Source organism: Populus alba, chromosome 11 (assembly GCF_005239225.2).
Source record: "Populus alba chromosome 11, ASM523922v2, whole genome shotgun sequence".
NCBI lineage: Eukaryota > Viridiplantae > Streptophyta > Magnoliopsida > Malpighiales > Salicaceae > Populus > Populus alba.
This window is the reverse complement of record NC_133294.1, coordinates 18,906,072-18,978,160: the sequence shown is the minus strand read 5'-3', so window position 1 is coordinate 18,978,160 and position 72,089 is coordinate 18,906,072. Positions and strand designations below refer to the sequence as shown.

Here is a 72,089-nt window from a genome sequence, read left to right as displayed (position 1 = left end):
TTTTATTTAATACCATTCAAATTTTACTTTGTTGTAAAATAAGATTACAACGTTTTATTTACAACAAAAAATATATTCACAATGTCCAAAATATTTTTTTTATGTTATTGTTTTTTTCAAAAAGTTAGATAATTATAAAACCCAAGTTGTTCCTTTTTTCACCAAGTCAGATGATCATAAAATCTTTATTTCTTTGCTTCCATGACTGAAAATAAAATTAGCACAATTTTCCATACTACAGCCTTGAACTTCAAGTCTTTTTTTCCTAGGCCAAAGAATCATGAAAGTTGTTTCTTTGCTTTGAAAATTGAAAAAATAAAAGGAGCACAACATGCCATATACACACAAGTATCTTGTAAGTGATGTGGACCTCCCTTGTTAAAAAATAAAATAAATTAAAAAATCTACATGAAATTATGACAATTCTACATCTCTCTCTTTTTATTATTATTATTATTATATGTTAATAACAAAAACACTCGGCGACAACGAGCTGTCACTTGTCAACGATTATCCAATAGAAAACGGTAACGTATCCTTTCTTATAAAGGGTTTTCATAATTTAATTTCAAGAAATTGGTTTAGATTTCTTAAGATAATCGAAGGATATCTTCATTGTAGGGAAAGAAAAGAAAAATTCCAAGGAAAGAAAAGGAGTCCCTTTTCACGGGTGATTACCAAATCGATCTCCATTCCACGACGAAATTAAAATTAAGATAAACTTGTTTGGTATTGCATTTTAAACAAAATTTTAAAAAATTATGTTTTTATATTATTTTGATATATTAATATCTAAATTAGTTTTTTAAAATACAAAATAATATTATTTTAATTTATTTTTATAATTCTAAAATATTTTAAAATATAATCATTATGACAATCTTCGAAATAGCAAACCTTTCAAGACCGTATTAGTTGGCTCGAAGGGGAGGTTGCATTTATTCGAAATTGCTAAACAATTTATTACATTTAAGGAAAGTCTCTAAAATTGTTCAAAGTCGGTTGGTGTTGAAAGAGAAATGTAGCTACGTACGACCGTCCAAAGAGAAATGCAATCAATACAACAATCAGTTTTTATTTGATAAATACATAATTGAATTGGGTATACATCTGCAGAAAAAAATACTTGACAAAAGTCAAAATCGGTGCCCCTTCAAAAATTGACTTTTTCTTCGTAATACGCCATGGCAATCAAGCACATACCTCGATCTCCAAGTTGTTTAAAATCGTAGCTACTTGGACGATAGAAGGCCTACTCTTCCTGGAATTGCTAACACAAGTTGAAGCAACCTTGGCCAATCTAATAATTGGCCTCATATCAGAAGGCATTACAAGTCTAAGATCCAGAAGCTCACTAAACCTCATTTGTTTAATCAATGGCAATGCCCATCTAACAAGCAACCCTTCCTCTGCTCTCCTTCCACTCAACAGCTCCAACAAAACCACACCAAACCCATAAACGTCACCTTCCTTGCTAGCCTCCCCCCTTCCATTCCTCCAATGCTCATCGTCCACATACCCCGCAAGCCCCCTCTTTTCATAAGGTGCCAATGAAGACAGCCCATAATCACTAACCCTAGCACACAGCTTGTCATCTAGTAGAACATTTGATGCCTTGAAGCATCCATGGACAATATTCGGTGCCATCCCTTCGTGCAAGTATTCGAGTCCTCTCGCCGCCCCGGCGGCGATACTCAAACGCCGGCTCCAGTCCAGTAATGATGACGCCCCGTCAGAATTCTCATGCAAATAATAATCCAGACTCACCGCACTAACAAATTCCATTACAATGATTCTCTCACCGGGAGCCTGAGAGAATCCTAGTATAGGCACTATGTTAGGATGCCTAGCCGAAGAGAGTGTTTTCAGTATCGAAGTGAACCCAAAACCAGCATTGCTCAGAACAAGAGAAGGGTGTATTCTCTTAACGGCGACCGGCTTTTGATCGCTCGGCAATACAGCTGCATACACCGTGCCTAAACGACCGGTGCCGATAATTCTTCGATGATTGAACCCTTCAGTAGCATCATCAATATCTGTTAATGGATACCCCTGTGCAGAAATCTTGGCGGCTGGAAGACTTTCTTCAGATTCTGTCGGTTTGATCTTTCTACAAAAGATCGTCAGGACCAAACCAAGAATGACAACAGATGCTGCAAGAAGAGACAGGATAAAATAATAAGCAACTTCCTGGCTGGATTTCATATTTTGTGATCTGGGCTATAGTGTTTTGCTGGTTTGGACTGTATATGATATTGATTGGTGATTTGAAATTACTGTATATGATCTCTCTGGAGGCAAAGAATGTTTGCGCGGAGAAGATGGCTTCTCTATAAACTGCTGCACGAAGAAATGATCATTTATATAGGGATTGATTTCATGTTTGTGAGGGCTAGTTTAGAAAGTGAAACAGGAAAGTTAGAGAGGAAACGAGGTATCTAAGTATCTAATGTGTGTACGCTTTGAAAATTGAGATTTTTATGGTAGGAAATTTGGAAATCTGTCCACTTAGTTTAGTTGCGTTGGTTCATGGTTGGCTGCCGTCTTCTTTGTTTGTACCTTTTCAATTAAAAAGTGGTCAGCTTTTAAGTCAGGTTTGTTCCTTTGTTAAATTTAATTTTTAAAATGTTTTTTTATTTTTAAAAATATTAAATTATTTTTTTAGATATTTTTTATGTTTTTAATGTTATGATATTAAAAAATATTACTTTAATATATTTTTAATTAAAAAATATGTTTAAAATGTTATCTCCATGTTATTACTAAACACACTTAATCTCACTGTTTATTATTCTTTTTGTCCAAACATATTCTCTTCCCTTCTATTTTTTTTATTGAACAGAAATCATGTAGTAAAAAACAAATCCAAGTCATCTTATTTTTCTATTCCTTCGTAATATACAGTGAAATGTATATACGTTCCCTGTAAGAGCATGTCAATTGTACGATCAATTTTTTTTTTTTCCAGCCACGTAGAGAATATACTTTCCAAACATGATTATATTGTCACAATTATTATTATTATTATTATTTACAATAGAAAGAAAAAGAACAAATTAATGGCATCTGCTAGAACTGATGTTCATAAATTCTGCAAGAAGGGAACTATCCTTCGAGAGGGATAATTCCAAATATGAAACTCGGATATGCTCGCTGCTCCTTGCTTGGCTAAAAAGTTCATACAGGAATCGTCTTCGATCAAAAAGTATGACAAAGTCTAACCTCTCATTCCCTAGCCAGAAGATTTTTAAAGTATATTTAGTATTATGGTAACGATAATAATTTAAAATGAGTATTTTTTATTAAAAAAATATATTAAAATTATATATTTTTTATTTTTTAAAAATTATTTTTAATATCAATAAATCAAAACAATATAAAAACATAATAAATAAATAATTTTTAAAAAAAAAAATTCAACCTATGGCCATGACAATTGCTAAAAAACGATGGAACTCAAAGTTGCCTTCTAATAAAATCTGAATTGCCAAGGACTTCTGTATAACTTCAATCCTAATCAATCATCAGAAATCAAGAAGCTCTATAAGTATGTTAGGGTAACAACATGCAAACCCTGTAAATTCTATCATATATTTCGTGAGAGAGTGATGTTATTTCAACCATTCTCAAGCGGGTTCAGGAGATTTTTTGTTAGATAAAAAGTCGACACCTATTATTATGATTAATAAAAATCATAACTGGTTTTTATAGATTCTAGACAAGAAACTGGTTAAATAAAGAAAATGTATTAGCACCTCCAATACACTCTACTTAAAATAAGTTGCATTATTTTTCTTTGTTTGTGATTGATATGATCTGATGATGTTTTTATTTCCATCAGTGTATCCATGATGGGATTGCTATAATGAACAAACTCTAGTTTTATAAGTTAAGAACTTGATCAGAAAGATGTCTAAAGAAAATAGATTTATCCATAGATTATACACCACAAATGAACCAAAGGTAAAAATCCTATGAGATTCATTTATTTTTATTTTTTATATATATATTTTCCTTCATAATTGAATGTCCATGACTCTTGTATCATGGGACATAGGTTGAAATATTCTCAAATATCATTGGATTTTTTTTTACGGGGCAAACTTAGAATTTTTTGCTACTGTTTCATTTCAAATAAAACTTCTTGTGGTTTTTTCCTCATTAAAAGTGAATGAGTTCCAGTACTCTCAATAATATTTTTAATATTAATTATTTTGTAGGTTTTCATATCTTTATATTATAAGTGAATAATGTATTTTCTTACCGAAAACAAGTTTTTAGTATTTTTGAAATATAAGTCAAAATCCTTTGAAGTTTTACAATTTGGTTGTAAAATTCATGCAATACTTTTTGTATTTTTAAACATGCAAAAATATTTTTGAAATTATTTTATTAGTTTATAAGACATGCTCAAATATTTTTTAGGATTTTTTTTTCCATATACAAAAAAACTTTTATTTTTTTGAAAATATTTATATATTTTTTTTAAGGCTTTGTTTGCCAAAAACGCATTTTTAAAAAAATAAAAATGTCAAAATAGATCTAAAAGCATGCTTGTCAAACACACATTTAAACCAAAAATACCTTTATAAGAAAGTTGAAAATCAAACTAGGCTTTACCCAAATGACTCGAATTTGACCCAATCAAGTTAATCTAAAATCTTTGGTTCAACCATAAACCGAACCAAAACAGTAGTTTGACCTGAAAAAAAAAAAAAAAAAAACAAAACCAAGATCGAAACTTAAAATAGATCAGACTTGCAAGAAAAAAATAAAAACACAAAATATTTTGACCAAAACGGATCAAACACAAAAATTCAAGAAGAACTCAAGAACATGAAGAATATTCAAAGCAAACTCAACCACATGACTCTCAAATCCTATTAGATACAATGAATTCAAATGCATAGACATGTTGGAAATCAATCACTAAACAATAATCAAGCATCAAATATCAATGTTTGTCAATCAATAATCATGATTTAATCAAAATAGGTTCCAGTATAAAAACAAAACCCTAGGATTAAAACTAAAAAAAACGGTTATTGATGCGAGTTAACTCTATATTATTAATTAATCAAACCTCAAGAAGTTATTGGTGTGAAGAATTGGTCAAAACTAATCCAAATCATGAAGCCAAGAAATTGTTCTTTTCAAGAACACAAAATACAAAAAACCTAAAAGTTCTCAAACATCTTAACTATCGCCAAACGTAGCATATGCATTCCAAGCCCCAAAACAAAGCTTTTTTGTTTCACAAAAACACATTATCATTATTACATATAATTAAACTAACATGACCAACAAACAACACTAAATCATTATAATCATGCCTTATATCCCAATTCCTATAAATATCAAATTAAAACAACAAACATAGTCAATAATTTGGTGTTCAAAATTGGTATTTTAACATTCAAAAGGACTTGGCCAAAACTCAGGAGCCTAGAACATGCATTAGCAACCCAAAAAAAAAATCAACAACCTTAATGTCCTATTTTGCAAATTTAAGATCTATTCCATTTCATAAAAAATAATAACAAAAAAATAACAAAAACAATCATCCAAACATCCAACAATATTAACAAACAACTCAAAGCAAGATTAAATAACAACAACAACAACAACAACAACAACAATAAAAACAACATTATCATGCATTAATCAAAATAAAAACAAAAAATATTGTAACACTAAAATAAGTTCAAAAACATTATTAACATACAAGGGATAGCTAGTGGTGTGCCTCATGGATATCACCTCCTAGGTTAAGGGAAGTTTATACCTTTAAACCATACTAATAATTGTTGCCACTTTATTCTTTTATTTTGCAAATTTTAGCTTTACTACACTCAAATTTTAAGAAATCCTCGTACTAAGCTCTTGAACCTTCACACTTAGTTTTCTTATCAAGATTTTCCTCCTTCTCTTTCTTTAGGCATTTAGTGTGTATTTATAGGCATTTTCTAATGTTTTTTAATGGATTCAGTCAAACATTAATCATGATTGATCAATATTTGACCATTTGATATAAACATGAAGGTTTTGAAGTGCTTTAAACAGTTGGAAGCTTTGTTCTTGCTGGTTTTATAATTGTGGTTTTACAACAAACTTGGTTTTCGAGATTTTAGTGGCTTTGCTCAACTTGGAGACTAAGAAGTTGTTTCTGGATTTTTAATCTTAAGAGAAACGTGTTCAGTCTTTGATAAGAATCAATTGAGAAGGTTTAAAATGTGAACACAAGAAAACAATTAGTGATTTTACAAAATGGGTGTCATAGTTAAAGCTAATTGAGTTGACCATTTTTAGGCTTCGCTAAAGTAACTCTGATGTAAACATCATTTAAGACCACCTAGAGTTGTTATAGGAGGTGCACACCTTTCGTTTGAATATAACCTTTCTCAATTTGAAGGTATGTAGTTTCACATTTTTTTCATTTGAAAATATCAACTCGATCAGCTCAAAACTGGCTAAATAAAAAGATGAAAATGGACAGACAACATGTTGTCTGCCATGTATTCCAAACTGTGTGTTTTGAACATAAACCAAACAACATGTCGTCTAGGTTAGCCATTGAGAAATTAGAGTTTTTAATTTGAGATTTGATCAAGATTCAATTTAGTCTCTAAAATCTCAGGTCTTCTTGTTCATATCTTTAATTACCCTCTAACTTCCAATTTTATACAATTTTCTTCTTGACAAAATCAATTGGCAGCCTCAAATTTTAGTGCCCTTTTCAAATCAGTCCTTGGTTATCAATTTTTGCATTTGACCCTTAATTAACAATTTATCTTTCAATTTTCTTTAATTTGACCCTTAATTTGGTCAATTTTAGTTTTTAAAGTCTCATGTCTTTTTCAATTTGGTTCTTGGTTTTGAATTTGTCAATCAAGTTCATAATTGCTCATCAAATTTTAATATTTAAGTACTCAATGGTTTAACCAAATTAGCTTTTTAAAATTATAATTTAACCCCTAGACTTCAATTTGTTCCAATTAAAGCCCAAATTAAACTAAAAAATTAATTGTTCTTGCAATTAAACCCTTAATAAATTTAATTAAACCTTAAAAAACTATAATTGGGTTTGTGAACATCCAATTATGAATTTTTCTTCCCAAATTAATTTTTATCTTATAATTAGGGCCCTTGTCAAGTCAAAATTAGACTGTCAATTTTTCCAACCTTGTATATTTTGATCATCCCCAAACTGTTTTTGGTAATTTTCTAAGCGTTCTTCATGTTCTCTTCACTGATTTTTTTTAATATTATTTTCAAAATTTTAATTTTTTTTTTCCTTTTTCTTATTTTTTTGGTGTTTTTTTTTTTTATGTATTCATTTAAGACCCAAAATGAATAACAACAAATCCAATCACCTAATTTCCATAACAATCCCTAATAAACCCCCAGAACCTATTTAACCAAGATTTCTCATAGAGATGTCATCCACGTCCAATTTAACAAAGCCAAGATCTGGTCACAATTAATATTTATGATGCCATAAAGTTGATTGAAATAAATATCAAAATTAAAACTCCATTGAATAAGAAAGCAAAACCTAATTAAAGAGAGCATTTTTCTATCACTCTCTCTTTCAACCTCGTGTCATCGATAAAGAAAAAAGGAAAGAGAACATATTCCATTAAATAGGTTCGTGGTTTAATTAATTTCGGATTTTCCTTTCAATAATTCAGCATCGAAATTAATTTGGGTATCAACGTTGATTCCTTATATGTTCATCACAAAATATTCTTATGATAGTGAAAATAATTGCGAGAAAAATTTGCAATCCTACAAGTAAAAGCCAAATTGCAACTGCAAAATGCAATAATCAGGAATCTCATAGGAGGGTTGCATATTACACACTCATCACTTCTCTCTCACCCAATAAAACTTCCGTATTAACCTCGTTAGTTTTCCCTCACAATAAAACCCCATTTGAGAAGAATTTCAAGATGGAAAAAAAATGCTGCAAGGAGTCTCGAACATCAATGGTTTCCTGTGCCGGAGCCTTATCCCTGGCTTGCTTATTCTCATGGCAATAGCTATAGAGAGCAAACCTTGCAAGTTGTAGGAAATCTTCGTCATATTCTTCATATATATATATATATATATATATATATCCTCCAATACAATACTTATATGACAAGTCAATCTTTTTATCAAATAACTTCATCCTCAAGCTTGAGATTTAATTTTTTTTATAATAGCACCTTCATTGACTTCGGGTTTGCTAATGACTAAGCTGGCTTTGTTAAACCCAACTAGGATTTACCATGGGAGAATCCCGGAGTTGCGCACCAACTATGTTTTGGCTTGATCATATCGTAGCTGGTGTGTTGTGTCCCATTTTGAATACCATCTTTTTCTTTGGAATCCTATAGCACTAGAGAGGGTAGAGCTACCACAATTAATAGAAGTCGGTGATAGAATTGGACATTGCATTTTGTCAGCACCTCCAAGCCATGAAACCACCCGCACCATCATGTTATTTACACTCGAACTTCCTCTGATTATCTTCTGCAAGATCGGAGATGAACAATGGACCAAGTTGGACTACAGAGATGAGTTGAGAAGGTGTACGTCTAGAAGAAAATGGATGGTGGGATGAGGAGAATGAGTCCGAGTCCTTAACTTTTCACGCCATTTACTGCGATGGACAAATGTATATATGCATACCGTAGGGAGAAGATGGTTAGTGGATGTTGAAATTAAGGAGGATAGGAATTTTGACATGAGATCACTACATGAGACACATCCAAGGGGGATGTCACATGCAATTATGTATATAATATTACATTTTGTAGAGTTTTCCGGTCAAATTTATGGGACTGAAATAATGGCTGCGTTAATGAATTATGGTGAAGTTTTGGTATGGAGATTCTTAGAATAACTTTTTCTTGGATGGTTTGGGAGAAAGTAGAAAGGGTCGAGGATTTGGTATTCTTTGTGGGAATCAGTTTTTGTGTTTGTAGTCCTGCAATCAAGCCAAACGAAGGGAGTTGAGTTTTAAGAAAAAAAATTAGCTAATCTATAATATTGTATTATTTTATTAGACTTAATCTATTAAAGTCAGATATAATATAAATATTACATATAATAATACATCAAAAAATCTAAAAAATAAATATTATAAATCAGGTCATAGATCAGGATTTTAAAACTCGATCAACTCATATACCCTATTCTGCTTTTATTTTTATATTTAATAATTTGTGAATTAAGCAATTTATTTTATTTAAAAATATTTCAGTTTCAAAATTCTTGTTAATGAGCTTTATATTAAATTTATTTAATATAACAAAAAGAAAAACTCGTCTCTCCCAAAATACCCTTAAAATTTATAATAAAACCAATATAAAACGACAAAAAGACCTTGGTTGAGAATTTTGTTAGTTTTGCTTTAAAAACATCACAGTAATTATACTATTCTAAAACATTTGAAAGTACAAGAATATCTATGATAAGTAAGCATTATATTATTTTATTATAAGATTAAATTAGTAATTTAATTGTATAAATAAAAATAAAATAATTAATCTGACCACATATAATTTACAAAAAATAATTATATCATAGTAAAAAAATCATAATCAATAAACAATTTAGTAATTATACTATCACAATGAATGGCTTTCTGTGTCTTAGGTTAAATGACTTTCCTTTCACCTTTAGGTTTTTTCAAAATACAAATATTGTATAAAAGATGGGAATCTTTCGGTTGGTTCTCTTGTCTCTATCTTTCCAGGTAATGCCTCACATCAGGTAATTAATATATACTACAAAATAATTTCTTTTTGAGGAAGTATGCAAATGGGTATATTACAATGTTATCTCTTATTTATAAATTTATAAAAACCATTCAAAATTTTAAAAATTTGAAACAAACCCCTCAACGTTCAAGAATCTATTGTAAAAACACTTTTGTGCTCAAATGTCCATATTTGAAATTTAAAAGAAATAGTTACATTAAAAACTTACAAAATTAAAGAAGAAATTAAACTGAAAAAGGATATAATTATTTTCAATATAGGAAAATTTTTAATTTTCCTAATTAATTAATTTCTTTCGATTTTGCTTTGAGTTTTTTTTGTTGTTGTTTCTCTAATTTTCAAAACTTCTTAATTTGACTTTGTTTTTTCTAAATAGTAATTAAACACTTTTTAGTATAAAAGAGAGGTCTTGTCAAATTTTCAAACTTGTAGATAGTCTTTGTAGTTTCATAATATATTAGAAGGACTAGTTTATGAGTTAACAGAGACTAAGTCCTTTTTTCTATATAATTTTAAGAGTGCATCCCCAAATCAACATGTTATATCCAAAGAAATTAAATAAATTTCTCTAATTGTCGGCTCTAAGGTTTGAGCCAAGAAGTGAAGGAAGGAAGTATAATTTACAGTATACTAATTAGCCGATATTTATTATATAGTTTTTTATATTTGTTATTCGCAATTCACAATAAGAAAGACAATATAATAAATTTAATTGTTTTGTATATATGTGGAGGTAAATTTTATGTATAATTTTAGTGCCACCTGCAGACTGTTTCGATCAGAAGCTCTCCTCCTAACCAATGGGGCATGGTTTCTAATGAAATGGAAACCCATTCTTCCTCGCAATGGCTCATGTTCTTTGAGAAAGATGACATTTGCACGTTCATCAATCCAAGGTTCAGTCAGGAATATTTCATGTACTTACCCAAGCCATTATTAGGATGTCTTGTTTGCTACTCTATTATGTTGAAAAAAAATCAAATTTCTAAAAAATTAGTTAGATCGGTTGATTTATTGGAACCAGTCAATCGATTAAAATATAGCAACCAGTTTAATTAAATTAAATTGGTCGATCAATTTAAAAAATTTATTAACTAGTTAAGTCAGTAGAATTATGTTTCCTGTTCTAATTGTGATTTTTTTTAAGTAATTTAATTTCTTTTTTATCTAGGATTTGAGACCTATAAATAGACCTATAATCAGAAACATAATTAATAAGTATAGAGAGGAATACACAAAACAAAAATACTTAATAAGATTATTATTCTCTCAAATCCTTTTTTTGTTCTTTAGTTTTGCTTATTGCATTGTTCATAAACTCTCACCACATTATTTTCTTCTAACAAGTGGAACAAAAGCTTGTTTTTTATTGTTTGACATGGTCAAGACAAACTTCACACTTCAATGTCTTTATTTGACAAAAGATAATTTTGAAATTTGATGTATCGGTGTGAAAACTTGGATAGGTTCTAAAGATATATGAATAACAAGTAAAGAAGCCGAGTAATAATTATATGATAAAAATATTTTACAAAAAAAATTATAAAATTTATATTGCATTAAATCATTATTTCTAAAATATTCATGGTCGATACTTCTCTTAAATATTGTTTATTTATTAGAGTCGCGTATAGACTAATATATTTTATTTTCTTTTTTTATAAAAAGAAAAAAATATTTTTCATAAGCTAAGATATAAAAAATATCAATATCTAATATATAGATGCTTGTTATAAAATATGTATATTGAACCAATATATATAGATAAATCATCTATGTCCATGAAAAGAAGATATTTAACTAATAATAAACACTATATACAAGAATTATAAATATAAAAGATACGATTGATTCATCTCTACAAACACATTAATAATTAAAGATACAGTGTGTTTTTAAACGTAATTTAGAAAATAAGATTATTGGCTGGTAAGATTCTTTATACAGATTTGATTTTGTGAGATGCTTACAGATTTAAAGATAAAATTTTTCAAAAAAAAAAACCCGGGGGTAAGTCAGGCGAGGGCCTAACAGGTAAGGGTGGATACCGAGTCATGTGCAGATGTGAAAGGAAAAAAAAACCTCACCCCACCAATTGTCATCGCTATTTCTAAGAAAGATCTGTTCTGTATTCCCCACTTCAATGCACCAAGTGATGGTGTTCTCCATAAATGGCAGCACATGCACAAAACCAGTGTTGATTAATCCTTGCTTGCTGTTGCCATCTGGACTATCAATTTTAGTACTGTGTTTTTTAAAAATATATTCAACATATTTTATTTTTATTTTTTAATATTAATGTATCAAAACTATGAAAAAAATATTAAAAATATCTCCTTGCTACTCAATAATAGCAAGTACTCGATAGAGTCTAGTCACTACAGCTACAAAGGGCACCAAAAGGAGCCAGCCAGCCTATCTCCTATAAATAGGAAGGGCCTACGAAAAGACCACCCTTGTAGAGGCAGGCCAAAACCAGTAATAAACTTCCAAATCCTCTCAAACAGGGGTTTTGACATGAGAACTTGGAATGTCCATGGCACACGGGAGAAGATACAGGATTTGCAGAGAGAAATCACCAAAAACAGTAAACACTGAGCATCACACAATCAACAAATGAACTTTGGTGAATGCATGCAGCCAATCGAATTTGGTGGAAGGAAATTTTCTTACATTCAATTACTTTTTATAGTACCCAATACCATCACCGACTCCTTGATTACGTTAACACCACCTTTCTTTTACCTTTCTCCTTCTCTCCATAAGAAAACTGGAGCTTATAATTATGTGCTCCTTCCATGTCCATGTTGGCAACAAAACTTTGGTTGTTTACTCAAGCTACACTTCCATGATCTGAGGCATCTTCAAAGTAATAAGGCGTCAACTTGCCGTCTTTTTTCGCGGTCTTGGACTGATTGTCTGCCCCGATTTCTTGCAGCATTTTTACCACCCTTCTCATCGACGGGCGGTTGATGGGAAGGGGACTAGTGCAGAGGATGCCGATGTTGAGGACTTTGCATATCTCTTCCTTGAAACAAGAATCAAGTCTTGGGTCAATAACATGGTCCACTCCTTTCAGATCTAGAGTGGTGCATACCCATTTGACCAAGTCCTTTTCCCCGTAATCCGGATCGACTGGGCGTTTACCGGTTACCAACTCGAGTATAACCACACCGAAGCTGTAGATGTCACTCTTTTCATTCACTCGAAGGGTGTATGCATACTCTGCATCAAGTGTATCAAAATAATTTACTTTCAATTCAGCAAAATGACAGACCATTAATATATTTGTCAGATGAGAACTTGTAAAATATGAGAATACTAGTATTTGTGAATTGGCAATCAAATCCTAAAAAATATCCCTAATAATAATTGCTGTACTAGAAACATAAGAAAAATCAGTGCGGGTTATACATGATTAAAAAAAAAAAAAAAAGGAATTTCAGCACAGATCATCTTCACACACACATCAGAGTAGCAGCAAAACCAGTCAGGAAGAACATCAATCACTAACCTGGAGCAATGTAACCACAAGACCCTGCAATGATTGACATGGATTGAAGCTTCCCAGTAGAATCAAAGACTTTGGCTACACCAAAATCAGCCACCCGAGCTCCATAATCACCGTCCAGTAATATATTGTTGGACTTCACATCTCTGTGCACAATCGGGGGAACACAATCATGGTGCAAATAAGAAAGTCCCTCAGCTGCATCAGCAACTATCTTGTACCTTGTTGGCCAATCTAACAAGCCTCCCTTACTACCATGCAACAGGTCACCCAAGCTACCATTAGACATGTATTCATACACCAAAAGGTTGCAGTCTCTGGTAGTACAGCAACACCATAGCTTAACAATGTTCTTGTGCCTAATCTTACTCAGAGTGGCAACCTCTGCATCAAAACCATTATCTTGAATCACCTGACCTTTCTCAACATCAACATCGCCACCCTGTTTTTTCTGGCCTCCCCAGAGCTTCTTCACTGCAACAGTCTCACCATTGCTAAGCACAACCTTGTAAACTTTCCCAGACGATCCACTCCCTATAACATTATCCTCATCAAGACAGTCCAAGATCTCGTATTCACTAAAACCCAGATTATGAAACGACATCAAAGTCCATTTCGACTTATCAACAGCCGTTGCTTTCTTGAAATTCCTATACTTGAAATAAAACCAAACCACACCAAAAACAAGAAGAAACACAGCAAGTGCGAAAATAGACCTCATCGACCAAGCATAACCTATACCTCTCCCGCCACCCCTCCCATCACACAACCCCTCAATATCACCACACAAACCAGGATTCCCAGTAAAGCTACTCTTGTACATCTCCTTGGCAAACAATGGCGGGATCTCTCCTGACAACCTATTATTCGACAAATTGAGCTTATTCAACTTCAAATTCTGCAAACCAATTGGGATTTTCCCCGAAAGCCTATTATTCGACAAATCAAGATAATTAAGCAGAGACATTCCTCCAATTCCATCAGGAATTTTCCCAGAAAAAGCATTGCTAGCCAAATTTAGCTCATTCATTTTCTTCCACGAATTAACCCCATCCGGTAAATCACCCGAGAGGGCATTCCCGTGAAGATCCAAACTTCCAAGCTCCTTCAAATTCACTATACTCCCAGGCAATGATCCATTAAACCTATTTTCACTACCCGACAACTCAGTTAAATTCGCTAAAAACCCAATCTCCTCCGGTATGTTCCCATCAAAGTTATTCATATCAATAATCAACTCTGACAAATTTGCAGCACTAGCAATTGTTTTCGAAATCGGACCTGAAAATGAATTGTTGATAAGATCAAGCAACGAAACATGAGGCAAACCCCAAAGCCCAGCTGGCACTTCGCCGGATAAACGGTTACATCCCAGCCGGACCCGGGTCAAGCTCCGGCATTGACTCAAACTTTCCGGTATTTGACCTGCAAACGAGTTAGATATCATCAAAATCTCCTCTAACTCGCCATTCTCACATAAACTTGCCGGAATTTGTCCGTTTAAGTGATTGTTTGACACGTCTAGCCATCTTAATGGCGCGTTTTTTCCGAGATTTTGAGGCAACTCGCCAGTGAGTCCGTTTTGAAACAGCCTGAGTTCGTATAAGTTCGGTGAGTCAGCTATGCTTGGAGGCAACGTCCCTGTAAAGCTATTCTCGTAAAGATTGAGACTCTCTAACGGCAACTGACACAACTCGTCTGGGATCCACCCAGTTAAGTGGTTCATTGACGCGTCGAGCCGCTTTAACTCAGTCAGCTTCCCCATCCCCCGAGGCAAACCACCCGTCAACGAGTTGTTGTAGAGCTCAATTTGGACTACGCTGGTCAACTCGGTGAGTAAACCCGGGATAGAACCGACAAGATTGTTGAGTGCAAGGTCTAAATCCTTGAGTTTCTTGAGTCGACCCAGTGAGTCAGGGATTTCGCCAATTAAATTACACTGAGTGAGCCACAAAGTCTCCAGGTTTGTCAAGTTACCAAATTCGGGAGGGACCCGACCCGCCGTAAACGGGTTGTACGATAAATTGAGCATTCTGAGAGTTGTAATGTTGCCCAAAAAAGGCGGTATTATACCGTCCATGAGATTGTAAACTAGAGAAATAACCTCGAGTTTTTGAAAACGAGCGAAAGTATCAGGAATGTCTCCTGAGAAATTGTTTCCGGTAAGGTCAAGGTATCTAAGGTTAGGGAGGTCAGCTAAGGTGTGGGGGAGAGTACCTGTAAGCAGATTTTGAGAAAGATCAAGGTGTTGGAGATTTTGACACGTGGAGATATCTAAAGGGAGAGTGGAGTTGATGGAGTTGTTGGAGAAGCAGAGGGAAGTAAGGTTTTGGAGACGGCAAAGGAGGGTAGGGAAAGGGCCAGCCAGGTTAGAGTTGGACAAGTCTATGGACGTGATAGAGCTTGTTGTTGGGTCACATTTGATGCCGGACCATGAGCATGGGGTGGTGTCTCTGTCGGACCACGAAGAGAGAGCTGAGTCTGGGTCTGAAAGAGAGAGCTTTATTTGTTGGAGGTAAAGCCCTTCTTGGTTCAGAGAAAGGGTAGAGGAAGAAAAGAAGAGGATGGAAAGGAAAACGAAGAGAAGCATGATCTTCTTCTTCTTCTTCTTCTTCTTCTTCTTCTTCTTCGGTGGTTATGGAGTCGGCTTTGGGATTCAAGATAGGGCAGGCGATGGGTGCGTGCTTTGGTGTGAGATATAAAAAGGGCTGAAACTTGAAAGTGAGAGCAGGTGTGTTTGAGTGAGTTTTCCGGCGAAGGGACTCGGGAGTGATGGCATGAGAGTGGGCTTATTGCTGGAAGGAGAGGTGCTCTGGTATCGTGTTATGTACTGTTAAGACATTGCCTGAAGGTTAATGATAGCCTTCATGAGTTTTTGAATGTTAATCATTCGTTTCAAATTATTTTGTTTAAGAATATAAGCTTTTATTAAAGCCATTTTTATGTATTCAGTATTTTATAAAATAACTTCAAATTAAAATTAAGGCATATTTTATTTTGGAGAAATAACAAATGCTTCAAATTCATGAACTTAAATGACTGCAATTGTCCGACAAACAATTAAATGGATGCTCTCAAATTTGAGGTTTGGCGCGTGAAAAAGACTAGCATAGTTTAAAAAAATTATCAAATTTTCTTTCATGATATATATATATTGTTAAGTATATAGAAATTTGTAATTTAATTGAATAATAGAAACATTTTCAACTACGGACCCACTTTGTCACACTCTAAATTTACCTATAGTCCAAGAGAGCAAATACTACTTTTTTTTCTTTTTAAGTAATGTTAGTTATAGCTGTAATGATTGTTATTTAAAAAAAAAATTATTTAAAATTTTTTAAAAAAATTATTTTAAAAAAATTAAATTTTAACTTCAATATATTAAAATAATTTAAAATAAAAAAATCATATTTTTTAAAAAACATTATTAACCCACGAAAACATACATTTTCTTCTAAATACATGCCAAAAATGAAACTAAATAAAAATAAAAATAAAAACTATAGCAGAAGTAAGGGATATGTTGCATGAAATAATCTTAAAAGATTTATCTGATAATTAAAAAGGTATTTTGTTTATTGATTTTTATTATGAACTTAAGTCAGCATGTAAAGAAATTTAATAAAATATAGGTGCTTCTTTAAACTCAGTTAGAAAGATAACTTAATCTTGATTTACATATTAAAAAAAAATTGTTACCAGAAAGAAATTGTATAGGATTAAGACTGTGTTTGTTTTTGTATTTCAGAAACATTTAAAAAAAAAATTATTTTAAATTAATATTTTTTGTGTTTTCAGATCATTTTAATGTACTAATATCAAAAATAATATTTAAAAATAATAAAATAGTACTTTAATATATATCTAAATAAAAAATAACAACAACTACATACTCTACTACCCTAAATAAAGCCTTGGCTGTTAAAAGCTCTCCATCCAAATAGCATGTGCCTCGGAATTTAGAGTAGAAAAAAAAATGAAGTGATTTATTACCAAAATCAAAATCTATTAAATCAAGGAGACAAACGAGAGTGGCCAAGGGTGTTTCTTTTTTATTTTGCGTAAAATATCTTATAAAAAATCTTTTTTCAATTTTTTTTATATTTATTTCTTGTAAAATATTTTACAAAAAAAAATATTAATAAAAAATATTTAAAAATTAATCTTTAAATTTAATTTATTTACTACAAATATTTTCAACTCATAAAATGTTTTTTTTTTTTTCAGCCATAAGATCATCTCCTTCATGATATCCTTCATTTCAGCATCACAACATTCACTTCATCATCTCTTTCTTCACAGCCAACATAGAAAATATTTTTCAAGCTAAATATTAAAAATTTATTTTACAAAAAAACAATTTACATATAATTTTTTTATATATGTAAAATATTTTAAAAGAAAACAAAGAAAATTAAAGATGACCATTTATTGGTCGAGTTCTGCATCTCGAGTGTCGTGTGTATGAGATCTGGGAGGATCTCGAGGGCAGTTGAATGGTCGAAGGGTCAATATTCTTCGTAACTGATTAATATATGGCCACGAGTAATTAATTCTAACAGCAAGCAGGGTAAGCAGCACACACGAAAAACATTATTGCCTTGTTGATCTGGGTCACGTGAGATGAGAGGCAGGGCGCAGAGAAACGACAGTGACTGAAGGTGAAATCTTTGAACCAGTCACAGTGACGCCACCTTGCAAGAAACGACATCGTTTTCTAGCATAGACTTGGACAATATGTTTATTTTTATATTTTAAAAATATTTTTGAAAAAATTTTAATTTTTTTTATTTTTTTATTTATTTTAAATTAATATTTTTTTAATGTTTTCAAATCTTTTAATATACTGGTGTCAAAAATAATTTTTAAAAAATAAAAAATATATTATTTAAAAAACAATCGCAACTATATTTTTATTTATATTTATATTTTGTATATGTGTTTGTTTTCACTCTTCTGGATAGTATCATGACCACGTACTTGAGAGAATTTACAAACAAAACCATATGATAGTAAAATTATAAAGTTGGTCTAATAGTTGAGAGAATTTACAAACAAAACCATATGATAGTAAAACCAAGCTGGAAGACAAATATTAAACATCGATACATGCGTGTTTTGGGTTCAAGAAGTATATGTCGGAAATATAGATGCTTGTTTAAACTAGAATTTGAGCCGTTGGGGTTGTAAGACTTTTGTTGACAATATTAATCTAAGATAAACTTATTCCAAATTCTTTTTTGTTTGAAAATAATGCTCTATATTGTGATAAGATATCTGGTGTTGAAAAATTCAATGTTTGGGTTTCCATATTCCAGATTATTTTAAAATTATTTAATTGAAAAAAATGGCTTCACAAAATAAACAAAAGTAAAGTTGGTGAAATGTTTTATCATGCTATAAAATTAAATAGATTTTTTCTAAAAAGAATAATAATCTAGTTAAAATGCTGCAAAAAAAAATTAAAAACCTATTCAAGAGTATGATAAATGTTGCTTTTAAAAGTATTTTTTAAAAAATATATTAAAAATATATTTTTTTATATTTTAAAATTTATTTTTGATATTTTAATTGGATATTAAATCTCGATCACATGATTGATAAAAATTAACTAAGTTCAAACATATATATATATATATATAATTTACCTATTAAATTTAAATTTTAAATCAACTAAATTAATCATGTTTTGATTAAGTTTAATGGGATTAATGTTTTAATTGATTTAATTTTAAATATAATTTAGATTAGATATCGAGACACTAGGTGTTTTTTCAGTATTATTTGAATTTTTTTTCTTGAAAAATCTTTATTGAAGGTTGTATTGTTGGGAAAAGCACACCCTTCAAAGGATGAAAATCTTAAATTTAGACTTTCATTTATTTATTGTGTGAAGATTGTGTTGCTGAGTAGTTGCAGTGTTTCTAGAAACACAATCTTCATAAAATTCTTAAAATACAAAATAATTTATTAAGGAATTAAACAGGTTATATTGGAAAATAACGCAATCTATATTTAAAAAAAAAAAAAATTGATTGCACAGTTAAAAATAACGCACATTTTCAATATAGTTTAATCTAGTAGGATGCGTTGTTTTCAATAACATAATCTATGAATACATGTATTCTTTTCAAATATTGTTTTAGTCACTAATTTATAAAAAGAAATGGTATGTTGCTGTTCTGGGAAACAAATATTCCAAAAAATAATTGTAAGGTGATCATTTTCAATTTAATTTAATTTTTATTAAAATAATAATCAAATTGAAATTTTTTAAAAAAAACTCGAAACCGGTTTAAATTGATAGGTTTCGGTTTAGTTTTTTAAAACAAAAACCGATCTGACTCGGTTTTTTCTGGTTTGGCTCAGTTTTTTTTATTTGAGATTTGTTTTATTTTTTTTATTTCATGCTTGTAAAACTGAAATTAAATCAAACAGATTAAGTTTTAAAAAAAATTAATTTTATTTTTTATAATTTGATTTTTTTTTTATTATTATTATTTTTCAGTTATTCATGTTCTTATTTTTTGTCCGCTCATAATTACGTGTTTTGCAAAACAACTAAGGTGGGACTAGACTGCAGGTTATCTCAATCGTACACGTGGCAGTTCCATCATGTAAGTTTTAATGTGCTGACAGCTGCGACTATGGTCTGGACAGATTTGGCTGCAGCGTCAAGATTGGCTTGATTGCAGTACATATCCAGCATCTGATAACATCAACGCATTCACTGGTTTTTCATTTGAAAATTATTAAAATAATTTTTTTTATTTTAATATATCAAAATTGTTATAAAATATTATTATTTTTTAAAAAATTTTAAAAATATCTATAAACAAAATGAGAGGCTGTGCAGTCTCCGATCCACTGCTTTAAATGTCCACTTTCTCGGGAACCTGCACAATTTATCCACAATCTTGAGCTTTGGGTTTTACAGCAACATTGCTTGAAACTGAGGGAATTTTCAAATGTTTCAAGCTTAACCCAAAGTTTGGGAATGGGTGTACTTATACTTCAAGTTTTCTTCTGTACTCGTTCAGAAGTCAGTATGTAGTATTATATAGTATCGTATACAATTAAAAATCAAGAATCATTCTTGGGTTCAATTTAATTATGATGTTTCCTGCGCATTAACAATATATATATATATATATAATAAAAAAAAGTGTTTGGATTAATTTGTGTATATCTTGACTAATATTAATAATTGAGATTTATAAAACTCAAATTAGTAATTTTTAGAAAGCAAATCTAAAATCTAATTAATTACGTTATACTCTTCAAAATCATATACTCTTCAAAATCATATTTAAATACTTGATAGCCACAAAAATGAAGAAAATACTAATACGTTGGCTAAGATAATTAGCATGTAATTAGAATGAAGAATTCTTACCTAGAACAATTCATCATGTTTCTATACCATAACATTGGGAACATTCTTGGATGAAAGGACGTAAAAAAGAAAAATCACATGGTATCAAAATTACAATTCAAAATTTTAAGTTCCTTCACAGATGCTAACTAGTTTAAATGGAAAAACAAAATATGTAAAACGTTAAATATCGAATCATACTCCCATTAAGAATAGAAGCAAGCAATGAAAGAATACAAAGAAAACATAGTACTCTTTATTTATTTGTACTCCAACTCCAATTTACTAAAACAAATCCTTTAAGACATGGCAATATGTTTATAATAAAGTCGTGACAAACTTCCTGCTAGATTTGGACTTTAATAGTTGTGTTCCAAGTTGAGGAGACTAGTCTTAGTATTTGTATAGAATTATGGTAGCGGTTATGGTTTAAAGTATTTTCAGTTTAGAAATATATTAAAATTATATATTTTTTTAAAAAAATTATTTTTGAGATTAGTACATTAAAAACAATCTAAAAACATAAAAAAATAATAAAAAATAATTAAAATTCAAGGGAACGCGTAATCCCAAACGATCTCTTAATCTTATTTAATGGGTGTTTTCTTGAAAAACAAGTTCCTTGTCGAAATTAAAAATGCTCTAACACTTATGTTAATAAATGAAGAAGGGGTGAAATGTGTGTGTAAAAAAAGCACATGGAACATGAGAGTAAGGATGTTTTGGACAGCAAATAATAGAGCCAAGTTAGCTTGAGCTTGTCTTATTTTATTTGATGATTTGTGATATTTATAAATACCAAAAGGTTATAAAAGCTTACTTGATGTAGATAACAAAAATAATGAAAATATATGTTTGAGTATAAGTTAGCGTGTTATGCTTGTTATTGGTGGATAAGTTGATACTTGAGAGTAAGTCATTGATGATAATGATAATCAGTCCAAGCTTAAGGATAGTTCTTAATGGAAAGGTTAGCCTAAAAAGTTAGAGAGAGGTTGTTTATTGGCGAGGGAGGGTGGTTTAGTGTGTGCTGGGCAATACATTTTTTGGGGGGAAAATATTTTTGAGGGGTGTGTTTATTTTTAAAGTATTTTTTATTTAAAAATATATTAAAATAATATTTTTTTATTTTTAAAAAAATTATTTTTAAAATTAACGTATTACAATAATCTGAAAATACTATAAAATTATTAATTTGAAACAAAACAAAAAAAATTAATTTTTTTAAAAAATATTTTTTAAAAACATATAAATAAACAAGCAGAAAATGAATGATAATGAGACAGGGGATCTAATATGAACAGCTAAAGTTCTGCGTGATTACTAGAGAGGTCAAAGAAGAGCAGGAAAACTTGTCGCTTGGTTTCCAAAACAAAACAAAAAAGAAATCTTATAACGTCACGAGGTGTAATTTAATTCAACGTAATATTATAAATTAAACGAGGTTCCATACTCTCTGAAATCTTATACACATAATAATTAAATTCAGAGTTTTTCCTTGACAGGAAACACCACACGGTCCACACCATACATGAGTCCTTGCTTATATAAAAAAAAATTTAACGAAATAAAATTCTTTAAATGATTGTGTTGTTCTTGCTATTTATTAAATTCCAGGACGCAACCTAAAATTCAATATGTTAAATTGCTCTCATCAGTGTAATTTGATAAAATAATAATTAAAAAAATTATTTTCAATCAAGTTATTTAAAAAAAATAACAAAAAATTAAAAGAAGAGGGGATTTTATTATACATCTCTTAACAAAATATTATTCACTTTAATAGTTTTTGTTTTTTCATTGTATTTTTTTTTAATTTCACTTTTATTTTTCAAATTTATGTTTATTGAGTACTAACGTTTATAATTTTTATAATTTATTTTTTTTATAAAATTATTCTAGTTTTATAACGAATCGGGAGTTTGACAAGTTAATTTAAGTTAAAATAATAATTTTAAAAAAATATTTTAAACTAAGTTTTTTTATTTGAAAAAAATAACAAAAATTAAAAGACGAGGGAATTTCATTGTATATCTCCTTACAAAATATTATTCACTTTAATAATGTTGTTTTTTCATTCTATATATTTTTTATAAATTTTATTTTTATTTTTTAATATTAGATTTATGTGATAATTGAATTTTATAAATTGAATTTTTATAAAATTATTCAAATTTACAACGTAAATTATACGATTTTCAATTTAACGGATAAATATGAGAGAGATTTAAAGAAAGTGAGAAGATTTGAATTGGATTTTCTTTTGTGGCAATCCCATCGTTCTTGTGTGCTTGTATGGAATGGGATTCTAAGGGAAGAAAAGGAATACTCTTGTGAAGCTTCCAAAATCAAACATCAACATCTAGTGAAGCCGAAACGCAAAGCTAAATAGAAAAGGAGACGACCACGAGATCAAAGCTACGAGTCAGCGACATCCCTCAGCTTGCATGGCTACTCTGTTTGTAATTACTAATTATGTTTTTAAAAAAAATTAAAAAAAATATTATTTTAATATATTTTTTAATAAAAAATATTTTAAAAAACAATTACTACGTACTAATTATTACACAGCATAAGCCACCAACTGAGTTAAGAAGATTCTTTCCAGCTTGTTGGTCATTAAAAATATGAAATCTCTTGGAAGACAAGTGGAACCCACCAAGATTTGGCTTGTGGAAGATCTTGTCCGAGAAATTTAATGAACCCAAATTTTTCCAATTTGGCAGCTTCCTTAACCATATCGCATGCAGTTGAATTAGCTTATTTATGTCGTATATTGCCTATCCTAATCAGAATGTGGAAACTTTTTGCGGTGAGCTTGCACGCAATTCTGTTTATTTATATATTTTAAAAGTATTTTTTAAAAAAATTAATTTTTTTATTGTTTTTATTAATTTTAAATTAATATATTTTTAATATTTTCAAATTATTTTGTATGTGGATATAAAAAATAATTTTAAAAAAATAAAAAAAATCATTGACATGTATTTTAGCACAAAAATTATTTAAAAAGTAACTGCAACTATACTGCCAAACAAGCTCTACCCAGTTACGTTTTAATATTTTTTATTATTATGTTAGTGATTATTTTATTTTAATATTAATATATTAAAACAATCTAAAAATATATATAAAAAATTAATTTAAAATAAAAAATATATAAATTTTTTTAAAAATATAAAAACAAATGGTTTATCATGTTTTTTTCCCCTTATTGTTCTACTTGAGAAAAATAGGCTGGTAATTTCAATAAAATCGGTCCTTCTAGTTAAAAATAACCATTCTAAAATCATCAGACTTCGCTTAATAAAAATCAGGCTCTCCTCTCCCACCCTCAGTGTGCTCATGTCCTTAGGAAGACAACCAAAGTGCTGAATTCATGGCTCGATTATGATCAAACTCCTCACATCGGATCTCCTTCTCTAGTTTGCGTGCAGATAAGATGGGTATTTTGTTTCTATTTTTTACTCTATTGTACCCAAAGAAAGAAAGAAACAAGCAAGTGGAGGGAAACAATACTATGTATATTCATACTATTTTTGTAATTTTTTTCCTGTAAAAACAATATTCCAAAAATCATTAGATATAAATTATTTCAATCCATTTCTTGTGATTATGATGTTGATTATTAAAATATGATAGTTTTGGACTAAATTTAATTTAAACGTTTGAGATTTAATTGAATTTGAGGAATTGGTTTTATATATATATATTTTTTTGGGAGGGGGTGTTTACTATGATAAATAACTGGTATAGTGAAAAGCTCTTCAAGAATAAAAATATGGCCTTAATGGTAAATTAATACGTGTTATATATTCGTTAAGAATTTGGTTTAAAATGTTTGTAAAACTAAATCATTACTCTTTTACTTTGTTTTAGATTGTTGCTAATTTTCTCAAAATCTTTTTGAAAATTCAAATTCTAAGAAATAACATGAGAAGATGTAACTTATTTACTAACCAAACTCAGTTTATAAAAATAATTCAGACAAACTCGTGAATAATAGCTTGATATATCCTTTATTTTTATTTAGACTTATCGATTAATGATTTTAGTATAAAAAAGAAGTGTTGATTGATGAGGTTTTAAAAATAATTTTATATTATTTTTAAATATATATTTTTAAATAAAAATCTTTTATATTTTAAACTTGCAAATGCCCATTTTAATTTTAGCATTAGAATTTGCTGAGGGTTTGATTATTGAAATTATAATATCATATTATATAACCATTTCAATATTTAAAGGTTCAATGATAGATTAAAGCTCTAATAATGATCTATACCAACTCTAATAAGGTTTAAACAATTCCTAATTGATAATAATAATAATAATAGTAAGTAGTTAAATTGGTATTAATTAGTCTCTTCCCTTCTTTTGTAAAAATCTTTGAGCTCTAAACCCTCCTATGTATAGAAATTAAAGAAAAAAAAAAAAAACAGATGCAAGTCATTCACATGTGACCGTGAGAGAGCCAAATTTGTAGTACATTTATAGAAAAACATCTTTAATAATGAACTCTCTCGCCGGTGCTCTTTCATTCAAGGTAAATAACAAATCACTTTGGTGGCCTTATTTATTTAAGATTCAAAAAACATCTTTAATAATTAACTCTCCCACCGCTAATTACGATGATCAATCATTATTCATTAATAATTAACGACAAAATTATTGGTGATAAACTCCTCAACCATCCACCGGACGCAGGCCCGTAAGTCAAACAAAATTAATTACTTAAAACGACAGCCAAGAATTTAAAGAAATTAATTCCAAAAAACATCAAAACTCTGAACAGAAAGAAGCTCAAAGGTGCAAGGCTATTTCATGTTAAGCTAGAGCCTCCAGATATAGCTAGCTAGCTGTAACACACAAGACACAGAAAGATGCAGCTGAAATATTGCCCACGGCACAGTGAGGCAATAGCGTAGGCATAGCTTTGGTAGCGAGGACTATAATAACTTGGACATGAAAAATGTGCTCTCTATCAAAAGTGTGCGTTCGCGTATAGATTGTTTGATAGTGTAATTATAATTATTTTTTAAATAAATTTTTATATTAAAATATATATTAATAATTTTTTTATGTTTTAAAAATTATTTTTGTATCAATATATTAAAATAATTTGAAAACATTAAAAACATATTAATTTAAAGTTAATAAAAAAAATTAAAATTTTTTAAAAATATTTTTGAAACACAAATAAAGCCTTGTTTGTTTGCTAAAAAATAGTTTTTTTTTGGAAAGTAAATTCCAGGAAAAGTGAATTCCGAGAAAGTATTTTTTGATGTTTGGTAGTGTAATAGAAAATAAGTTGGAAAACAATTTCCAGTGTTTGATTATGTCATGAAAAATGAGCTGAAAAATAACTTATTAATATTTTATTTTTCTCAAGTTTATTAAAATAATGAGGAACAAATCTTACAAATTAAAAAGTTGAATGAGAATGAAATTGAAAAAAAAAAATTTCATAAATTATCTCAAATAAAATAAATAATAATCAAAATAATAGAGATTAAATCTAAAAAATTAAAAAAAATGAAAGATAAAGAAATTAAAATAATAATAATCAACATTTCATAAATTATTTCAAATAAAATAAGTAACAATCAAAAGAATGAGGACCAAATTTAATAGATAAAAAATTTCAATAAAAAAATGATAAGGAAAAAACAAATAGCAATTATAAAAATAAGGAACAAAGTTAATATAAAAATAAAATTTTAAGAGATGAAATTGAAAAATAAATATTCAAAACAAAATATATATAGCAATCAAAAGTTTGGGGATCAAATTTGATATAATCAGCAAATAATGACATTTTAAAATTTTTCACAACTTCCGGAAAGTGTTTTCCCCCTAAATTTTTCAGGAAAACACTTCCTTGAAAACCTAGTCAAATTTTCCTTTTACTAGAAAGTATTTTCCATTGACCAACTTTTCTAATGGCAAACAAACACAAAAAAATTTGGAAAGTGATTTCCCGGAAATCACTTTCAGGAAAAACAAACACAGCTAAAGAGAAAACACTTTCCTGAAAACCAAGCTAAATTTTTCTTTGACTGAATTTGACTGAAAAATGTTTTTCATTGATCGGAAAGTATTTTCCATTAACTAGAAAATATTTTTTGTTAATTAATTTTTCTAATAACAAACAAACATAGAAAAATTAAAAAAATAGTTTTTCAAAGACAACTTTTCAAAAAATAAACATGTCCTAAGCTACTAGCAGAAAGAGAGGCGATGCAGAAAGCAAGACAGGTGAAAGGGCTTGCATAAAATAGTAAGCTTAATTAGCTTAGAAAGTTTACTACAATGTTATGATAATGTTTTGCGTGATTTTCTTACTTTACCTCTTTACTCCATGCCTGGTGTGGATCGGGATGATGGTACCTGTCACGCCGATGTTTCGAGGATAAATGGTAGAAAGTCCCGAAAAGGGCTATGGCATATATTTTATATATAGGTTATGATTGATTGAAAATTCTAACATCAAATTCTTCTAAACTTTTAACCAAAGTGTTGTGAGATAAAGAAGGATTGGACTCTAAACTGCTTAAATGTGTCTGAACTTTTGCCACCCGTGGGAAGCATTTAACCCCTTTAAGCTAGATGTAAAAGAAAAGAAAATGATGCCTTGGTGCTATATGTCAACTTTCTTACTCCATTATTTTTCTATTTATCATTTAACTATAATCATTTGATTCATTTCTCTTTCATCTATTACCTAACTATATTCTAATAATCTTGTTTTAAAAGTGTTTTTGTGGTTGTTTTTCAAAGTATTTTTCATGTAGAAATGCATAGAAATAATTTTTTTAATTTTTTTTAAAATTATTTTTTAAAATCAGCGCATCAAAATGATCTAAAATATAAAAAAAAATTATTTTTTAACAAATTTTTTAAAAAATATAAATTAACCCGCGTTTCCAAACAATCATGTCAATGCTTAATTTTTTTTTTTGGAAATTGAATCCAAACCCTCGCAGCAGCTTCAGAAATTCCAAAAACAGCTCTCATTTCATATGGGGTAATTAAGGCCGCCTGAAAAACTAATATTGAAGGAATTAGTTTAGCTTGTCTTATATTTCATTTTTAGTTAAATATTTCATGTTTATCTTTGAATATAGAATCACTTTTTAATCTATCTTTATGTAAAATATTCTCATCCAAACTGATGAAAATATCCTCAAATGAGAAAATCAAACATAACCTAACTTACTATAAAATAACATGAAAAAAAAAAATTGAATTTTAACAAATGTGAAATTTTTTTTTTTAAATAAAGTAAGCGTATCGTCCTTACTTTGCCTCAAGTATTTTTGCTGTAATATTTTTTTAATTTTACTTTTAGAAAATTGGGTTTTTTTTTTTATATGTAGTTTTTTATTTATTCTAAAATTTTTATTTATGAAAAATTAAGGAAGCGTGTTTTCTAAATACAAATTTTCTTAAAATTGAAAACAAGGACTTTGTTTGGATTAAACTGAAATATTAAAAGGAATGATCATAAAATATTAGGTGACCAAACAAGACACTTATATTTTATAGTGGAGAATTAAAAAAAAAAAAATCATTTTGGTGTTTTCTAATTTTCTAGGAAACTGGATAATTAGAAAACACACTTTTCCAATAGAGATTTAGGAAACATGTTTTCTTTAGTTTTGTGTTTTTTATAAAAGTTTTCTTAAGAAAATTGAATTTTTTTTCCTAAAATAAACACAGCCCCAGATTTTCTATAATTTGTTGGCCTTAGTTAACCAGACAGGTTACTTTATTAGAAAATAATATTAACTTTAGGATTTTATTTTTTTATTTTTTTGGACTAGAGAAGAGTTTTTTCCGTGCACTGTTCTTTTTTCTTTTTTTTCATTTTCACCATGCAATTTATAATGATTTTGATTTGTAATAATTTAATTATGAGCCAAATATTATTATTAAGGATATGATTTAGTCTATTTATAATATTTTTGAATTTTATTTTATTTATGTTATTAAAGTATTTATCAATTCTTGTTGAGTGTATTGTTATATATATATTGCCTTTGAAGGGGTGGTCACCATTAAAATGATTTTTTTGCATATTGATATTGTTAAATTATACTTGTTATTTGCTTCTTATGATGCATACCATGAATTAAACAAAAGACAAAGATGTCTAGCATGATTCGTGTGATGGATGTCTTGAAATATTATAGAAATGAATTAGATAGATAGCTTGCATTGCCCCATGAATCGAGTTAAATTTGTTTTAACATAAAAAAAGGATGCGTAGGGGATGATAGTGTTTTCAATAGGTTTCATAAGCTTAATTAATTTAATTATATATATATATATATAAAAGAAAACAACCAAAAAAAACAAAAAAATTAACTTAGAAAAAAAAATGAACACTTAATAATGAAGGTCAACTTTGAAGAAAACTAAATAATGAAAGGAAAATTTTAAAAAAAATCAATTACAAAAAAATTATATATAAAAAAATTGAGTTAACTCAAGATTATTTGATTAACATGCAATCCTGTGTATGAGATCAGGATAATTATATATATATATATATATATATATATATATATGTATAAACAATAAAAATAAAGAAGCTAAAGGCTCAATAACCTAATCTTATATGCAAAACTTGAAAGAAAAAAAATCAATCTAAAAAAAATTGAAGTCAAATGAAAATAACTTTTAAAATTCATGATCTAAATTATAAGATTTAGTTACCCAATAAAAAAACAAACCTGTAACATTTTCAATTATTGCCAGGAAGATTTACAAGTAATTATATATATATAAACAAATGTATACTTAAAATTTCATCAAAATATTTGATGAAATTTTGATAGAATTTTCTCTATAATAGGAGGTTCTAAATTATAACTAATTCTATTTTATATTTCAACACAATTTTATTTACATGATCCAATCATTATAGATCATTTCCCTCATCAATCAATGTTTTTCAAATAACTTCATTCATACAAATATATTAAGAATTAGATATAGATAGATAGAGTACAATGATTCTATATCTTTAAGAAACTGATATTAAATACAACATATATATGTGTTAGAGTACATTTAGGCTAGATAATTACAAACCATATAATATGAGTATTTATATTTATATGTTAAGTAAAATAATATTATAGTCCTAGCATGAATGTGATGACCCAAAAAAAAATGCAACATGTTATATGTCAATATGAATATTTATTTAAATAATTTAATACAACCAGATTATATTTAAGTTTTTCTTTATACATTCTCCTTTTCTCTCTCTCTCATTTAATTTTCGAAAATCCAGTTGTAATGCATGTCCAAACACCCCCTAGTAGGGGGAGAGGAAAGGAATCAAGGAAATGTGGTCTGTGCTGTCGGAGATGGGCCAGAGAGAAAGAGAGAGGAAAGAAGTTGTCTTTGGTTTTGTAACTTGTGTTTAGTTAGTTTAGGGTTTTTTGGCTTTTATGTTGGGTAAAATTAGCTTCTGTTTTTGAATATTTTATTTAAGTTAGAACCTATTTTTATGTTTTAAAAATATTTTTAAAAAATTTTAAAATTTTAATTTTTTTTATTTTAAATTAATATATTCTTTTAGTGTTTTTAAATCATTTGATGTGTTGATATAAAAAATGATGTTTAAAAAATAATAAAAAATGTATTATTTTGATATATTTTTTAGTGGAAATTATTTTATATATATATATATTTTTTCTAGTGTGATTTCCTTGCTTGATTTTTTTTTTTTTTATCACATGTTTTTTTTTATTCACCCCTAGTTTAAAAGTTTTATCTGCAGTTAAAAATAAAAACTAAAAACCGGGGGGAAGGCATCACAACTTCTTATCTAAGTTATGTGGTCCAAAAAGAAGACGAATCCAGTTCCTTGAGTCGATAATGATATAAGCTTCACGCCTCAATGGTCTACAAGATGGAGAGCTAGTGGCCTAACCTACAGAGACCTCACATAGCATCTTCCTAATTCAATGATGATCAAATTCTGTTAGATAAATAAATAAATAAAAAACAACAACAAAAAAAAAAGAAGAATAAACTTTTATGCAAGAATTTTCTTAGCTTCACACCTCGGAAACACAACCGTGTCCATCCTTGAAAGATAGTGGCATCAAATTCTGTAGAACCCAATCCAAGATCCGTGGGAACCAGTGTTTTAAAACCCGTCCCGGCCCGGCGGGTCGACTCGGGACCCGACCGACCCGGGTCTGTGGCCGGGCCGGGTCTAAGCAAAAAATAGGCTGGGAATTTGCCCGGCCAGACCCGGTCGACCCGGAGGGTCGGCCCGGGACCCAGCCGGCCCGGGCAAACCCGGCTGAGACCCGGGTTTAATTTTTTTTAATATCTTCATGATCGAAACGACGTCGAGATGAGCAGATGAATGAACGCAGTGCAGAAGTGAGATTGTGAGAAGACTTAATTAATTTCAAACCTAATTCAAGAAATCTTCAAACCCATTTCAGACGCGAAAAAGAACAGAGGAGCAGAAGACTCTTCAATAAGGATCGTTTTTTCAAGTCTGAGAATAAGGTTAGATGAGTTGTTGATCGAATTCATTTTTCTATCTTCTTTCGCTATCCTCTGTTTCAAATTGAAACATCTTTTAAAGATTCTTCCCTCTGTTGAGCTTACAGGAGAGCTTTACTATAACGTGAGTTTCGTTCTTTTTTACTCTCTTCTTCACTTGGTTGTTTCTTTGGATGGGTACAGAGAGAGAAGAGGAAGTATTTGTGTTGAAATTGGAGAAAGATGGGAGTTTGGATGGGTACATAGAGAGAAGATGAAGTATTCGTGTTGAAATTGGAGAAAGATGGGAGAGACAGTAGAGGGCAGGAGAGGGGTACCATACTGCCATGCTTTTTTCTTGGTTGATCCGGGTCAACCCATCTGACCCGTGACCCGATCACTGAACCGGGTCAATAACCGGGTCGGGTTTTAAAACTATGGTGGGAACAAAACCAAACCCTAAATTACAAACTTTGAAGCAAGTATAGCTATAATATGGCTATTTAAAGATTAGACAAAAGAATTACAAGAATGTAATTTAACTGGTTATATTTTAAATTTAATTTTTTTAAATTATTAATTAGAGTCTTATAAATCTTAAAATTATTGAAAATTTATATGATTAATAACCTTAAAATTCATATAATTAGTTGAGATACATGTAAATTACTCCAAATATCTATATTAATAATAATAAAAAAATTAAGAAATAAAAAGGCAAAGGCTCCAACCCATCTGAGTCTGTTCCAAACCACAATCATAATTGTCCTCTCTTGCTCCGAACCCAGGCCACCATGTCCCTCTTTTCAAACTACTCTCGTGAAAAAAGATTTCTCCATCGTTGTTGTAGCTTTATCTTCTTTTGTCGCACGCACTTTACCATTCCCCGTGAATGATTTGATGCAGTAGCCAGGCATGGGAATTAGATCACAAAAGGTCTTTTCTTGTTTCAGTGCACAGTGTACTCTTTTTAAGAAAAAGCACCATGTTCACTTTGTCTAGGCTAAAAGTATTTTTTTGTTGTGGTGTATAAAGCATGGAGGGTGCTTTTAGAATTTGGTTAAATGATCAGATAATATGACCAAGATACTTGTGAAAAAAAAAAAAAAAAAACCTTACTGTGTTAATATTGGCAGCAAGTGCTGCTAATCATTAATTTTCAGATCTAATCCGGTTGAAGATTCAGATCCAAATTTTAATTGGGTTATTAAATTGTTCATGTTAATTTTTTTTTTAAAAAAAAATAAAATGACATTATTTTAATAAAAAAAAAAAGTCAATAGATTGTAACTGGATTTTTGACTGGATCTTGTCGGGTCAACCCAATTACACCGTGTTTTTTCTTTTTTTATTTTTTTTTCAACTCAATCCAGTTCTAGTCCCAAATTAACCCATCTGGCCGGATCAAGTTTCAAAACTATACTGCTGATATTAACACAATAAAAGTGAACAAGGGGTGTTGTGATGATAAATGTGAAGTAAGTTGAAATTATTAGATGGCATTGCTGATGGATTATTGAATAATGGTAAAACATTTTATAAAAATCAAAGATAAAAAAGTTTAAAAAATATTTTACACAAAGCAAATACTATTTAAATACATAATTCAATTACAAGTACATTCCATTAATACCTTTAAGTACGTATATATAATACCTCTTGAAATCCTAATTAATGAGAGGTCACACAACTTCTCAATAGACCAAACCAGAAAATTTTCTTCACTAAAAAATAAAAAAGGTTGAAAAAGAATAATGTTTCTTGATTCTCACCCGGTTTTGGATACATAAACATTGTTGAATCCAACAAATTAAAATTTTCATCATTAGTTTCTAATATATAAGGCTATAATTTTATAACGGGAAATGATTTAGTATTTTTTTATAAAATGGGGTGAGTTTTTAATATATATATATATATATATATATATATATATATATTTTTATCTCTAATTGTGTCAATTTAACCCTAAATAAAGAACCTTTCTCCAATATATCGTTTCTTCTATTTTTTTCCATCCAAACTAAAAAAAAAAAATAACATGATTTACTATGATATATTTTGATATAAAAAATGCCTTTAAGTAGCTTATATATCCTTGTATTCTAAAGGTTGGGTCCAATAAATTCTTAATAATTATATTAATCATCTTCTTAATTTTAGATTCATTAATCTAATATTATATAAATATTAAAAATAAATTAAATTTTTATTAATAATAAATATGTATTTAAATAAATATAATAAAATCACATATAACCAACTGGTTAGCTACATAATATATTAAAATAACAAGTAATTCATATGAAAACCAAATTTAAAACTAATGTGAAACTCATTTGAGAAAAATTAGTTAATTTAAATGATTGCAATATCATAATTTTAGTTAATTTCTTTTTATATATAAAAAAACTATGTATAATATCTTAAAAACATTATATATATACACATACACACACGTGTGTGTGTGTATTATTAGGATTTAAGGTTTATTTTAAATATGTTTGGTTGTCATGTATTAATTAAACATATAAAAACCAAATTATTATGTATTTATTTTGCATTCATGACTTAGATAGAGGGGAATCATTTGGTTTTAAAAATTAAACTTAAAGCATAGTTAACATTTGTAAATTTATTAATTTGAGTATTACATCATGGTAAAAAAAAAAAAAACATGTTTGAGATCTAACTAAAAATTAAAAGAAAAGTGCAATTATACATATAAGGACTCATTGGATACATTATTTAAAATATAAGAATGGACAAGATACTGATACAAGAGGCATTTTGGATATTAAAATACAAAATGTGTAAATCATATATATGGCTATTCTATGAAATCAAATGCCTCGAACAAAGCTGCAATCATCAAGATATCAAGATTAGATGAGTTGATCATGAAATCAAATTAATGCCTCGAACAATTAATGCTGCAATCATAAAAGCATGGAGGGTCACCCTCTTTTTTTGGTGGTTCAAATTACTTAAAAGAAAAATAATTATATGTGATTATGATGCTAATATTAATATTATTCTAACTATACTATTTCTTTTTATAAAGAATTAAGGGGAATAAAAGCTAGAGACCAAGGAGGGGAGTTGCATGTGTAAAGGGCCCCATTATTCTCCTCTTGAAATTTAATTTATTTTCTTCTTTATATCCAAATTTATACTCATATCGAATAGGAGTTAGAAATTAATTATGGAGTGTTGGGATTATGGTTTTAATTTAATAATTTTGGAAGGAGAAACTTGAATAAGAGAAGTCACTTTTTAAAGCTTGTTTGTGAGTGTAGTTGCGATTATTTTTTAAAATGCTTTACATATTGAAATACATCAAAATAATATTTTTTTATTTTTTTTTAAATTAGTGTATCAAGAAGATCCAAAACATAAAAAAATAATTTTTAGCTAAAAAAATTAATTTTTTTAAAATACAGGTTGATTCATGCTTACAAACACTTTTTTATATTTAAATTATTCAAATAGAATGAAAGTTGAGATAAGGGAAATTCTTTGCCCTTTCTTTCCTTTCTCTCTTGTACTAATTCTCTTCACCTCTTCTCTCTTTATTTTTTTTTCCTTGAACTATAACTATTAGAAAAAAAGGATTTTTGTTGGTGCATTTAATAATACTCTTAATAGTGTTTTGAAAAAGAAGACACTAAATAAGACGCGGGGAAGGAGTGATGATGGATAATAGGAAAAGGAGAGAACATTGTCGGAACTATGAACCCAATGATTAAGTTTTACAACTAATCACATGGATTTTTAAAGGTGTCAATGATAAATAATAATAATAATAATAATAATAACAAGAACAAATTGATACTTCAATGAAAGATAGGGTACTCGATTACATGATATGAATATAGAAAAAACTAAGAGAGGTAAGGGTTTAACTGTATAATAAATATCTTGCACACTCTAAATTCTTCTAATTTGTCGAGGGACGAAAAGATTTAAATTTAAAAGATCAAAGTGAAAAACATGGGAAACTAGATTTTGGTCCTTCTATTTTCTAAATGATATAGTTACAATATTTTTTGTTTTCAAAAATTCACTTTTGCTCTAAAAACTTAATTTCTTTACTTTTTAGTTTTTTAGTTGGAGAGAGAAAAGAAAATCACCATATTTAAACTGGAGAAAGGGTGAATCATTGTTGACACTAATTCTAACTTAAAAAAAAATCAATTTTCTTGTTAATTTATTTAATTTGACAAAAAAATTTCTACTGAGATGTTTTTTTTATATCTACCTTATTTGAGAGAATAGATATGAGATTGGAATTTTTTAAAAAAATTCAGGTTGATTTTAGATTTTTTTTATTGATTTTTAAATTATTTAAGGTCATAATTGAGTTTATTAAAGTTTTTAGAATGTTTTTTAGATTTTTTTTAAATAAAAAATAAGTTAAAAATAAAGTTTTGTGTATAAAATACGTTGCCTCACTTTTCAATGACCTTCTATTTGCTGGAATTTGGAATAACAAAAGATGTGTTGCATGTGCTTTTGTTTAAAAAAGATATAAAATAAAGAATAGATGTCTCATCATTTTCCTTTAATATTAACAAAGAAAGGTTGGTGCAAGGGTCAAGCCTCATCTAAATAGGTTTGGTATGTAGGCTCATATATCTGGGCTATTTTTTTTTTTGTTTTTGTTTTTTATCTATATTTTACAATTGAATCCATTCAAATACATTAAATAAAAAATAATTTGAATTTTTGTTATTAGATACAATTAAATTTTCAATATTTTTTTTTTATAAGATGATAGTCTTTTTCTTTATTATATTAGCAATCATTCTTTTTTATGCAAACCCTTCTGATTTTTTAAATGTTTTTTATTCTATGGCTAAATATTTTTAGTGTTATTTGTTGAAATACTATTTGATTTTTTCTTTATTTTCAAGAAAGTTTTGGCATGATTTTAGTTGGCTCGGTTTTTTGGTTTTTTTTATTTTAGCTTGATTTTTTTCCGGTTTAACTTAATTTTCTTTTTAAGTTTTTTTCGGTTTGAGTTCGGTTCGATTTAGTTTTTTTTGATTTCAAGTTTATAAAATAAAACTGAATCGGATGGATTTTTTAAAATTCTAATCAATTTAATTGAATTTTTTTTTAGTTTTTTCTATTTAATCAGTGTTGTAGTGTTTTTCTTACCCTTAATAAAACCTATGCGATTTAAAGGCCTGAGTTAGTGTCTTTTCAACTTCTTTACTTGGTATCTAATTATTGTTAACTTTTTCAATGTTAACTAACACTTTTAATTCACCATCTGTTTTATTTTAAAAAATATTTAATCATAGTAAGAAAATATTTTGCTCCTATAAAAATATTGACAATAGCTACATTTTTTTTTTTAAAGGAATTTGATCCAACCCCAGTCCTCCTCCTGACGTCAAGGATATCAAAATAATTTTCTTCTATTTTTATTACAACATTAATTTAAGGCTAGTAAGCTATTGTTTTTTAAGGATATTTTGGTTAAGTTAAACCTGAAAAAAATGAATATGTTGTTTAATTAAGTAAAGGGGTTTAAACTAATCAAATCATTTAGGTGTTTTTTTTTTATATTAATTCTAATTACTTATTAATTTATATAATCTTATGATTTTTTTATTTAAGAAAACTTATTTAAATAAAATATATTAATTCATAATTTCTCTTGAATACGTGGACAAGTGATTGATGGATGGTTACCCTTTGTTGCTTGCTGCTGTTTCCTCCTCCCTTGTCCTTTTCTGACTTGTGATCTTGACAGAACTATGTGAATGAGAATCCACCCAGATTCTAGAACTGGTAGGGCATTAATAATTTAAATTAATAGAAGAAATAAAAATAAAGTCTCTAATCGTTTAAATTAATATTAGAAATAAAAATAAAAGTCTCTACAGGTTTTCCTTGGGCTACGTGCACACTATTTCAAACTTTGCTCTCTTTCATTGCTGGTCGGAAAAACATTTTAATTTTCAAGAAAATAGGAGTTGGAAAAAAGAAAATTATAAATTTTTATTTAAATATAATATTTTCTCATCCAAGATTTAGAATAAGTCTGAAAAACATATTTGAGAAGTTTTACATAATTTCTCCATAAAAGTTTCTCACTGTTTTCCAAATAATACAGATCTGAAATTATGTTCAAGCACTTTTCAATAATGTAAAATATTAAAATTATTTTTTTACATTTTTAAATTTAGTTGGTGTCGTAAATTTAAATATTATTACAAATATAGTATAGTATTTTTTCAAGTTAAAAATATAAACTTGTCATTATATTTTCAATATTGTTTACAAATATAAACTTGGCTGGACCCTAACCAAGCTAGGGACTGCTAGCTAGATACAACAACTTTGTCTTCCCTACTGGATTAGGGTTGGCTCGACTGGATTTGGAGGCCGGCAGGAGGTACAAGTGCTAGCCCTCCATTACAGAGGGTGGCAGAACTCTTTTATGTGTAGTGTACTTGCCACACTGTTTGATCTCAGGGCTATCCGGAGGCTACCGCTCTGCCTTGCCAAGTACCCCCTCGTTCAAGGATTCTATAATTTAATGCTTCTAAGTGCTAAACTCTCTAAAAATAAGAGAATATTCAATCACTCAGCTTGAAGGGTTGGCAATAATTTTATATCAATTCTTCGATGCATTTAGTTGAAAGATATTTTAACTTGAAATACTGGACGAATCTATAGTTTTACTTTTACAAAAATATTTAATTTAGCTAAAAGAATTGATGGTGTAATTTGAATTTAGACCACTTAATAAAAAAACTATTAAAATGAATATTTTTTTTTTTTGGATTTGAGGAAACCCTACCTACCGGAAAAGGTATTTTATGAGTCCAGGTGAGTGAGTAAAACTTCGGATGTTCTAGGCTCTTATAAGAGGTGCATGCCCTGACTTGAACTCGAGACCTGCTATGCAGATCTCAAGCCCTTTGCCACCATACTACGCACCTTGGAGACTATTAAAACGAATACTTACAAGCCAAATGAGGAATTGCATGCATGTGGTAAATATTAAAAAATATTTTTTTAATATTTTGATATGATGATATTAAAAATAATTTTTAAATTTTATTTTTTAAAAATTTAATATGTTTTTTTATAAAACAATCTCTATCACAACTGCAAACACCCAGAAATTATATAATTAGCGGCCTTTGTAAGGTACTGCAAACACTTGGAAATTATATGATTAACAATTTTTTTTTTTATTCATGTGGAATGTCCGGACCAGTTTATGTATACTTTAACTAATTTTTATAAATTCTAAAATTAATAATCAGGTAAACCTCTAATGATCATCAATATTAACAATAATAAAACTCGAATTTGAAAGTATAAAAAGAGTAAATTTCTGAATCTGAACCTTATATCATTGACCATCTACTATATGGTTATGATGCAAGGTAGTGATCACGCCTAGGTCATCAAGGATATACTTATCATACCGGACCTTAATGGAGGGGCGCCGGTCAGACATATAATCAATTGCCAGAAGAAAAGTGAGTTTATTATGGAGGAGCCACCATATCAGCATGCTTGCTTGTGCGTAAGGAACTGTGCTTGCATGAGTTGTAGTCTCTGCTTATCCCCAAGATTGCAATAGAGACATTTCATCATTGCAGCACCCACAGCCCAAGATTTCCCTCTCCCGTCTCTATATTGGATTAATTGAAAAGAAACATTTTTCCTACTTTTTGTGCGAGATACGCATAATGGGTGGCTGGCGGCCATGAATTTTCCGGTGGGGATTTTCTTTCTTGCCTTTTTTTATCAGCAATTGTGAACAACACAAAGAATCAAGTGATTACTCTTTCTGTTTGATAGACGTTGGCATTATGGATCCTTTCTAGCGAAAAGGATAGGGAAAGTGAAAGAAAGAAACATCAAATTTGTATTTTGATATCTTGACTTTCAAAGCCTTAACATTACTTCTCTTACAATTCATTGGTTTCTCTTCAATTTTGAACACGATGAGCATACATGTCCCCTTGTCAAGTTCGGAGTGGAGTGTGATAATATTTATTTTAAAAACATCTTCTTTTTATTTTAAGTTTTAAATAGATGGTTTAAATGTATTATTGTAAAAAAAAATAAAAAAAATTTATTTTAATATATTTTCAAATAAAAAATACTTTTGAAAAAACACGTTATATCATAACACTTAACAAGCTAGTGTGTTATATATTTACTTTTTTATATATATATAAAAAAGCTAAATGGTGTGAGGATTTCACTATAATTTTAGACACAGATTATTGTGAATTGCGATAGTGAAATTTACATGGGTATGATTGTAATTAAGAGGACTATGATAGGTGTTTTAGTATTTTCACGTTGTATGTATATTTTATTTTTTAATCGAAAAGCTGCTGGTGTGTGTTTAACACATCCCAGCGAGTGGGTGGCATCTGCGCAATTAAAGAGGTGCATGAAACGCTTTCTGGTGATCAAATTTGGCCATCCACCGTATAACTAGATGCACAGACATGCCCTCTTTCTCATGGTATGGCTTGTGTAAACATATCATGGTTGGATTGTCATCGGTAATTGATTGTTTGTGTTTTTTTTTTTTGCTCTCAAATTATAACTAAAGTGCATAATTTTATCTACTTGTTTGTTATTTGCTTGGGTCTGACATGGATTGCTAGGCCCAAGACCCTTGTGAATGCCAAACTCAAAGTACTTTGAGTCTAGTATAACCGACCTAGGATATTTAAAATATTTTTTATATTTTTAATATATTTTTTATATTTTAGAAAAATTGATATTAATCCGCTGGAGAGCACGGAAGAATACGCTAGTTCTAACCAAATACAACTGTCTTATTATTATTTCTTACGCAAATTGACAAACTGGGATTGAGAGAACAATTGACTCACAAACGTATAGAATATTCAATTTCAAACGATTGTTAAAAGAACACTAGAGGAGCACTTGACGAAATGTATGAATTTGTGAACACAAATAGCAACTTCCACTCACCATTACAATCCAATTGCCAGATGAACATGGCATATATGTTTGGTGTAGCAGATCTTCAAAATTAAAATCGAACAATTGGCTTAATTTATAATGATTGCATAATATCCGGATATAAAGGTCCTGTCTCTTATAATTAATTCTGTTTTAAGTAAAATAAGTTGAACAAAATCATTTACGCCCCTGATTTAAGACAGATACCTAACCATTTGGACCAGACTCTGCAATATTATAAAGCTTACAAAACTATTTGCATGGAATTGTTAATATAAAATCTAGAAGGGAAGGAATCTTTGCTAGGGTAGGCGGACAAACAATGTTTCTGTATCAATCTCTTTAGCTCGTAATCATGTTAGAAAGATAGGAGATGGATCTAACCTTTATCTAATTTTCTGGCTCTATTATTTAGAGCGTGTTTGGCAGTGTGGTAGCGGTTGCTTTTCAAATAGCTTTTCGTGCCGAAATACATGCAAATGATGTTTTTTTTATTTTTTTAAAAATCATTTTTGACATCAGCACATCAAAAACGATCCAAAAAGTACAACCGTAACTTAATTTTAGTAAAAAAAAAAAAAAAAAAAATTGAAATTTGCCAAAACGCAGTTACAAACGCAGAAACAAACACTTCCTTAGTGAATTATATATATATATATATATATATATATTTTCCAGTCCCTGGTCTTTTCTTCTTAATGCTCTGATAAAGGGAAGTGTTTCAGTGGGGAAGTTTTATATATGACATTATTAGGGATGTTTCCATGCTCAATCAAAGTGAGTTTGATTTTGTGATGACAAGGGTATTTAGCAGTGTAGGAGTTGTTTCGGTTTAAATTGTTTTATTTTAAAAATATATTAAAATAATATATTTTTTGTTTTATTAAAATTATTTTTGATATCAGCATATTGAAATGATTTAAAAATATATAAAAATTAATTTTAAATAAAAATAAATAAAATTTAAAAAATATAATTTCAATAACGTTTCCAAGAATAAATATTAAAAAACCGGTGAAAAAACACTTATTTTACAATGCAGCCTTCATGAGTCCACATTATTTGTGAAACTCCAGTCCCTTCAGACAACGTTATGACATCAGAAAGAAGAAGCACCTTGTAACTATCAGATTCTTACAGTTATGTAGGAGTGGAGTAACGGTGTATTTGGAATTGCTTATGTTTTTGTTTTTGGATAATTTTTATTACTTTTTTTTTTTTAGGTTTTGATGAACTAATATCAAAAATATAAAAAACAAAAACTCATTTTGAAATAATTTTAAGCGCTATCAACATAAACTGTCTTCTGCTTTAAAGTTACACAGAAGGGATTACATGAAGCTCTTGACCATCACCAATCCATTAATCTGAGATCCGATTGGCTCTATACATATCTGCTGCGCTACGCTGGCTCTATATACGTAAAAGTTTATCCAAAAATCTCTTGAAGAAGGAAGAAAGCTATGTATTTCCAGTGATAATTTATAGATAAATTCGAAGAAAAAAAAGAAGGGAATATATATTTTGTATTTCATGAGTAAATCTGGAGGGATCACAGTCGTGCACGAATAAAATTAATTAAAGATGCGTTGAATACAAAACTTGTTGCTTGTTCTTCCACGCACATATCAATGTCGGAGACGATTAAAAAAGGAAGGAAGTGGTAATCATGTGGTTGTGCTTTCCTGAACTAAATGTTGAGAGGTGGGAGTAGTTACATCAGATGGCCCATAATGATGCAAAGTGTGACCACAACACGAGTAAAAACAAGCATGCAGAGCTCTTCCTTTGACAATGCATTCGAAAGAAACACAAACCCTAGAAAACAAAACAAAAACTAACCACCTAAAAGGACATCGATCCTCGATCAAACAATTAGCAACAAGACATTAATTTACTCGGCCCATGTGTTATCCTCTAGGTAGACTCAAACTTTTGTCTTATTATAATAGATATTTATAATTAAAAAAATGGTGTTTAAAAATATAATATGCTTTGTAAAATATTTTTTATTTATAAATGAATTATTTTTTTTATTTTTAAAAAGTTATTTTTGATATCATCATATCAAAATAAATTAAAAATAAATATATTTTTTAAAAGTAAAAATAAATAAATCATTTCAATGAATAACTTAATTTCATTATAATAAAAGGTTAAGAAGATATAAATATATATGGTAATGTGGTGGGCAAAGTCTTTCTAATTAAGTAATAATAACAATACATTCTAGAATACTTAAATTTAAGAAGATTAGTGTTTAATTAGATGCAACAAATTGTGGACAAGATCATCGGGAGCTGCCAAATAATCAAATATTTGTACTAAATAATCAAATATTAAGTCGTCGTCGCTGTTTAAAAACAAATTATTATCCTACTGGAAAACAAGTGGGATTGGAACGATTGAGAAGAAGCTGGCCTTTTCTGTAATGTCAATGCTAGAACATATAGAATTCAAAAAAAAAAAAAATTTAAAAAAATTATTGGAAGATAATATGCATACATGAGCATCGTAGATATCTTCAAGATGTGAAATCTAGAGTAATAGAGATTTAATGGGCCACTGAAGCCCAAACTAGTTTGTGGGCCGGAGCTTCACATAGTCTAAGTTCTAGACTTGGAGTTTGCTTCTGGGGATGTTGTAAGGCTATATCCCACTTCTATGAAACAAGCATAACAAGCCCATACTAAGAAAAAACAAAAAACCACTGGGGACAAAGTTTAATTACAAGTAAAAAAATAAACTAAGAAAAAAATCATTTTCATTATTAAGAAAAAAAAAACTTAAAATGCATGGAAAATTCATTGTGAATCTAAACATAAATTACTATTCACCACAATAGTATAATTACTTAATAAAATTCATTATTAAGAAAAAAAATTTAAAATTCGTTCGAAAAATTTATATATGTATAGTGTCTTTGAAAATTATAAAGTTGAATTAAAGAATAATTTTATGAAAAATAATTCATAGTGATAATTAAGAAAAATAGAAAGAAAAGGAAACAAAATAAACAAAAATAAAAAACAAAAAACTCACTATTAGATTATGTAAAAATATTTAGTTTGACCCCTAAAGTTTCTATTTAAGCATTTATTTGGTCCTTAAAGTTTCTTAGTCTTATATTTTAGCCATAAACTTTATTTTTATCACATTTTGTCTCCTAAATTTTCTAATAGGAGAGAAAACATAGCTATAAAATAAACGAGAAAAAAAGAGGTTGGTCAATAATATTCTAACCATGAAAAGGTTAATATTGGTATCATGAGGGATATCTCGTGAACCGAGCATAAAAAAAAATACAACTCATTACTTAGTTTTATGATAACTAAAAAACTTAACTAGTAGTTAGAGTTCTAGATAAAGAACTAGATATGTAATAAAAAAAAAATATAATTACCATACTCATCTTACCTAAGATAATTTGCATGTTACTTGTTTTTTATGACATAAAATACCTAAATAGAGGTAATATTGACATGTTTCTTACACATGATAAAGAGATGGGTGGTTGTTGTCGATGATGTGACTCATTTTAATGATCAATAAAGCAAGTAGATGGTAGGATCGAGTGCACCATCTCTTTGTTAACCTTGTTGTACTAGCTATGTAGATAATTGATGTCTGAAGTGAGAGTTAGAGCCTTTAGAAGTTTTGATTTCTCTCTCCGCTAGTTTGTTATCGTACAAGGTAGGTGCAATTGTGTTTTGTCAATGATCAAATGAGAGATGACTGGAGCGGAGGTGTTGGCTAATGAGGATGTTATCATCATTACTCTTGTTGAATTCCAACGGTGGTGAAGTGGAGGGAGGCTACTGGTTTTTCTTTTTGTTTTGGTATTTTTTTTGAAAACATTTATATTACTTTTTATCTTTTTTTTTTTTTTTATCTATTGATTTTTTTAAGGTGTTTTCTCTCTTTGTTTTCTCTTTACTTGGAGTTTTTGTCTCTTCGATTTCTCCTATTAGTGTTTTTTCTCTCTCTAGTTTTCTCTTGTGATGTTTTTTTATCCATCCTTTTTTGTGTATCTATCTTGTATATTTATAAGCTCTTCTTTGTTTATTCTTCCACCTATTTTTATCATGTATCCCCTTGATTTTTGTCTCTCAATCTCTCAATCTCTCAATCTCCTCTCTTCTTTATACTAATTTTGGTGGAAAGGTATTTAAATAATTATATTAATTTTGGTTCCTTTTTTTCTTTGATAATCACTTCCCTCCTTAATTTTTTATTTTTTACCTTATTTTGATTTTCCTCAATTTTTTTTTAATTTTCAAAATACGCTAGGAAAAGGGTGAAAAACAAGTTACAACAATTGTTGCCAATAGATTTGTTTTGAATAGTGAAGTTTCATAAAGCTGGTTTGGAACTCTTATATTCTAAAAAAAAATAAATCAAGATTCGAAAGGGTTTTTTTATTCGATCTATTTTTAAAATTTTACATGGGTTATTGGGTTTTTAATGTGGGTGTTGTTAGGTGAAAACGAGTTGGAAAATGGAGTTTTTGGGTCTAAAAACTCATATCCTGAATTGTAGATCATCAAAAATGATTAAAAAGTCCAACCAGATGACAACACGTTTTCCATTGTATTAAAACAAATCAGATACATGACATGTCTTCTGCTTGTTTTAAAAAGAAAAAGGGGGCTAGGCTCACGAGCCTAACATTGTAGGCACATGAGTAATTCTAATCTTATGATTCAGGTTATGAGTTTAGGAGGTTAATCAAGTGGGTTTGGACCTTTTTTTATCCTCAATTTCATCCTGCAGCATTTAATTGGTTAGTAATTAGGCTACATTTTTTTTTCTTATAGGGTTATCTAGGTCTTATTATTGGGATTATAGATTTGAAAGGTTAACTGTAGTGGACTTTGATTTTTTTTTTCCTAGGTCTTTTTTTTTTAAATTATATTTTTTCTCTCAATTACATCCTCCAATATTTAGTTTGTTAGGAATTGAGCTTTTTAATTAATTTATTTTATGTGATTGTTCCGATTTTATTACCTAGATGGTGAGTTTAATAGATTAATCCAAGTTAATTTTTGTTGTTTTATAAATTGAATTTTCTTTTAATTTTATCATTTAACACTAAGGTTGTTTTGAAATTGAACTTTTTTTTTAATTGCTTCTATGAGATTTTTTTCTTCTTATAACTTAAGTCATGAGTTTGACAGGTTTACCAGGGTTGACTCAAGCTCTTCTTTTTTTCTTTTAATTGTCTTTTTATTCTTCAACCGAAAATTGATTAGAAATTAACTTTTATAATTTGGTTTAACTTACTTTTTATATGTTTTTTAATATTCTTTATGGATCAAGCTTCACAATCTCATAACAAAAATAACAGATTTTGTAGGTTAATTATGAATAGTTTAAGCCTATCTAATATGTTATTATCCCAATAAAAAAAATATAATCTCATATATTAAAATTTGAGTTTGTAATTATTTTTATTTTATTATTAAAACATGTTAGTAATGCGTTGATATGTTTTTTACATCATTATTTTTTTTAATTCAATTAGCAGATACACTGCAGGCCGAGCATCTAGCATCATTTTAATATAAATAACTCACAAGACTGGGTGGATCATTATGGTCCGCTTCCAAAAAAAAAAAAAAAAAAGGTCTTTGAGAAGTGTAAATCATGAAATCCTCGGGGTCGTGGCCCATGGAGATATGACGTGCAAGCCATAACCCTGCCCAAAAACCGCTCTCTTTTGAGTAAAGTTCCGCAATTCATTAACTTGAAGACACCATTTTCATTGCTTCAAATATATTAAAAGACAAACCAAAAGCCTCTGTGAAGGTTCGAGCAGAGCAGTATTCACTTCTAAAATTAGAAAAATAAATGTTCATGAAGCAACAGATTTCGGAGGAAAAATTAAATTAATCCTAACACGCTGCTTCTAAGATTGAAACTTAGAACAAATGCTGCATGTGCCAATTAATTTACCAGGATAAAGTCCACTTGCCGTATAATTCTAAAAATATAAATTCTGATTAGGTTTTTTTTTCTTTTAAATGTTACTTAGTTTCAAGTTTTACAAACATGAGAACTATTTAAAACTTATATAATTATTAATTTAGAATTCATAGAATTAGTTGAAATATACATAAGCTGCTAGACACCCATATTAATTATAAAAAAAAAAAACTATGATGTAAAATTCTATACACAACCAGAACATAAGAGATTAGAGTGGGAATTGAAAAGGGTCGTCTGAAGTTGAGTGGCTTGGTCATTCCAAAATTGAAAAAATGAAACAGAAAGAGGTTGAAAAAATTCGAACACAGGAATTGTTAGAGGAAGAAGGACAAGAACTCCCCTGGAAAGCAGCAGAAGCGTTTCAGATGAATGACACAGAAACGGTTATGCTTACACCATTAACATCAGGCGTGCCTTTGAAGAGACGGCGTCGGGAATTTAAGTAAATATAGAAACAAAAACTCTGTCGGCGAAATTCTGGTTAAATGCCAAATTTTTAAAACCAAAGCTCGGTTTCTATTTCTTACAAGGGAAGCTCAATCTGCCCTTCCCTCCCTTGACTATCCACTCAATCTTCTCTTTTAAAAGCTGCAATGCCTCGCAGCCTGTTCATACAAGCCAAAAGAATTTATTGCAGAAGAGAAAAGGAATTGCTAGCTATGGATATGAAGGTAGACTCTCATCATGATTCATTGAACGCCGATGAAGAAAAACTCCCTCTCCTGAGGGGAGTGGCGACGCCAAATGAGGATTCGAACTTGGTGCAGAAAGCGATTAGTCAGACATTCAAGAGCACAGCCCACCTGGCCAATCTTCTACCTACTGGAACTGTTCTTGCTTTCCAGCTTTTATCGCCCATATTTTCGAATCAGGGAACTGCTAGTAATGACTCGGTTGCTCGGTCCATGACTGCAGGACTTGTTGTCCTCTGTGGGTTGTCTTGTTTCCTGTCAAGCTTCTCCGATAGCTTCAGGGACAAGAAAGGAAATGTGTGTTATGGTCTTGCGACATTCCGAGGCTTGTGGGTCATTGATGGGTCGGCAACCATTCCACCAGAAGTTGCTGCAAATTACCGGCTCCGGTTTATAGATTTCATGCATGCCCTCATGTCGATACTGGTGTTTGCAGCTATTGCCTTGTTTGATCAGAATGTGGTGGATTGCTTCTATCCATCACCATCGACCGAGGCTCAGGAGGTCCTCACGGCGTTGCCTGTCGGGATCGGTGCCCTTTGTAGCATGTTGTTCATTGTTTTTCCCACCAAGCGCCATGGAATTGGCTTCCCCCTTTCTGCTAATTAACAACACTTGATATACCAGTGAAAATATCCTTCTCCCAAATTTAATAGCGCTGCTAATTCATTTGCATATCTTGACCTCTCCCTGTTTTATTCTGCAAGTTAATTTTCTTAGTCAGTTCATGCTCTTCAGATCACTGAAGGTGCTGAACTTGATCTTTCATGGTGTCATAGCTCGAACAAACATCCACATCCAACTCAGCTCCTGAAACTCCTGGATTTTCTTGGCTGGGGGCATGGTTCAAAAAATTATCCCGTGCAAATAAATAACACAAATAGAAAAATTCATCTAAGGTTGAAAAATCATTGAAAAAATTTCAGCAAATGATTTGGAAAGTGGAAATTGAGTTTCTCACGAGTTCAAGTATCATGAACACTCATATTTAAGTAGAACGTCAAGAAATCACATCTACTTACAACCATGCCATTGTATTTGATCCGTGAACCATTCAAGGATTGGATTTCGCAAAGTTCAGATAATCCAATGCTTAAATAGAAGTTCTTCAGACACCTATCCAAATATCTAAAAAGACAAGAAACATAAAAACTAGCCATTAAATGTGTCCTTGGTTTTAAAGCTTGGCTGAAACGCCCTCAACCAAATTTCAAAAATACTCAAGAGCAAGGGAGCTAGGAACTTTTTTTATCCTGGATTACAAATAAATAAACATAAAAATATCCATCATTGATCAGGCCTTTTGTCCGAATCACTTCACTAATAATTCATGAAAATTTTGCGCATTATGAATCGAAGGAGCTCATAATACCAATGGAGTTTCAAACGTGGCAAAAGATGTGATAAGTGCGTGAAATAATCATGAAGTTTGAATGAATTTATTTATTTAATTTTATTAACATGGTCAGGCCAACTCACGTGTACCTCGACTAATCTCACGGATCCTGAAGTTAACAAACATGTAAATCTTCAGTAGTTTTGATTGGGACTCTAACAAACCTAGAGCCTCCAATTAGGCTACATTCTTCAATGGTTGATTGAGTATTTACTTGCTCTATAAGATGGGGCTAAAGAGTAGAGAGCGTTTTGGGAACACGGTGCAAACCGCTTCTCCTAAAATTTAATTTTTTTTTTGCTAAAAAATTTTTTTAGTATGTTTTGGATCATTTTGACGCATTGATTTCAAAAATAACTTTTTAAAAAAAATATAATATTTTGATACATTTCGGTATGAAAAACACTTTAAAAAGCAATATCACATTTTCAAACTTATTTTTTTTAATTTTATTTTTTAAAATTAAAATTTTTAGTGTTTTCTTATGAATCAAATACATATAAATTTATATAAAATGGGTTCTTTTTTCCGGAATAGAAAATTTATTCAATTAAGAAGAGAAATGGGATTGCCAAAGGCTAAGAAGTGAAAAGGTACGAGGCTAATAAGAAATAATGCAAACGGGACTTATTTACATATACGAATTTGGAAAAAAGATAAATAAAAAGGCTATACTTATAAGATGGAACATTACGTTTTTTTAGGATTTATTTTTTAACCTGGGCTACAGCCCACCTCAGTCTTCTATGCTCCTCCGCCCCTCTTAAGGGGACATCTCTATTCTTTTGAAATGGATGAAATGAGAAAGCAAAATCCATTAACTTTATGAGTGTCTTGACTGGTTTGAGAATCGAGATCATAATAATCAAGATATTAATCCTTTCCTTCACAAGCAACCATGGTTTTAATGATGATTCTTCTTCTTAACATCAAAGAAGAAGTAACAAAATGCAATATTGAGATTATGATGCAAAAGTTGATATTCCTTAAAGTGGTATTTCTAGTAATATTTATCAAAAGAGACAGACTTTTGATCAGATATATTCAAAAGAAATTTTAGAAACAAGTAAGTGATGTTAAAGCTGTTTTTTTTATATATAATTCTAGATCATTTATGGATTGGAATAAACCATTGAAATTTTGATGAGGATGAGGAAGATAATATTGAAGGAAAAGATTTTGATGCAGAAATCTCAATCTAGGATGAACATGAATTTGCAAAAAAAGTTCATGTTACATCAGTTGAGCAGCACGTTGCAGAGATAGTTCTAAAAGTGGGTTTTAATACAGAAAATCATGGAGGATGTGCTAACATGTGGTTAATAAGAATTATAAAATTAATGGGGTTAAAATTGATATTTTTTTACAAGAAAATAGTGAACCTGCCAAAGTTTTAAACAACATTCCAGAAACAATTTTATTAGTTTAGAATATAATAAAGCTGATAGAGTTAGGAGAGTTGAGTTGTTCTTTCATGATAATTCAAGGAACATCTATGACACGAAAAGTAATGTAAAAGATATTAAAGGACTCCAGTGCAAGGTTGCATAAGGGATTATGAAAGTGCTTTAATTGGACATCCACAAAATTAAAGAAAAAACTATTTAAACTTGAGGATGAGTTTTTTTCAATTAGGAGAACATGACCCAAAAGTGTCCTCTAATGTTGTGCTTCTTCATTTTGGCAAAAATAACTTTAGACTTAATTAAATTATTTTAATTAGATAAATATTAACTTAGCACATATTTTTAACTTTTTACAAACACAAATGAAAACTTAGAAAGCTTAAAAAATAAAATAAACCGTTTTTTGATTTTTAAATATATCAAATGAATTGAATCCATATATTATAGATTTATTTTTTCATGCAAATTTAGGTCTATAAAATGATAGTAAACATCATCAAATTTAGACCATTTAAAGTGTTACAAAAAGTTGAATCAAATATTTTATCATAAAATAAAAACATTGATATTAGCTTTATTTTTAACATAAAAAGATCTAGTTACATATACAAGGCAACAAATTATTCTTTCAACCCCTACCTTATTACCCTCATCATTGGCATAATATATATATATATATATATATATATATATATATATATATATATATTAATTTATTTTAAATAAATAAGTTGTTTTTACCAAGAATTATGAGTGTCAACGAATATAATTCATGAGCAAGAGAACTGTTTTTATATTGTACTTGAATTACTAAAATTATATCGTAGTTGATTGATCTTGATCTCTAGAAGTATTATCAAAGTCATCTTGAACAATACTGGTCAAGTTTTTTCCAGCTCTGAGAAAGATGATGGAAATATTATACCCAAAACACAATTCATAAACGTATATGGTCCAAAACTATAGAAAATAAGTCAACATGTCACTTTTTGGTTGGAAAAGTGAGCACTTCCAAACTTACTGACTTCTATTTAGTTGGGTTTTGATTAGATCGATTTTGTCGTGACTATATTTATGTAATTTTTTATATATGGAGAACTTTTGATGAATTAAAAGAATTTGCGAACAATTTTTTCCCCTCTTTCTCTTCTCCTTCTCGTTTTCTCTTCATTTTCTTTTCTTTTTCACTTCAATTTCCTTTTCAACCTGAATCAATAAACCTCGCATTTGAGAATGATGCTGCTGAAAATTAGCATTTCATGCACTAAAGACATCACCATGCATACAGAAAGTGGATCTGTGATTTAAACTACCAGGAAGACGTGGGAACTGTGCTAGCAAAGAAAGGATTTACAACATGAGAAAGTTTTACATGGTTAGAAAAGAAAACTAGCACCGAGTAGTTAAATCCTCATCCAGATTTACAAGGAGATGCAGAACCGATTTTCTGATTAGCCCAACCTCAAGAACAACTACACCAAAGTCTTAGTTCCAAACTAGTCAGGTCGGCTATGTGGATCCTTTTGTTCCATGCAACAAGATTATAAACCAAATCTGCCTAACTGTCAAGATAGTTTGAATCATCATCTCAACCACTACCAGCTCAAAAGCTTCCCGTGCCTTTCTTCTATCCCAAGGCCAAATCCACCAACCACAGCACCCTGTGTTGCCTTGTCAGGAACACATCCGTCAACCAGCACCTCATAGAAAATGGGGAACCCACTTTCTCTCTCTGCATGTCTGTGTGCATATGAGGACAACTTTTAAAGATTAAATTCATAATGGACAAAAAGTTTCTCCAATAATTGTTAATAGAAAGTCTCCTTCAAGAATTTCGGTTAGAATAACTTTTCCCAATTTCAGTTTCTGTTTTTACAAGGCATCAAAATCAACTTTTCCTTGTTTCACCCACACTGAAGTTCAACTTCTTCCTCTGCATATAATTGATGCAGTTCCTCAAAAAAGACTTGTAACGTGAGCCAGAAGCTGAAATGAAGCACAGTGTAGCCAGAATCCAAAGGTGCCAGGTCATGGAGATTAGAGGAGTGGCTGAGAACTCCCAGAATCATAATGAGAAAAAACTCCCCCTAGTTGGAGGTACATCTGCTGTTGAAACAGAGCAAAAGACCTAGAAACACAAAGCTCTTACCAAGACATTTCAAAGCACTGGCCATTGCCAATTATTTACCTACAGGAACAGTTCTTGCTTTTCAGCTCCTGTCGCCCTTAATCACAAAGCAAGGTAACTGCAGCTCAGAAGGCTAGTACTTGATTGCCACACTTCTATCCATCTGCGGATTGTCGTGTTTTCTATCATGCTTCACTGATAGCTTTAGGGAAACGGCTGTCATGGGTTTGCTGCATATCGCGGTTTGTGGATTATTGATGCATCAGAAAACATTCCATCTGAATTTGAGCAAAAAATATCAGCTAAAGTTTGTTGAATTTTTGCATGCCTTTATGTCAGTGCTTTCATTTGCAGCAGATGCACCATGCGACATGTTAGAGTTGGTGTTGTTTGCAGTGTGTTGTTTGTAGCATTTCCCTCTAAGCGTCGTGGAATTGGCTTTTCCCACTCAGCTAACTAGCACATTATGTCTGTTCAGGGTATTAATCTCCGCCAGCTTCACAAAGTGGCACCAATTGGCAATTTGAACGTCTTCATCATTTATCTACTTTATTCACTTTGAATTAGGAATTATCATGTCGTTCCCTGCAATTCAACCATTATGCGGTCAGATGCAGCAAATTCATGAACTTAAATGTTTTGATCATGAATTTGTTGATTTTAATAGGAGATCAGGATGCAGTATGGACATCATAAAAGTCTTCAACCTACAGAAAGTCTAAAACGAGAGACATTGTAACCAGTAATATAGGGTTCAGAGGCAAGCCACTTAAGAACCAAGCCAGAATGGCAAAAGTTTGCACTGGGAAAGAAAATGCAAATCCAATGGAACATCAGATTCAGAAAGTTTTTTCTTTTCTCATTTTGGTACAAAGAGAATAGAAACAAAACAATGAATCCTCAGGTGCACAATGCCAGCACCATCATTAACCAATAATCTTCTCAAACCTGGATGAGATTCCCAATCCATACAATGAAGCGTTTGCAACGCACCAAGCTTAAGCTAAAAAGTCAGCCACATAATTTCCTTCATGAAGAGTATGTTGAGTATTCAAAACAAGTGGATTGCAGGAGGAAGGGGATGGGTAAGAACATGGGCGAATTACAAAGCATCCTTTTCGTTCAACAACAGATACAGAATTAAGTTTGTTGCTCAATCGTAATTACAAAATGCAGTGAATATAAACAATGGATATGTACATCTGACAAGAAGAAAGTGATCAACCATGAGATAATGCATGTCCAATGAGAAAGGAAATTATTTGGGGTCTTTGAAAAGAACAGACAAGCATTGACATTACAACGAATTACAAGACATGTGCTCATGAAAAAAGTTATGGTGAGCTTTTATTATAATATAAAACAAGAAGTAAAAAGTTAAAGCTCAGAAACCGATTAAGCTATCCATTTTCTAAGTTAACTTGGACAAAACATGGTGTATACCCATCCATGAACCTGTTGTTCTTGAAATTTTACTAGACACCACGTAGCAGTGATTTTTACGGCTGTGTAACAAAATAGTGCTCATAACTCTACAGCACATACTAGAAAATTAGAAATCATGTGGAAGGTCCCTTTCAAGCTTGCTCTTGTCTTAAAACTACATCTATGCATCTGTAATCACTATCAATCTTCTTATCTGCTAACAAGAGTTCTACAATGCAAGAAAGGCTTGCGTGTCTATAGATGTCGGGACATAGAAAAGCAATTAGAGAGAAAGAAAATATGCCCAATGCCCTGTAAATACGAAAAACCAGCAAATAAGCATAATGATTGAGGATAAACAAGTTGAAGTGTGATAAACCTTGCAGTTGGGAATGATGCCACTAACAGTTGGTATTTCTTATGTTAATGGCATCACCATGTATAGAGTGAGGGAATCTATGGTTTAAACCAGCTGAGAAAATATGGAAACTTTGTTTTTGAAGGAAGGAACAACAACATGAGAGTTTTCTGTGATTGGAACAAGACTAGGGCCAAGTGTGCTTACTAATTCATAAATCTTCGTTATGATTTTCTATACATGCTCAACAAATTCATTCATTAGTTCAACCACTATCGACTCAAAAGCTTCCCGGACTTTTCTTCTATCCCAAAATCCACCAACCACAGCACTCCATATTCCATGGTCAGGAACACATCCATCGAGCACCATCTCATCAAAAATGCGAGCAGCTTTATGCAAGTCCCCTTTCTTGCAGAAACATTTCACAAGAGAATCAAAGGTCCCAGCATCAACTGAGATGCCCCTAGTACGCATACCTAAGTACAACTGAAAGGCTCTATCCAGGTTGCCGTTTGTACAAAGGCCTTGGACTACCATATTATTAAGCTTAACATGAAGGCTCCATGTTACTCGGTTTGGTGAGATCTGCCCTAGAACCATCTCATCAAGGTAGGTTGCAGCCTCCTGGAACTTGCGAATATTGCAGAACCCATTTATAATTTTTCCATAGAGCCCTGCATCTGGTTTCAATCCCTGAAGCTTCATCATGTCAAGAGTCTCCACAGCTTCAGCAAGTTTTCCTTCTTTACAGAGCCCATTAATTAACGTGCTATATGTTACCATATTAGGCTTGTGGCGCTTCCTGACCATCATCTCTAGTAGCTCCATGGCTTCCAAAGAACCCCCATCCTTGCAAAGACCATCCATTAAAGAACTATAGGTAAACACATTTGGCTCAATGGCTTTTATCTTCATCTCATCAAACATTCCCATGGCTTCATCCACGTTACCAGCCTGGCACAAGCCATGTATCAAACAAGAGTACGTGACAACGGACGGTGAACATCCCTTTGTCTCCATCTCTTTAAACAACTCCTTGGCTTCAAAAGTCTTACCCAACTTACACAAACCATTAATTAGTGTACCATACGTATACGAATCCGGATCACACCCGCGTTTTGGCATCTCACGAAATATCTCAAAAGCAGCATCAATCGTTCCACTATTCTTACAAAGGGCTTTAATCAAAACATTAAGCGAAACAACACTCTGTCGAACACCCATTTCCCTCATATACTTATAAAAACTCATCGCAACCTTTAATTGATTCTCTTCAACAAGAATAGCAAATACACTGATGTAAGACTTGTCAGTGGGTTTGCACCCAAAGTCATTCATTTTATGAAAAACCCTGATGGCATCTAATGGCAAATGAACCCGGCCATAGCCTCTGCAAATTGAAAGGAATATCTCCTCAGTAATTCTGCACTTCTCTTCCTTCATTCTATTAAGCATTTCCTCTGCGGGTCTAAACTCATTCGCGGAGACTAATTTAGAGATCATGACGCCAAACGTCGTGTGATCATGCCTAAAACCATTGCTGTATTCCGCGCTTGCGGAATCAAATATGATTTTAGCTTTGCGTAAGTCCCTTTCTGCTCTGAGTAGTTGCTCAACTTTAGAAGGGGTGATTTGTTTTGACCATTTAAGCAATGTTTTCACGCCCATCGCTGCTAGTTCACTTTTCACTTTCTTTTTAGCGTTTTATCAAACAGGTGGTGTGCAGGTAAGAAGTGTTGGAAAATAGCGTGAATTCTTGGAATACAAAAGTATTTTTAGCAGGTTTTTAGAGAAACCTGCAAATGGCCTCTTAAGACGAAAGGTTGGAAGGAGGGAAATGGAAAACAATTTTATGATTCTGTTTCTGTGCTTGGGAAATGCAAGAGAGGTTCTTTGGTCTGCGTGAATTTTGATTTTGAGTTAATGGGTAATTTTAGGCTGCGTTCTATTTGAACCCAATGCATTCATAGCCCATATCTACTTGGGCTTTAGGCACTTCTTGGACTCTGGCAGAATTTTTTTTAACGGACAAAATTTTATAGAATGAAGACAAAAATGTACTCTTACAAAAGAAAAGTTTTGATTGGGTGATAATAATTATTTTTTAAAAATATATTGAAATAATTTTTTAAATTTTTTTTAATATTAATATATCAAAAAAATCTAAAAAAATTAAAAAAACTAATTTGAAGTAAAAATAAAAATTTTAATTTCTTGCTAAAAATATTTTTAAAATATAAAAATAAATATTATCTGGAAACTGAAGTTGGACATTACAGGCAATTTGAAGACAACCTTGAATTGAAATCTAAGGCATTCTACGTTAGTATAGTGTTTTTCAAATATGCATAGTTTGAGTTGAAAAGCCTACTAATTACGTAAAAGATTTGTTAATTGTAAAAGAATATGGGTTCATTTGTGATTAAAAAAAAAATAAAAAAATATTAGTAGTTTGATTACAAAAGCATTATAACCACTTTGCTAACATGAATTTTTTTTTTTTCTCTTTACACGAACATTTGATTGGTCGGGTGTCATAACTCAGCATTGCTGAAAAATCTAGAACTAATGCAGAATCTTTTCTTCTCACGGTATCACATCCTCGTAGACGCCAGAAATCTAGCCATGAAAAGTTTGAATAGGTAGCAAGAAAAAACGACTAGTCTCGAGTCTTGAGTTCCACGTACTTTATTAGTTTTTAACAGAAACCACATTAACAAAAGCTTAAAATCTTTAGCAAAACACTGTTCACTAATCAGTATAACGATGGTTTTATGCTTTCCATAAAAAAAAATATTTGAACTCGTTGGGTAGGGTAGTGCGTTCTTTGCACAAGACTTACTAATTATTATTAAATTACTTGGGGCTAGGTCGGTCTTTTTTTGTATTTTTAAAGTATAGTGAAACAATTAAAATGTTGTTAAAAACAAAAAATAAAAATAAATTAAAATAGGTCATCAGGGACACTTTTGTATTTTAACAGTGGTTTTATATATATAGTCAAGTTAGCTAAGAAACAAATTGATATTTTTAAAAATAAAAAAATATAATTATAAAACAAAAAGTGATTGAAGCATGTATCGCTTCGTAGCTGCTATAATTTAGCTTCTATCGTGTTGTTGAAAGCGTCGCGATGTCTAGCTTTGCTTTTGGGATGGCGTGTGTGGCAAGTGATTATATAGTTCGTTGTCGATTGTCTTTTTTTTTCTTCTTCTCCTCCTATTTATTTCTCTTTCTCCCCTCAAAAATCATGTTAACTATGCAAAATTTTAGAGTTGTCTTTATGAGATTTCAAGTTTGGTTCTTATACTTTTGATTTTTAATTTTCTGTTCTTGATTTTTTTGTAAAATTTAATTTTTTTATTCAGTTACATTCTTCATTCCCAATTTATGATATATTATTTTTCTAATCTAGTTCTCATTTTTTTTTAGTGTTATATTATTACTTTTAGGTCTTTTGGTTAAAATTGATTTTTCTTTTGAATTTCACCCTCTAATAAAAAAATTATTATTATTTATTATTTCAATTTTGATTCTTATTTTTTTTACTTTTGGGTCATTTGTTAATTTGATTTTTCTTTTCAATTTCACCCCTCCATCAAAAATCAAAATTTGTTTATTTTCATTTTGATCTTCATTATCTTAATTGCTATTTTTTTTATCCTTTAATTTAATTTTTTAGGAATTGTGCTTCTTGGTTTTTCTAGATATAGTGTTTTCGGTCTAATGACAAAGTCACGAGTTTAAAAAATTAATACATGTTGATATTTTTTTCTTACTTATTTTTTTTTTAGCTTTCATCATTCAACATTGTTTTTTTCTTACAAAATGAGATTTTATTCTTTTCTATCTGAATATCCCGATCTCATGATATGAATCATGGATTTGATGGGTTAACACAAGTTTATCATGCCAACTTAGGTTGAATAAAGTTAGGTTTTTTTATCCTTTGTCTACTCATTTTTATTCTTTTATATTTAATATGCTGAGAATTGAGTTACACCAATTGTTTCTTTTTAATGAAAATAAATTCCAAAGTTATTATGATTATTTAAAAAAAAAATTGGTTCAATTGTGTCATAGACTATTTTTTCTATCTTTGAATTAAAATAAAATTAATTTACTTGACCAATCAAGTTTATGACATGAGTTGTTTACAGCAATTGAACATATCTGTGAGAGATATTTTAGACTCTGTGAAACATGATGATAATCCCTTAAGAAAATGGTTAAAATAAAACTGAATTTCATCCTTATATAAGAAAATATATGTACTTGAATTTGCTTCGATTTTAATTTCCAAGATCATGAGCTCCTACTACCAAGAAAAAGTCCGAAACAAGATTTCGATGTGATGTCTTCAAAGTCACGTAAGGGGTGATGTGTTGTACCCGTATTACAAGTCAGGTCAGATTAAAAATTAATTTTTGTTGAAAAAATATACATAGACAATGTATTTTGTAGCATAAACAATATTCTTTATCATGAACTAAAAAAAATTCACATGCATTTAGTAAAATAAATTATAATTTATATATGTCAATAAATAATTTTAAAAATTGTTAACACTGACTAAAAACTAAATGACAAAGTTAAGAAATAGATACATATTAAGATATTTGATTTCGTACCATGATCTTTGATTTAAATCCTTTTATTTAATTTTATGTCAATAATTTATTTTTTTTTGCAAGAAAAGTAATAATTTGATTTTCATTGGAATAAAATTATTTTCTAGTATAATTCATCCTTTTTTTATAAAATTATTTTTCCTACAAAAATAAATATATTTTTTGTTTTTTTTTCTCTAGCTTTTTTTTACCCGAATATTTTTTTTTAACTTATTAGAATCATAAAAGCAAGTTTTATGTAAAAAAATTGTTTTGATAATTTTGACTCACATGTATTAAAAATATAAAAATAATATATTGCTTACATGTTTCCATAAATAACTTGTTGGAATCTATTTTTTTATTTAATTATACAATAATAAAAATAAACATGTATATATATATATGAAAGACAATAAATAATTTTTAAAAAAAAAATTTCATGAAGGGCTATTATTAAAACAAAATGAGCACTTGCTAATAATTATTAAAACAATGCTATAATCTTATTTGAAAAAAAAATCAATTGAAAAATATTTAATAAAATATATCCCAAATATATTATTTAATTATTTTAATTAAAATTTAAGGTAAAAAAATAAAAAAAATATCAATAAAAACCTTTATAGAAATGGACTAAGTGTTTGAGATCGAGTGGGCTAACATGCGTGACCTGTAACAAAGGAGGTGGGAGCGTGTGCTTGTTCATCATTTTTCTATTGCTAAAAATAGGTGAATAATATGTCCTTCGTTTATTTTTAAAAAAGAAATTAAACAAACAACATGTTGTTTACTACACGTCATTTACTAGTAGAATTATAGCCACCTTAGGAGGCCGCAAGTTAGGTAACTAGCTTTTAGATAAAAAAAAAACCCTATTTTTAACCCTTTTTAACTTGAAAACATGTGAGAAATATCTCATAAATCTTAAAAAGCTCATATATAACCTCAAAACAACCTTTAATTAATAAAAAAATATATGAAGGAAACTATACTTTTTCATGTGAATTCTAGATAGACCATAATTTTTTTTATTTTGAATTTAATCTTTTTTTAAATTCTGTTATTAAATTGACCTTTAATCAAGTTTTAAAATTTATTTAAAACCTTCAAATATAAAAATTTAAGAAAACTTCAACCCACAATACACCACAAAAAACACATGCAAAGATTAAAAGGTCAAAACATAAAAGAAATTGCTATTGAAATTCTTAGTAAATTGTGAGTACAATACCCGGTGCAATGTGGCATGAATGTTTTGCCAGAAAAATTAGTTTTTTTAAAAAAAAATTAAAATTTTGTTAAACTAGTTAGAATTTAGGTTAACGGGTTTGAAAATTTTGTATAAACCAATCCATTAAAATCTACTGAGGCATGCCTGTAAAACTTGCTCGGCCTATGAACATATGAAGATTCCACACCGTTTTAATAAGCATGATAATAAAATCTAGTCTTATGTCAACTTGATTTTTCTTATCAAATTATTTTTTGTTTATCTTAACAATATATATATATATATATATATATATATATATATATATTTTAAAAAATAAATCAATAATTAAAATTCTGATTAATCCATTAACTTATAAGCTCACTCACCCAACTCATAACTTGAATCTTTATTTGGTGAACCATTATACCCGTAACTCATAAAAAGGATATATTAAATAGTATATCTGGCCACAATCATTATCATTTTTTATTTTTCATTGAAAATTCATAAAAAAATATATAATTTTAATTCATTTCAACCACAACCACATCATGTGTCATGACATTATATATATCTTTGAAATCACAATATAATTGTATTTTTTAAAAACTTTAATATTTTTTATTTTAAATTAAAATTTTAAATGTTTTTAGATTGTTTCAATGTATTAATATTAAAAATAAATTTTAAAAAATAAAAAAATAAATTTTAATATATATATAATTTTAAAAATTACTTTAAAAAATAATCAAAATCATTAATTAAACTAAAGTGATAAGAGGTTTGTTGAAAGCAGAACAAACTACAAAGAGATGAGACCACGTCGAGTGGACAAGCATCCTCTGGTATCCTCAAATCCTCCCAAACCTCTCACTCTAGATAAGATGGGCCCACCTTTACAACATAACCTCTTCCAACCATCTTCAACCACAATAAAATCTCCCCTCACAGAAATACTTGAAAACTAAATTAAAAAAAAAAAATCTCCCTCCATTATCTCTACAAAAAGTTCCCATTTTCCAACTTAACTCTCAAACACGTGCCCGCCGTTGATCATATCTTGTAACTCTGATCCGTGATCCCCTTGATTCTCGAATGCGCCAATCAAACGGTAGCACATTGTAATTTTGTGTTCCCCGGAGCACAGGATGAAAAAGAGTAACTTGAAAAGCAAAGCTATAGGAAATTAACCGCTCTTCCAGAGCCAGAAAAACAAACGGTTTTACGAGCTCACTCTAGCTACCAATATCACATTTTCCTCTCTCTCGAAGTCCAGCAATGGAGTCACGCGTCTTGTCTCGTGCCACCACCGTCGCTCGCGTGCGTAGGCCACTGCGAGAGAGCAACGGCAACGCTAGTTGCAGCTTCATGTCAATCAAACCGATCGGAGCAGTCAGTGAGGGCGGGAATCTGATATGGGGAAGGCAACTTCGGCCGTCTCTTCTTCTAGAAGCATCTTATCCGGTTACCGCAAGGAAGGAGATTCTCCGGCCGGTTATGGCAGCGGCTTCGTCTCCTGCAGAAGGAAGTGATTCCTCCGGGTGAGGTCCGTTTCCTCCATTCCGACTCGGTCGACGCGCTCCGTGTCGAACTCTGAGTCGGTCTTGTTCGTGTTTTTGACTCGGTGTTTTTGCAGGGATGGGAAGGTGGCTCCGGTTGGTTTTTTCGACAAGTATCCAGCCCTTGTTACCGGTTTCTTCTTCTTCATGTGGTATGTACGTAGAATCCCGTGACTTCAATTTGATCTCTTCACTGAACAATATTCACGTGACTTCACTAACAAGGGTCAAACTTCCGGTCTCCCTAGTTTTGATACTTATCTTATTGAATGATTACGGTTATGGTTATTTGCAGGTACTTTTTGAACGTGATATTTAACATACTTAACAAGAAGATTTACAATTACTTCCCCTATCCATAGTAAGTACTAGTATTTGTTTAGTTGCTAATTGATAGTGAGTTAGTTAGACGTGTCTGTATGTGTTTTAATGGAATGTTTGCTGGTGATGTCTTATGTAGTTTTGTGTCGGTGATTCATTTGTTTGTTGGGGTGGTATACTGTTTGGTGAGCTGGGCTGTGGGCCTTCCTAAGCGCGCTGTAAGTTAAACCTCGTTCGGTTAATGCCTATAATTTCCTGTTCTAACATGAGATGGTTTCCTGGTTTGGTTATTTAAGGGAAGGGAAGCATGGCATGTCCTTGGAATGAGAAGAATTCTTTGTATTATTGTATATGGTCTTGAGGAAGAAGTGACTTGATTATGTGAAAACTCATTTTGTTTGCGCTAACTATTTCCATTTAACTTTTTATTATAAATCTTTATGGAGGGTAGTGGGGGGCGTGTGATATAATGCATGATGTTAAGGATATATATAGACATTGTAAATCCATTTTGTGCTCAGTAATTAAGTTTTGTAGGAATCGGGAGTTCCTGTCCTAATCTTATTGGTTATGTGTCATATAGTATTAGGAAGAGGATTATTGAAGTTGAAGGGCACTGATAATGCATTACTTGATTGCTGTGTGTTGCGCGCAGCCTATTGACTCAAATCTCCTGAAGCTGTTGATTCCTGTTGCTGTCTGTCATGCATTAGGTCATGTGACCAGCAATGTCTCATTTGCAGCGGTTGCTGTCTCCTTTACTCACACAATAAAAGGTAACCTCAAGAAGGCACTACATTTTCCACTTTTTTGGGAAGAAATTCCTTTCTTATTTAACGTTGTTTTATGAGGACATTCTAACCTCTCAGGAGTGGTTTCCTTATCTATAGTCGATTGTGTTTGGTTGCAGCACTTGAGCCCTTCTTCAATGCTGCTGCTTCTCAGTTCATATTGGGACAGCAAATACCCATAACTCTATGGCTATCGCTTGCGCCTGTCGTTCTTGGTAAGCTCTCTCTTTTATATCTGCAATGTGATCCCATCTTATTGAAATCATTTTACGTTCCATTTGGGATGCAAAATCATATCCACTCATCATTAGCTTCATCCTCCTAGCTATCAATTTGAATTGTCTGCATAACTCGAAACTCTATGTTGATCATTAAAATGCTGATAAGGTACCACAAATCTTGCATGACATTCCTTTGTAAAAATGCAGGTGTGTCCGTGGCATCATTGACCGAGCTCTCGTTTAATTGGACTGGCTTTATTAGTGCTATGATTTCCAACATCTCCTTCACTTACAGGAGTATCTACTCAAAGAAAGCTATGGTAATTCGGTGAAGTTCTTGTTTGTTCTATATGACCACCTGCTTGATGCTTATCGACAAGCACTTCTTCTTTTCTATGCAGACTGATATGGACAGCACTAATATTTATGCTTACATTTCCATCATTGCGCTCATTGTCTGCATTCCACCTGCCATTATTGTGAGTATGATAGCATTGGTGCCCCTAGAATTTCTATCGAAAAGACCAGATTAAAAATCCCAAACATTCAGTTCCATAAAACCTCTCCTTATTTGTGTCACGTTTGTTGCAGCTCGAGGGACCCCAACTGATCAAGCATGGCTTTAGTGATGGAATTGCTAAAGTGGGTCTAACAAAATTCATCTCAGACCTCTTTTGGGTTGGAATGTTTTATCACCTCTACAATCAGGTATGAGTTTTCTTCTGACCTTTTTGCATATACAATTTAATTAGGCATATTATACAATGCCTTCGGAGCATTGGTGTTTAAATGTCTTTTGCGTAACAGCTGCACAATTTTCCAAAAAGAGTTTTGTAGTGATTTGAATGCTTGCATTAGATTTCCATCATGAGTGTTGAAACATTCAGAGATGGTACTCGTACTAATGATTGGGATATGTAAATAAATATTTCGGAATAGCTAATATCAGTTCCGGGATCTATGCATTCAAATCATTTCAGAAACTGTTTTGGACATTTGTACAACCATTAAGCACGAAGCATTTTAACTCCAATGCCTTTGGATTAGATCAAAGACATGGTAGAAGGACCCTACGAATTAAGTAAATTGTGTGGTCTTCTTTTGCATTTACTCATAGATTTCAATTCAACCGCTTGCCATTTCTATTCCCACCCTTATCCAGGAAAGCCAACATTTCTCTGGAAAGGTTATCACAAATTCACAATACTGCTTTTTAGGATTGTAAAACAATTTTTTTCTCTTGAATTTTCAGTTGGCTACCAACACCTTGGAGAGGGTTGCACCTCTTACACATGCAGTGGGCAATGTGCTGAAACGCGTGTTTGTGATTGGTTTTTCCATCGTAATCTTTGGTAATGAGATGCCCACCACTTGATCTGTTCATATTTTTCCTTAGCTATTACTACTACTATTATTGTTCTTTATTGTGGATGCTAAAATCAAAATAACACCTAACAATTCCCTTCTTGCAGGTAACAAAATTTCAACACAAACTGGTATCGGAACTGCCGTTGCAATTGCCGGAGTGGCAACCTACTCTTACATCAAGGCCAAGATGGAAGAGGAGAAACGAGTGAGTTCCATTCTAGAATACTTCAACCAACAAAAGTATGCTTGGTTTATTTTTGCATTTGGGTTAAAAGCTGCAGTATGCTGAGCAGTTCGTTATATTTTGGGTTAAAATCTAACGAACGAGTGATTCCATTTCTGAAATCCTTAGAACATGGGCACTGCAGAAACTACAAGGAAATTGATCTTTTCTTAAGAGAAAATCTACTTTTTGGTTAAGTGGAAGCGGGTAGTAAAGTCTCTAAAATGAATTGCTCTAACTTTTCCTGCAAATTTGGTTTCTTTTGCAGCAAGGGAAAGCAGCATGAGGAGGAAAGAGGCATTGGCCATGGGCGAGGTAACCTTGTTTGTAAAGTAAAATCCCACTGTTCCGATGATAAAAATGACAAATTGAGTATCTTGTTGTCATTATGGAGTTGTTTTTTCTTTCATCAATCTTGTTTGATTCAGAGTACAGACTATTGCTAATTTGCAATCAGCTTATGTTCAATAGAAATAATGCATCACTTGCTCTGTCTCTCACAACGAGCTTGTATGATTAGAGGCTGCAGAGGGAATATAATTGGCAGTTCTCTGTATCCAGAAGATAACTTAGGCTAAATTCACCGAACACGGATAAATTAAGATAAAAAAATCAAAAGTTAAATCGATCATCTAAAGAACTTTACATGTCACCAAAAAGAATAGAAACATCACATGTTATGTTACCAAAGAAAACAATAAAGGTATCGCATTTGCTTCTCTCGAAAGAAGAAAAAGCAATACATTGTCATGATCAAGTGGGAATATAAATATCAACGTGATAAACGTTGAGTATATCAACGTTGAACTTCAAGTCTCTGTATCTCTCCGCCTCATCAGACAGTACTTCCCTCGGTGTGTCGCGGATAAAGCCAGGAGATTCGGCGTCAATAGATATCACCCTGTAAGTTGAAAAAAGCCCTGTCCAACCTTGATATCTCTGCCTCAAAGTTTTGCTTCCAAACTTGCGTTATTGCAGGATGCATTTTTGCTTCAGGCAGCTTGTCGGATAAAGAAACTTGCTTCGCAAGAAAGAGAGAAAGCAGTTGTATTGTATCGTCTATCGTGAAGTCGTATTACTTTATCATTTTTTGTTTTTATTTAAAACAAAAAATCATATTGAATTTTTTTATTTTAAAAATTCAAAATCAAATTAAAACTGGTTTAAATTAATTAGTTTGAGTTAGTTTAGTTTTTTTTTTAACAAATTGGTTTGACTCGATTTTTTTTTATTTTAAGTTTAATTATTTTTATTTCAAAATCTATAAAATCAAATTGAATTGATTGATTTTTTTTTAAAAAAATTTTAATATGATTTTTTTATAGTTTGATTTTTTTAATTTAATTTAATTTTAGTTTTTTTACTCGCTTTAAATAACAGGAGAAAGTAGGTGGAGAGGAGTGAGTGGGCTGTGTTTATAAAGTGATCGATTACCGTATAAATTAAGTTTTTTTTTTTCTTTTTAAAAAATGGAAATCACGGCAACGGCAATGGGCAGTTTAGTTGTGTAGAGTGCCTTTCATTATAAAGAGGAGCCTGGGAGGTCAATGCCTTTGCCCCTCTGAGAACGACACGTGGCGGAATGAATTTTAAATGAGAGTGACCCGTCGTCCATTTCTGCCTCTCTCTCTCTCTCTTTTATGCTATTTACTTTTTTTTTAATTTATTTATGAAAACATGTAAAAAAATTTAAATTGATATTATTTAATTCCTTTACTTTATTTTTAACATTTGTATAACTTACTTCTTATAAGGATAAAAAAATTAAAAAATAAAATACATGCATGATAGTCATTACAATTAAGAAATTAAAATTTCTTGTTCATAGCTTAACCATAAAAAAATTACACAACAAAAAGCACAAAAGATTTTGATTTTCAAATATAAAATATTATTATGAAAATAAAAAATACTGCAGAAAACAATTATTTTTCAAAAAGTCATCACTAGCTGTTTGGACCCATTTTTTGCAAGCTCTGCCTTAATAGTAAGTATGGCAAAAATATCTTGATAAGTATCCTGAAGTACCTCTAATCCATGAAAGAGGATGTTTGTTATTTTTAATAATATTTTTTATTTGTATTAAATTAATTTTTATTTTAATTTTTAAAATTATTTTTAATATTAATACTTAAATAATAATATAAAAAATATAAAAAATTTTAAATTTTTATAAAACACTGTTCGCAGAAACACAAAAGGATGAATATATGTGTTCGCTAAACGTTTTCAACGTTTTTTTCAACGTTTTTTTGTCAACGAGTTTTTAACCCCGATTCAACACGTTTTTTGTGTTTTAACTCGTAAAATCGTTCGATTTTACGAGTTAAAACGCATTTTTAACAACCATGATAGCGGCAGCTTATTCCTATTGGAATTTGGAATCCTATCGATCTTGTTTGGAAAAAAGTGTGGTAATGTTCTTAGATATTTCTCTTTGGCAACATCTATTTGGACAGCAGGATAACAAATCTCAAATTTTGGCTAGAATTCTTATTTCCTCCAAAATCTTAATCATTGCATTTCTTATATATTTTTAAATTTTTATATAATTAAATAAAAATAAATTTTTAAAAAACTACCCGGTCAAATATTTATATTTACAACTAGGAGTAACTATTTTTAGTTCGGTTCAGTTTTTATTAAAAAAATAAATAATCAAACTAATTTTTTTTTTTAAAAAAAAACCGACCCGAACTGAACCGGTTCAAATCGACCGGTTTTAGTTTGGCTTGGTTTTTAGGACAAAAATCGGTTTGGCTCGGTTTTTCGGTTTGACTTTGTCTTGACTCGATTTTTTCCAGTTTGGGTCGGTTTTTTTTCCAGTTTGGGTTCGTTTTGGTTTTTTCGGTTTCAGCCTTATAAAACTGAAACTGAACCGGTCGGTCTTTTCAAAATTTGAATTAGTTTAATCGGTTTTTTTCACAGTTCGGTTTTAGTTATTTTGTTTTCCGGTTTTCTCGGTTTAAGGTTTTTTTGGTTTTTTTGCTTATTTGAGAGCAATTAAAGACTTATATGATCATTAACTTTATGATATGTGAGATTAGTTAAGGTACGGACAAACTAGTCCGAATACTCACAATAATAATTAAAAAAAAAAAATAACAAAACACTTGCATCTCGTACATTATAAATTGACCTGCAGGAAGATAGCTACTTTTAATTCTATACGAACAATAAAAGTGAGATCTAGGCCCATGAGATCCAGCTCCAATGAGTCCAGCCCAAGGCACAGAAAAGGGCCCACCAGAAGCACAAACTAAGAATCTGAATACGATTGACTCCCCGAAAGATCCCATAGGCTCGGCTGAAATCCAAAGAACTTTATTCGGCGAGGAAGCAAGAACACAGCCATGGCTAAGGTCCCATGATGCCATCCCTCCTAACAAAGAAACGTTTTTTTTTTTTTTTTTTGTTATGAAGAATAAGAATAAAGGAAAGAACCCCGAGGTCTATACAGATAAAAAAAGAAAGTGCTGCCACTTGACCAGCATGTGTAAAACAACTTCAAGACAAAAAGGAAGCGTGAATGAATTAATAAAATTTTGCTCAACACAGAGGAGTGTGTTCGTGTTACAAAAAATCAAAATCCAATCCTGACCACATCACTAAAAAACAATATCCAATTATTATTATTATTGTTATTATTATTATTAGATAATGGAAATCCGAGTTAGAGTCAAGAAGGACTATTTTGTTTTTGTTGTTCTCTCGTTGTTGATTCCTTTCTCCCTTTTCCTGTTTTCTTTTTGTTTTTGTTTTTATTTCTATTTTCTCTTATTAATATTATTCGTTCGTTCGCTCGCTCAATTCTTTTATTTTCTTCTCACGCGGCGTTTATCATTTTTATTTTAATTCTTACAAAGATAATAAAAGGCAGGTAGGAATGATAATAATTTCTCCTCGCGGCCTTGACTCTCACGATACGAGAGAGGGGGGAAAAAAGTAAAACCGATCGGTTCTCTCTCTCTCTCATTTGTAAACCCTAATTTTTTCGATCTCGATTTGGGATGGAGGAGGCGAATTCGGAAGGAGAAAATCACAGCAAATCGAAGAGTAATGCTATGAATTCTAATGAAGGTCAAAGCAAGCCTAAACGACAGATGAAGACTCCTTTCCAACTCCAAACCCTCGAGAACGCTTATGCCAGTCCGTGCACTTCCTCTCTCTCTCTCTCTCTCTCTCTCTCTCTCTTTCTCTATGTTTTATTTGTTTTTGTTTTCAATCTTTCTGCTTGCTTTTGTGCTTGTTGATCTCTTCTGATTTCAATTTTCTCGATTTTTTGTGCTTATGATTCCGTTCGTTCATGAATTCGTGTTAATTGGTGTGCTATTGAATGTAGAGGCTTAATTGTTGTGTTTTTGAGATTTTGTGACATTTTGGTGATTTTGTTGTTATAGCTAGCTAATTTTTTTGTGTTAGCTTAGTTGTTTCTTCGGGTTTTTTTTTTTAAAATTTTTCCATGTGTAATTTTTGCCTCTTAGCTTGTTTTGTTAATTTTATGGGGTTTGGATGATTTTGATTCCTTTATTATTATTATTTTGTGCATTATGTGTGTGCATAAGTATGTGTTTTTTGTGTTATGTAGTTAAGTTTTTTTTTTTCCTTGCTGTATTATTTGGCTTATTTTTGGTGTTTCATTGTTGGTTTGATCAGCGGACACGTATCCGTCCGATGAGATGCGGGCAGAGTTGTCGGAGAAATTAGGACTATCTGATAGGCAGTTGCAGATGTGGTTTTGCCACAGGAGATTAAAAGACAGAAAGGAGAATCCGGTAAAGCACCGGAAAGCAGCTCCATTGTCCGAGTCTCCTTTGGAGGATATGAGGATAGTGAGGGCTGACAGTGGGAGTGATTATGGGTCCGGGTCTGTTTCGGGTTCTAGTCCGCTTTCTGAGTCAAGAAAGGTGGTTTTGAATGATGGCCATAAGATGAGAAGACACTACGAGTCATCACCCCGATCGGTTATGGAGCTTAGAGCTATTGCTTGTGTGGAGGCACAACTTGGAGAGCCATTGAGGGAGGATGGACCAATTCTCGGAATGGAGTTTGATCCTTTGCCACCTGATGCGTTTGGGGAACCCATAGGTGCTTAACTGATTTTAAAACTGCTGTACTTCTGATTGCTTGATACTGTAGTAACAGCTGTTTTTGAAATGAGGTGGGATGAACGTAGGCATTGTGTGATCTGAGTTCAGTTTAGAGCAAAATAAAAAAAATGCTTAGTCGTCATGGATGCTCTTTTATTCCATGCCTTTTGTTGCTAATTTTTACTGTTTTTACATTTGCTTGTTTGTTATTTGAAATGAACAAGTGAACTTCACTTGTACTCTAATTGCAACTAAAAATTGTGCTCGTTAGGATATTTGAAATGAAACTTTATGAATTAGGATAGTGTTTTTGGTTCTAATTGTTTGTTCACTGATGTTTGTGGTAAAGAAACAAAACTTTTCTCTATGTTCTGTTAAACATTGACCTGTGAACTTTTTATTCTTTTGATGTTGGGATCACATTTGCTAAATATATTTATGTACACTTATGCAGCTGCAATTACAGAACAACCGAAGCGAATGGGGTATTCTTATGAGGACAAAGTATATGAGCGACGTGATGCTAAATCAAGCAAAGTAGTTTCTCAAATTCATCATATCTTTTTTTTTATTTTTGTTGTGCACTTACATGTACAATGTTGGTTGAGATTTTTTTGTATTTCCTTGCTACTATAGAACTGCAACATGGTTTGTGATGTGTTGGTGTGCTGTCAGCATCCAAAAGTTATTGGTCATTAAACAAGGGATTTTTCATTTCCCCCCCCTGTTCCAATTTCTTGGTATCTTGGTCTTTTTTTTTTTTTTTTTTTTGTACTTTGGTTAGCCTATATTACCATCTCTTAGTTCAGATGAGGTTCTGTGTTCTCTTATTGCTAGGACTGCTATTATATCTAAATCCATTGCAAGATAATAGCAACCTGCAATTAGCAATTGACAACTAACAAAGAAGAAACCATCCTTCTTGATAAGCACAAAACGATAATAGGTGACAGCCTGAAGGTAGTGGAAGTCTGCTTTTAATTATTCTCAAGCTAATGGAATTGACCTTGTTGCATATCTATCAAGTTCTTATAGCTTGTTCTCTCCATTGTTTGGGGATTTCTCCACTTCTGCACTGGATTCCATAAATAACCGATATTTTCATGATATTAGTACCATAGATTGATATGATGTGTGCCTTCCTGAGTAAATGTTGGATTTCTATAGTGTAGATTATGTATTTCACATAGTTCATATTGGTTGAACTCCTAAGTAGCAATTCAATCTTATACCTCTGCAAAGGCTCCTAATAAGTATCACTTTCTCCAGGATCCGGCCAGTATTCGATCTGATACATATGGACCGCATATCCAATCTCCTTATCATGATTTGCCAGTTGACACTTTGAGGGGAAGAGCTTCACCATTTGGTGTAGGCCAAATACCACGTGCTCGCCTTTTGTCTCAACAAGACAAGAGGGGGCATGTGTTTTCATCACCTCAAAGGGATGGTGACTATCTCTTGCAACAAGACACCTTTACAAAAAATAGAACAAGTGCTCAATCTATTAGTCATCCTATTATGGGACCAGAAAATCCAAATGTCTTTTCTGATGCACAAACCTTCCACAATGACACTGAGCTGCAGTTGGAAAGGAAACACAAGGTATTATGAAGTCATCAAAATCTTCTCTCTCTCTCTCTCTCTCTCTCTCTGTGCGTGTCATTTAATCAAGGATTGGGAATGATATATGTGGTTGCCTTTTATAGATTGATGAACCTAGAACTGCAAGAGAAGTTGAAGCTTATGAGATTCGGATACGCAAAGACCTTGAGAAACAAGATATTTTAAGGCGGAAGGTACTATGTTAACATGCATCAGATGCCAACATGTATTTTTTTCATCTGATTCTGATGTTTGAACTTGCAATCTCAGAATGAAGAACGGATCAAGAAAGAGATGGAAAGGCTTGATCGTGAGAGACGAAAAGAAGAAGAGAGATTAATGCGTGAAAAGCAAAGAGAGGAGGAGAGATCACTTAGGGAGCAAAAACGTGAACTTGACCGAAAAGAAAAGTTTATGCAGAAAGAGTATTTAAGAGTGAGTTTTGAGTCCCCTATTCTGAGCTTTTAGCCAGTTTTTTTAATGTTTAGATAGCTGTATTCCAACTATCTCTTTGGTTTCCTTGTTTATTTTCAAGGCTGAGAAAATAAGGCAAAAAGAAGAGCTTCGTAGAGAGAAAGAGGCAGTGAAACGCAAAGCTGCCATGGAGAAAGCAACTGCACGCAAGATTGCTAAAGACTCTTTGGATCTTATTGAGGATGAACAGCTAGAACTCATGGAATTGATTGCTGCAAGCAAAGGCTTAGCCTCAATAGTTAACCTCAACTATGATACTTTGCAAAATCTTGATTCATTTAGAGGTAATCATATCTGATGACTAGACCACAATTTAAAAGAATAATTTGATTTTTTTTCTGTTGAAATAGGAGGGTTAGAAGTTTGTTTTTAACATTTTAGTAGTTACAAAAGCAATATTCTGTGTTCCAGACTTGTTGATCACATTCCCATCTGAGGCCGTGCAATTAAAAAAATCTTTTGGATTTCAACCGTGGCAAGATTCTGAAGAAAATATTGGGAATCTTCTGATGGTATGTCCTAAACTCGCTTTTATTTCCTTGGGCTCTGTTATGTATTATCAATCCAGGATTTTCTGATTAGCATGTGATTCACTAGCGTACATTCTAGTTCCACTAACAAAATTCTGATAACTCTGAGAAGGCTTGTTTTTTGATGCTCATTTGTGCCATTTCTTTTTAACTCATGAAAGTTATGCTTTCATCTACACTGTTTGTCTATGCTTGTTATGTTGCTTCAGAGAATTTTTTGATAATGTTAATAATTTCTTGTCTGTATTTTGACCCCCCCTAAATTTTTGTCTTTTTCAGGTCTGGAAGTTTTTTATTGCTTTTGCTGATGTCCTTGGGCTATGGCCATTTACACTCGATGAGTTTGTTCAAGCTTTCCATGACTATGTGAGTTTCTAATGGAGTTTCATCATGGTCAATTTTGTTTTCTCTGACTCTGTTTTATGCACCATCCTTTTGCTCTTAGTTGATTTTTATGGCATTTTGATTTTAGGATTCAAGATTGCTTGGTGAATTACATGTTGCTCTTCTGAAATTAATAATTAAA

The 72,089-nt window shown here is 30.8% G+C and overlaps 6 protein-coding genes across 8 annotated transcripts in view; 3 read left to right on the top strand and 3 right to left on the bottom strand.

Moving 5' to 3' along the window:
• Positions 1–912: 912 nt before the first annotated feature.
• LOC118031637 (serine/threonine-protein kinase-like protein CCR2) lies at positions 913–2,518 on the bottom strand. Its single transcript, XM_035036123.2, has one exon. The coding sequence runs from the start codon at positions 2,203–2,205 to the stop codon at positions 1,192–1,194; it is 1,014 nt and encodes a 337-aa protein (XP_034892014.1). The 5' UTR covers positions 2,206–2,518; the 3' UTR covers positions 913–1,191.
• Positions 2,519–12,093: 9,575 nt separating this feature from the next.
• On the bottom strand, positions 12,094–16,183 carry LOC118031695 (uncharacterized). Its single transcript, XM_035036201.2, has 2 exons — positions 13,285–16,183; positions 12,094–12,995 (listed from the first exon to the last, which is right to left on the bottom strand). Exons 1-2 carry the CDS (start codon positions 15,869–15,871, stop codon positions 12,604–12,606), a joined length of 2,979 nt encoding a protein of 992 aa, XP_034892092.1. The 5' UTR covers positions 15,872–16,183; the 3' UTR covers positions 12,094–12,603.
• A 30,559-nt stretch (positions 16,184–46,742) lies between these two features.
• On the top strand, positions 46,743–47,514 carry LOC118031387 (protein DMP4-like). Its single transcript, XM_035035776.2, has one exon. The coding sequence runs from the start codon at positions 46,807–46,809 to the stop codon at positions 47,446–47,448; it is 642 nt and encodes a 213-aa protein (XP_034891667.2). The 5' UTR covers positions 46,743–46,806; the 3' UTR covers positions 47,449–47,514.
• Positions 47,515–50,823: 3,309 nt separating this feature from the next.
• LOC118031529 (pentatricopeptide repeat-containing protein At5g46100) lies at positions 50,824–55,483 on the bottom strand. Its single transcript, XM_035035960.2, has 2 exons — positions 53,760–55,483; positions 50,824–52,354 (listed from the first exon to the last, which is right to left on the bottom strand). Exon 1 carries the CDS (start codon positions 55,221–55,223, stop codon positions 53,787–53,789), a length of 1,437 nt encoding a protein of 478 aa, XP_034891851.1. The 5' UTR covers positions 55,224–55,483; the 3' UTR covers positions 50,824–52,354; positions 53,760–53,786.
• Positions 55,484–60,455: 4,972 nt separating this feature from the next.
• On the top strand, positions 60,456–64,359 carry LOC118031384 (triose phosphate/phosphate translocator, chloroplastic). Its single transcript, XM_035035772.2, has 12 exons — positions 60,456–60,922; positions 61,018–61,092; positions 61,236–61,301; positions 61,401–61,479; positions 61,917–62,037; positions 62,172–62,267; positions 62,481–62,593; positions 62,675–62,752; positions 62,865–62,981; positions 63,526–63,625; positions 63,746–63,846; positions 64,133–64,359. The coding sequence occupies exons 1-12, from the start codon at positions 60,660–60,662 to the stop codon at positions 64,148–64,150; spliced, it is 1,227 nt and encodes a 408-aa protein (XP_034891663.1). The 5' UTR covers positions 60,456–60,659; the 3' UTR covers positions 64,151–64,359.
• Positions 64,360–67,229: 2,870 nt separating this feature from the next.
• LOC118031381 (homeobox-DDT domain protein RLT1) overlaps positions 67,230–72,089 on the top strand; it is an 11,643-nt gene continuing 6,783 nt past the window's right edge. Inside the window, exons 1-10 of one of the 3 annotated variants that reach the window (XM_073412625.1) lie at positions 67,230–68,013; positions 68,521–68,952; positions 69,409–69,491; positions 70,224–70,559; positions 70,664–70,753; positions 70,830–70,994; positions 71,095–71,317; positions 71,445–71,545; positions 71,843–71,929; positions 72,036–72,089. The exon at positions 72,036–72,089 is cut by the window's right edge and continues 99 nt beyond it. In XM_073412625.1, coding sequence (XP_073268726.1) covers positions 67,875–68,013; positions 68,521–68,952; positions 69,409–69,491; positions 70,224–70,559; positions 70,664–70,753; positions 70,830–70,994; positions 71,095–71,317; positions 71,445–71,545; positions 71,843–71,929; positions 72,036–72,089 — 1,710 coding nt within the window. In that variant the 5' untranslated portion in view covers positions 67,230–67,874. The remainder of the gene's footprint in view (positions 68,014–68,520; positions 68,953–69,408; positions 69,492–70,223; positions 70,560–70,663; positions 70,754–70,829; positions 70,995–71,094; positions 71,318–71,444; positions 71,546–71,842; positions 71,930–72,035) is intronic. The other 2 variants (XM_073412624.1, XM_035035769.2) reach the window with 2 other exon arrangements.

Bases quoted from the DNA above. Each gene is read 5' to 3' on its own strand.
- LOC118031637 (XM_035036123.2), bottom strand. From the start codon at position 2,205: ATGAAATCCAGCCAGGAAGTTGCTTATTATTTTATCCTGTCTCTTCTT.
- LOC118031695 (XM_035036201.2), bottom strand. From the start codon at position 15,871: ATGCTTCTCTTCGTTTTCCTTTCCATCCTCTTCTTTTCTTCCTCTACC. The intron at 12,996-13,284 runs GTTAGTGATTGA...CACTTGATGCAG, and splicing joins TTGTGGTTACATTGCTCCAG to AGTATGCATACACCCTTCGA.
- LOC118031387 (XM_035035776.2), top strand. From the start codon at position 46,807: ATGGATATGAAGGTAGACTCTCATCATGATTCATTGAACGCCGATGAA.
- LOC118031529 (XM_035035960.2), bottom strand. From the start codon at position 55,223: ATGGGCGTGAAAACATTGCTTAAATGGTCAAAACAAATCACCCCTTCT.
- LOC118031384 (XM_035035772.2), top strand. From the start codon at position 60,660: ATGGAGTCACGCGTCTTGTCTCGTGCCACCACCGTCGCTCGCGTGCGT. The intron at 60,923-61,017 runs GTGAGGTCCGTT...GTGTTTTTGCAG, and splicing joins GAAGGAAGTGATTCCTCCGG to GGATGGGAAGGTGGCTCCGG. The intron at 61,093-61,235 runs GTATGTACGTAG...GGTTATTTGCAG, and splicing joins GGTTTCTTCTTCTTCATGTG to GTACTTTTTGAACGTGATAT.